Source organism: Colossoma macropomum, unplaced genomic scaffold, assembly GCF_904425465.1.
Source record: "Colossoma macropomum unplaced genomic scaffold, Colossoma_macropomum, whole genome shotgun sequence".
NCBI lineage: Eukaryota > Metazoa > Chordata > Actinopteri > Characiformes > Serrasalmidae > Colossoma > Colossoma macropomum.
The window spans coordinates 2,021,852-2,093,940 of NW_023495456.1; the positions used below are offsets into that span (position 1 = coordinate 2,021,852).

The window sequence follows — 72,089 nt, forward strand, 5'->3', positions numbered from 1 at the left end:
CTGTTGTTTATGAATGAAAGGGACTTTCCTGTGACATGCTGGAGACAGCCTAAATGTCCAACTGCCCCCTGCGATGTGAACAGATTTCCTCTCCCACTGGTCACAGGTTTCGGACGGCGAGGCCGGATATCGAGTCTGTTTTCTTCGTTAATGAGAGAGAGGAGAGGTGAGAGTGCCCTCTGGCAGGGTTTAGTCTGGTGGCTTTCTGACCTCAGTGTATGTGTATGGATGCGGCAAGCTTTCTCTGCATCTCTCTCTCTCTCTCTCTCTCTCTCTCTCCCTCTGTCCTGTGGAGAGAGCAGCCTGTGAGGCAGAAGGAAGGACAGCAGAAGGGCTCTTTCTGTAGGCACCTGCAGAACACAACACGTTCTGGTCCAGATCTCCTTGCAGTGATGGCATTTGTCCTTCTTTTTGTGTTCAAACAAATCTTCTCCTTTATTAGACAATTTTAAATCTACTAATCGAGACAGATGGCCAAACAGATAATCTCAGCTGTTCGGTGTTCAGTGAGTCACTCTTTACCTTTATTCCAGCTTCCATTCTGTTCAGGAGCCTCACTTTCAGTTCCTCAAAGAATCTGCAGACACGCCTCCAAAGTTCAGTCTTAGAAGCTGGTTGATCATTTTCTGAAGTAATCAAACACATTCAGTGGTGTTGAGGTCTGGACTCTGGGGTGGTCAGTCCATCGTTCAGCTTCTTTGTTTGATGTGTCCGTCTCCTTTTCTCAGTGAGGTTCTTCTTGACAGCTACACATCCTTTCACACCCACAGCGCTGAGTCGTCTTCTCACCAGAGGAGAACCCTCAGGGCCTTGTAGGCTTTCAGAGAAGGCTTAATGATTTATTAGTTCATTTCCATTCAATAGAATAGAATCATGCTTGTTTTAAGCCCTGCCAGTATTACAGCACTGTTCTTGTTTCGTTGTTAAGCCCTGGATGGAACCAAAAGGAATTGTTTTTTTGTGGCTTCAAGGTAGCTACAGTTAAGCAAGCTCTCCTATTGGTTAGGCCTTCAGGAGCTGAAGTGAAGTCCTAACATGTTAGATTAACTAGCAGCGTAAACACAAAGTGAGAGAGGAATCAAACAATCGCGCTTTGATTTACAATGAGTGGGACCGAAAAACGTCACCCTAGTCCTTCTGAAGGTTCTAGATACATCACTGACTGCAAATACGAGTGGCAGCCTGATCAGTAGGTTGTTAGAAATGGTAGAAATGGAAAAACACCCGAGCTCACTACTGAAGGAGTCACCGTGAAACTGCTACAAGGTGAAATATGAACTAATATGTCCATCACTAACTTCAGGTAAAACATGGAATGTCTTTAAAAACCTTCAAACGTCTGTGTTTATTCTAGAGCTGAAAAATGTTCATGGGAATCGCCGTTAGCTTAGCGCTAACATACTACTAGAATCCCATTGGGATGCTAGCAGAAATTAGCATTAACATAGAGATGGGTTTTCCTTGTGTTTTAACATTTATGGCTTGAATTGAAAGCCGAGCTGTAATGGCCCCCCCAGCTCACCACAGTGAAAGGATGGACAGAAACACCTGTGGATGTTTTCAGATCTGATCAGCTTGATTTTCTCCTCTCTCTCAGAGATGAAAGCTTTAAGTGCTGTTTATCTGATGGGGGCAGTTTTGGGGTCGACCAGCTCTTCCAGGTGGTTGTTAGGAGACTCATTTTCTCTGCAGCTTTTAATCAGCTTTTGATCTCCAGTTTTGGCAACTTCATATAATTTAGCTTGACTTTCTTCCTTATGCAAGTGAATTATCTTATATCTTGTGTCTGATTTCCTCAAAGTGCATTATCTTCGTTAATTGTTATCAGATATCATCACTGCAGTACAGTTTTCATTTTGCAATATGCAAATGAGGCCTTTTAAACCAGTCACACTGTTTTTTACCGCATGCAGTGAACATCTCGATCACAACTGATGCATGTTTTGGTGAATCTGGGTTTTCTTCTAATTACTTTGGGTCTAAACAATGCAAGATGATCTTTAATCATGTCACTTTGTTGATTCACCAGTGCATTTTGAATATATTGCAACGGTATCGCAATACCATTGCAGTACTAGTATTTTATCCATGTAGGGCCTCATTCACTGATATGGTTTAAAACCTCTTGAATGTGTGTAGATTCTGTTCTTACCTAAGAACAAATCCCACATAAGAGAATCTTTGTGGGTTTTAAGAAGAAATTTCTTCCCTAAGAACGGTTGGTGAATGAGGCCCATTGTGCAGCCTAAATCGATAGATGAATAGATGAATATGTAAATATTATCCAAGATATTTCAAATAATCATAATGTTTATCAGCCTCTGCCGATCACGCCCGTTTACGCTTCTCTATCTCAGATTTGTGAGTGCTATAGATTTCAGGGCAGGATGTTTCTGGCTCGGTGCCGCGTCCTGCTTGTTGGTTCTGTGTGGGTGAAACTAGAGAGCCTGTGTCTGGTCCCCCTCTGCATTACATCACCCACTATCAGAGCAGCTCAGGCTGCCGTTACAGTCGAGCTGGAAAAGAAGCAGAAAAACATTTCGGTTCTAAAAGCTCTCGCTGGCTCACAAACGCAGGGCCTCTCGTTTTTCCTTCGGGTTTGCTTTAGTGTTTACTGCCAGTCAAAAGTTTGGACACACCTATTGTTAGAAGGTTTTTTCTTTTTATTATTATTTTTCACATTTTATAATAATAAACACAGTCAGAAATACTGACCTACCAAATAGGTATTAGGGCTATTAGGCTCCGCCCTCCCTCATCACAACACATTTGATTGGCTGAAATGCATTAACGAGGGCCGACATCCCACTAATGAACTTTTAACGAGGTGGTATAAAAAGTATTTAAAATAATACAGTGAAATTTACTTAATTTCTAAATTAAAGCTGCTTGTTTTGAAAAATGTTGTTAACAGTTATGATTATTACTATTTTGGACATAAAGTGCCAATTTGAACATTTATTTCTGGTCTTAGAAACAACTTTGAAACTTAGTATAAGCCCTTTGATCAAAATGTCTCTAAGATTATACATTTTGACTCAGTGACCCAATTTATTTCTCACAGGACTAAAATTATTGAAAATTCTTGTAATTAATGATGTAAAGGATTAACAGGGACTGACCAACGGTAAACACTTGTTTGACTAAAAAAATCTGTAATTTAAATTTTATTTTATTTCTAATAAACAGCAGCTCAGGATTTCAAGAGCACTTTTTCGAAGGGAAGATAGATCAACTACAATCTTAAAAAAGATGGTTCTCTAATAAAGACAGTTGGTTCTAACACTCAATGAACCATTTGCATGCTTAAAGGGTTCTTTGCGTGATGAAATCGTTCTTCAGATTGATGGAGAATGTGTTGCACATGGTTCTGTGTAGAATCATATCAAAAATCGAAGTTCTATATAGCACAAAAAAGGGTTCTTCTATTGCTATGATGTCAACCTAGAAACACTAGAAGAACCCTTTTTGGTGCTATATAGAATTTTCGAAAAGCTTCTATGTAGAACCTTATACAGCACATTCTCCTTCAGTCTGAAGAACCATTTCATGCAAAGAACCCTTTAAGCATGCAAGTTGTTATTTTAGTGTTCATGGCTTTATATAGAACTATTGTCTTTACTAAAGAACCCTTGAAGAACCCTCTTTTTTGAGAGTGAATGACACTGAAAGCAAACATCCCCAAGCAGTAAGACAGACGAGTGTTTTGTTCTCTCAGAGAGAACGTGTGAGGAACGTCAGTGTGAGGATATTACACACATGCAGAGAAGAACGTGGTGGTTTCCAGAGCTCCTGAGGTACACTGAGCCAAAGCAGACCCACTCATGGTGCTCTTGTTCATTTTAAGTTGGGCTAGTAATGAGTAGTATATTGAACTGTAGAACTTTCAGCAGCCCATCGTTATATATTCCAGTCATTTCATCAAATTTTAGTTTTTGGACATACAATCATAAACATTATGTGAGCCTCTCAGTTTAAGGTGTGCAGAGAGTTTACAGCTGCTGAAGCTGCTGCAGCGGGTTTGGAAAGTAGTGATGAAGATAACGGAGCATTTAGATATGAAACAGATAGGATCATGTTATATGAAGAGCCTTTCAAAGAGAGATTAAGAAGATATGGAATATAAAATGATCTGAGACGATGTCCATTCTGCTGATGGAACGGCCTGCAGAAAGAGGCTATACTAGATATTTTGGTCATCATGTCTTTGATTTTAGGTTTGTCATTTAACAGTTAATTGACATCTAATGATGGTCACTTATCGCCCATATGGAAAAAAAAATCAAAAATTTATTTATCAAGTATATTTTTGCAAGATATGAAAATGGTCAAAATGTATTTGTTAAATATATATCTTAAAATATTTAAAAATGTATTTAATTGTATTTGTTATTATATTTTTCAGTTGTAAATATTTTTAGTAAAGATTACAGATATAAATACGGAGCCCCACTGGTGACATCCTGTATAAATAATACTTAGTAATGTGTGGGAACAAGATAATTAAGCTGTGGCCACGTCTTAGCAAGGCGTGGGAACGATATCCTAATGCGTGGCCATGGCTTAGTAAGGCATGATCTTGTTTCTACGCCTTACTAAGTCATGGCCACGACTTAATTATCTAATTCCCACACCCTTATTAAGTCGTGGCCACACATTAGGATCTCATTCCCACGTGTTAATAAGGCGTGGCCATGCATTATTGTTATTTATGTAAGATGTCACCAGCGGGGCTCCGTATATAACTAAACATACATGAGATGAATAAAAGGTACAGACAGAATTCTGGATATTTTCACACATTTTCAGGTGGATTTGATAAACATATTTACACACAGTTATTTTTATATGGGGCATTTCTGTGTGTAATATTTCCACATACATTTTAAAATAAATGCATTTGAAATAAGGTCAATATATTCTGAAATATATTTTAGTGTTTGGGATGTATTTCAGCATCGACTGCAGTGTGTTTGAAATATATAAAAATACATGTCTGTTTATTTTTTTCCATATGGAGCTCAAGAGAATTTGCGAATGTGTGAAAGTGCCTGACAGTCAAAGAACGGCCAGCTGCTGTAAATTTGGCTGAAAATGCTGGTTAAAGTCTGAGTATTGCATAGTTTTCAGTTCAGTGCAGTGAGGAGAGCTCAGAGCACTAGATCATGCTTAGCGTTAGCTCAGAGCTAATGTATCTTGCTTAACACTGTTAGCATCGATCCGTCCAACGATTTGGTTACATCACTTGTGCAGGCCTGTGTAGTGAGTGCCTCTCGTGCTCTATTGATAGCGATCAGCTTATAGACTCTGTGTTAACGTACTGTGCGCCTGTGCTTTTTTTACGGTTCCGGGCTGTTCCTGGTAGCTCAGTGTCCATCACGTCAGTCCTGGCCTTTAAATAGAGCTCTTTAAAAGAGTAGCAGATCAATATTTACCCAGTGTTACTGCAGGTGTGGGTCATATTGGTTTCTCAGTGTAAATAGGCAGGTCTGCAGAGGGCAGCTTGGGCCTTCGTTTATGGATGGCACCGGTCCAGTACCCAGCTTTGGTGGTGGGCCAAAACCAGCAGAAAATGCTGGATCAGATATCGGAGGAGAAGGGAACAAACCTGATCTGGTTCTGTAACAAATCCGACCTGAAATAGCACAGAATTACTTGTGCAACATAAAGTAGATCACATAATAACATTACAGTAGACAGCAAATAGACTATGCAGTACTGCACTCTGAAAAAAGATGGATCTTCAAGGGTTCTTTAGTAAAGACAGTGGTTCTATATAGAACCATGGACACTTAAAGAACCATTTGCATGCTTAAAGAGTTCTTTGCATGGTGAAATCGTTCTTCAGATTGACAGAGAATGTTTTGTATATGGGTCCATATAGCACCAAAAAGGGTTCTTCTATTCCAAGCTTGACATCGTAACAATAGCAGAACCCTTTTTGGTGCTATATAGGACCATGAACACTCAAAGAACCTTTTGCATGGTAAAATGGTTCTTCAGATTGATGGAGAATGTGTTGTTTATGTTTCATATAGTACCAAATAGGGTTCTTCTATTGTATACAAGCTTGACAGTGTAACAATAGAAGAACGCTTTATGTTGACAGACAGAACCATGTTCAAAAACGTTTCGTTTAGTGCATTCGTCATGATATTTACACACAATGTAAAGAGTAACAGGCATGTTCAAATCATGTCAAAAACCCCAAAATGACAAAAATGGAGATTTTTGGAGGTTTTGTTCCGACAGCAGCGAAACGTCGGGCCATTAATCCAGTTACACATGTTCAAACCAGAGATCGCCAACTCACGTTTTAATAGATCTGCGGCTGTATTACAGAAAATACCTCTCTTTTTGTCCTGAGTTCAGATCTGACAGGTCAAGATAAGATTTTTCACAAATTCGTTTTACAGAAGCAAATCTGACCTTAATTTAGGAATCTTATCTTATCTTACACTCTCTTATCTCCAGTTAGGAAATCTTAACCAACTCGATCAAAGTCGACAATCGACTGTCACGTCTGTTACCTAGCAACCAACTAATCAAAGTAATCAAGTTAGCCAAACAGCTAACATCCGCTACCGTCACAGATTTTAAAAGAGCAAACAAAACCGAAGCGCTATAAACTTGAAGTAAACAATGTTGTGAGAGCGCCCCCTGCTGTTTATCAGAGCGCCGCCGCTCCTCAGTTTCAGTCTCCATTTCCCAAACGCTTTAGCCGAGCGCGCTAACGTTACTCCTCCTAATAAACAGACACACGTTCAGCTCTGTCTCCTCATTATTCACCACCATCACTGTAATATTTCATCATCAACATTAACACACGAAGGTGATCAGAGGGGCGGTGGAGATCGAGTCTGCAGCGTCTGAGATCTTTAAAACGCAGAGTTAGAAAAGAAAATCATCTCACAGTGAAAGCAGCGTTTTACAGTAGGAATAAATGGAGCTCATTATGCTGGTAGTGAACTATGCTGCTGACTCAGCTGCCTAAAAACCATAGAAACGGACCTTAAACAGAAGTGAGGACCCTGTTGGGGTTCATCCTAAAGTTAGGACAGGATTTAGGAGGTTTAGTCTAGTTAGGATGTTTGTGTGATGCTGTTTTCTTATCTGGAGTTCATGATGAGATTATGAAGTTAGGAGCTGTTATTCTGGAATAGCTACTGTAATGAATTCAGTCCATACTGAAGTCGTCTTGGTGACTGAGCAGATAAGATAAGATTCTAGAGTTTTCTGTAATGTGGCCCCCGACTCTAAACTTCATTAACGTTCTGAAAGCTGGAGAACGTTAGAGAACATGTAAAGCCTGAATAGTGAGTTGAAATAACCTGTCATATAATATCAGTAATGAAAAGTCTGAGAAAGATTACAGATACGCTGAAAAATGTGCTAAAGTGGTGGATGAGTTCCAGACCTGCCACGCTCTGACCATCCAAAACAATGTCCAACAAACCTGGCTGAACATCAGCTCTGCAAACTGCACTCCATGACTAGTAGACCTTAATCCGTCCTCCAAAAGAGGAGATACGCAACAAAACACTGACCTCAATAAATACCAAATCTGACCTACATAAAGTGAACAGACAGTAATGTTTGTCCTGCTGATGTTTTCCTCACTTTATTTTGAGTTTCAGTCAGTAAAGCTGGACGTGGAAGAAAAAATGAAGGTGGAAGGAACAATCCTAAAAAAGATGGTCCTTCAAAGGTTCTTCAGTAAAGAAAAGGTTCTGTATAGAACCAATAACACTTAAAGAACCCTCTGCATAATTAAAGTGCTCTTCAGATTGATGTAAAATGTGCTGTATATGGTTCTACATAGCACCAAAAAGGTTTTATATAGAACCATATACAACAATCAAAAGTAGCATTGAGACACTGTCTGAATACAATTCATATCTGATTAAATTATTACACGCTTAAAAAAGATGGTTCTACAAAGGTTCTTTAGTAAAGAAAATGGTTCTGTTCAGAACCATGAAAGAAGTTTTGCATGGTTAAATGGTTCTTTACACGGTGAAATAGTTCTTCAGATTGATGTAAAGAGTTCTATATAGAATTTTTTTGGTTCTGTAATGGTTCTATATAGCACCAAAAAGGGTTCTGCTATAATTATGAGGCAAAGTTTGTTACAATAGAAGAACCCTTTTGGTGCTATACACTTTCAAAGAGGATGGTTCTTCAAGAGTTCTTTGCATTGTGAAATTGTTCTTGAGATGGTTGGAGAATGTGTTGTATATGGTTCTGTATAGCGCCAAAAGGGGTTCTTTTATTGTTATGAGGTCAAGCTTGCAACAATAGAAGAACCCTTTTAGTGCTATACACTCTTAAAAGTGATGGTTCTTCCAGTGTTCTTTAGTACACAAAATGTTTCTAAATAGAAAACACTCAAAGAACCCTTTGCATGATTAAAGGGTTCTTTTCATCGTGTAAGAGTTCTTCAGATTGATGGAGAATGTGCTGTACATGATTCTATATAGAACCTTTATAAAATTGGTTCTACAAGGCATATAAAAGGGTTCTGCTATTGTTACGACATCACGCTGTATAAAACCATCTACAACACGTTTTCTATCAATCTGAAGAACTATTTCACCATGCAAAGAACCACTTGAGTGTTCATGGTTCTGAATAGAACCATTTTCTTTACTAAAGAACCCTTGAAGAATGTTTTTTAAGCGTGTAATAATTTAATCAGATATGAATTGTATTCAGACAGTGTCTCAATGCTACTTTTGATTGTTGTATATGGTTCTATATAAAACCTTTTTGGTGCTATGTAGAACCATATACAGCACATTTTACATCAATCTGAAGAGCACTTTAATTATGCAGAGGGTTCTTTAAGTGTTATTGGTTCTATACAGAACCTTTTCTTTACTGAAGAACCCTTGAAGAACCATCTTTTTTAAGTGTGTAAGAAACAAACAGGATATGAATTGTATTTTAAGTTTGTTTTGACTGGAAATTAAATAAATGGTCCAAGTTCTAAACTATGAATAATTTGTATTATAGAATTAATTAATTTTGCAATTTTGGTTAAAGTTCAGGCGCAGTCTGTGTCTGAAGAGCCTCTCCAGCCTGAGACGGGTGAATCTGTTCCTTATTCACTGTCTATGAAAATAACGTGCGCTTCCCTCACTAAACTCCGCTGTAAAGCTCCTCCTCCCGCTCCGAGTTCTCTGGTTCTTACTCATTTCCGTGACGGCCTCGTTTGTCGTTCTGAGCTTGATTTTCAGCCTCTAACACAAACACACTAAGAATCTTCTGGTAAGATAATCAGGGTTTTTCCTGTAAGCTCCGGCGAGCGCAGTCAGCTCGTGCTCGGTCATTAAAAGAGAAACGAGATCGTCAGAGTTTTACTGGAAGGAAAGTGACTCACTCGTTATGAAAGCTCGTTAAGGGCCCGGCTCGAGTTTTCTTTAACGACGGGCTCCGCCGCTTTGTCGCTGATGGAATTTCGTCCGGAGCCAGACTTGCGGTCCGCTTGTGGTCACCCCCAACGAGAAGTGTCACAATAACACGCTGGGCCTGACGCGTCTCTGAGAGCCCAAAGATAGAAACTAACGTAATGTTTTGTTACTACTCAGCAAACACGGCCTGTATTATTTACTATCTAAATACAGTGTTGTTTGAGCAGTTAATAACAGGTTTACCAGAAAGCCCTCGCCACAGGGTGCCCTGCCAGTGTCTGTGTGTTTGAGGAGCTGGGGACCCTTCACACCCCCACCCAACGCCCCCACCCCCCTCACCAGGCCCTGAAGGGTGTTTCTCAGAACACAGTTTTATTTGGAGGAGTGGTCAAGCTCATGGTTTTCCTGTCGCAATAGCCGGGGTTCACAGGGGCGTCGGTGCCCCGCATTCAAGCGCGTCTGTTTTTTTGGATTATGTGTGTGTTTGTGCATTTTCAGTCCAAACCAGAGAAAAACAGGACAAACCTACTATTATAAAGTGCTTATTACACAACTTAAATGTTTAGGGTCAGGCTTAAAACTCTTATTACTTAAACATGCTTAGACACATAATACAATTGGGCATTAATATTGCATTAAGACACTTACATACAATATATTTGGGACATGATTAGGTGTTTATATAATACATATGTGTATATGTATGTATATATATATATATGTATATATATAGTACATATGGAACATTTATATAGATACATACATATAATGCAGTTGGGACATTATTATTATATACGGATACATTAATATGATGTATTTGGGACATGATTATTACATATAGGTGTTTATATACATATATGTACTATATGTGTATCTATATGTTTATCTACATATATAGATATGTAGAAAGATAAATAGATATACATATATATGTATATAGAGAGACTTACATATCTATAACATGCATGGGACATGTTATTACATATGTAATGACATATCTTAATGAGGTAATAAATAATGTATGTAATGGCATATAATGTATGTAATACTGTAAGTAATGACATATAATATTAATATGGTAATAAATAATACCATATTACTAAATATAGACACTTACGTATAATACAGCTAGGACATATTATTACATAGAGATAGTAACATATAATACATATGGAACATATTTCTACATATAAATTCTTACATATATGTGTAATACACATGGGGCATATTATTTTACATATAGTCATTTACATATACAGTATATAACACATATGGAACATTATTTTTATACATAGATACATAAATATAATGCAGTTGGGACATTATTATTATATATGTATACATTCATATGATGTATTTGGGATGTTATTATTACATATAGGTATTTACATGTACATAGTACATATGGAATACATTATTATACAAAGGTACTTACACATATATTACATATGGAGCATATTATTATCACATATAGACAAGCACATATACATAATGCATATGGGACATATTATTAATTATTATTAATTAAGTACATTTATGTATTAATATTATTAATACTGTACTTACAAACAAATAAGTGTGTGTGTGTGTGTGTGTGTGTGGTTCAGATGGGGTGAAAGTAACCCCCCCTCCCTAGTCTCTAGATAGGGGGATGGTTATTTTTACCCCCTCAGTTGCCCCTTTGGATACTAACAGGGAAATGAAAGACCCTCTTTTACTGAACCATGTACACAAACATCTTCTCTCTCTCTCTCTCTCTCTCTCTCGCTCTCTCTCTCTCTCTCACCTACTCTTTCATTCACATACAGCCACATATGTTTTCACTGTCATATAAACACGAGGCCTCGAATGATATATCATGACATCATCAGCCTGATAAATGTGTCAGTATCAGTTTTTTCCATGTATTATGTTGTTATGAACATCTCTATATGAGGAAGCCATTCTTCCATTCATATGAAGTGAGAAGCAGGTGAACACAGTCGTGGTTGAAGAAGCGTCATGTAAATGGTCACAAATAAATAATAGGAGACGTGAGTTTGAATCCCAGTGATGTCCAGGAGATCAACACATCATGTGTTAACAGTGTCATGATATACAGGAAGTCCTAATTCATTTTTGGGAGCTGGCTGTGACTAAATTGGGAGAAAAACTAGGTTAAAATGATGAATTATATAGAAAATGGAAATATATTTACAGAAATAATGAACAGTTTTACTGGTAACTTTGCTGCCAGACTTTTTTTTTTTACATTACAGTTTCTGGCATTCTTTTGAAGTTATGCACATAGTTTGGCACCCTGTGCTGCCAGATTTTTGACTGATTTCTAATTTTTGTTTGTTTTTTACAGTAGAGGCCTTAGTCATGGTATTGTAATGCTGGTAAAGATGCTGAAATGTACTCGACCTTCAGTGTGATTTGACTGTGTCTATGTCCTCTGACAGGAACCGTCTCCCTCCAGCACTGAGCGCAGCAGGACGTCCCAGGAGAGCCGCCTGGAGGACACAGGTAAGAGCACCGCGGCTAATGTGTGACTTCTGGGTGGGACGTGAGAGACGGGGACGCTTTAATGTGGACACTGACAAGGACATCTGAAGGGTTTTGAGGAGACTGACTGATGGGGACAGTGTATGCATGCCTGTCTGTTTACTCTGAAGCTGCACCATATGGACAAAAGTCCATACTGTTTGTGTAAAATTACACAAACAGCCCTCCTTATATATATACAGTGGTGTGAAAAAGTGTTTGCCCCCTTCCTGATTTCTTATTCTTTTGCATGTTTGTCACACTTAAATGGTTCAGATCACCAAACAAATTTAAATATTAGACAAAGATAACACAAGTAAACACAAAATGCAGTTTATAAATGAAGGTCTTTATTATTAAGGGAAAAAGAAATCCAAACCTACAGGGCCCCGTGTGAAAAAGTGATTGCCCCTAAACCTAATAACTGGTTGGGCCACCCTTAGCAGCAACAACTGCAATCAAGCAATTGAGATAACTGGCAATGAGTCTTTCACAGCGCTGTGGAGGAATTTTGGCCACTCATCTTTGCAGAACTGTAATTCAGCCACATTGGAGGGTTTCCGACCATGAACCGCCTTTTTAAGGTCATGCCACAGCATCTCAATCAGATTCAGGTCAGGACTTTGACTAGGCCACTCCAAAGTCTTAATTTAGTTTTTCTTAAGCCATTCAGAGGTGGACCTGCTGGTGTGTTTTGGATCATTGTCCTGCTGCAGAACCCAAGTGCTCTTCAGCTTGAGGTCACAAACAGATGGCCGGACATTCTCCTTCAGGATTTTTGGTAGAGAGCAGAATTCATGGTTCCTTATACCACAGCAAGTCTTCCAGGTCCTGAAGCAGCAAAACAGCCCCAGACCATCACACTACCACCACCATGTTTTACTGTTGGTATGATGTTCCTTTTCTGAAATGCTGTGTTACTTCTACCCCAGATGTAATGGAACATACACCTTCCAAAAAGTTCAACTTTTGTCTCGTCAGTCCACAGAGTATTCTCCCAAAAGTCTTGGGGATCATCAAGATGTTTTCTGGCAAAACTGAGCCTTTATGTTCTTTTTGCTCAGCAGTGGTTTTCATCTTGGAACTCTGCCATGCAGGCCATTTTTGGCCAGTCTCTTTCTTATGGTGGAGTCATGAACACTGACCTTAACTGAGGCAAGTGAGGCCTGCAGTTCTTTGGATGTTGTCGTGGGGTCTTTTGTGACCTCTTGGATGAGTCGTCGCTGCGCTCTTGGGGTCATTTTAGTCGGCCGGCCACTCCTGGGAAGGTTCACCGCTGTTCTGTGTTTTCCCCATTTGTGGATAATGACTCTCACTGTGGTTCTCTGGAGTCCCAATGCTTTAGAAATGGCTTTATAACCTTTTCCAGACTGACAGATCTCAATTACTTTGTTTCTCATTTGTTCCTGAATTTCTTTGGATCACAGCATGATGTCCAGCTTTTGAGGATCTTTTGGTCTACTTCACTTTGTCAGGCAGGTCCTATTTAAGTGATTTCTTGATTGAGAACAGGTGTGGCAGTAATCAGGCCTGGGTGTGACTAAGGAAATTGAACTCAGCTTCCCAAAGATGTAATAAACCACAGTTAATTTTTGTTTTTTTTTTTTGGGGGGGGGGCAAACACTTTTTCACACCACTGTAAATATATATATATATACACACACACACCTTTATAATATATAAAGATCCAAAGTCTATAAAGACAAGACACAAACACACATTTATTTATTTATTTATTTATTTATTTATTTCTAAAACAATCCATAACAGATCCAGCAAGGACAGTAAACCACATTTATATTAGAATTATATTTACTTTTTTCTAGAATTACTATTAGAACTTAATTTTTTATGTCTATTAACTGCTATATTTGAGTGTATTGCCTTGATTTTATTTGATTTGTTGCTGTAGTGATAACAATGAAAGTGTGTAAAAATAGTGCATATCCCATTAGAGGTGCACTCATAAGTAGTAGGACGTTTTTCGAAATTCATTCCACTCATTCATATTTGAATGATCTATTCCACCTTAAATGCAACCGCCTAAATGAAACTGTCCCAACATGTAAGGAGGAATTAAATAATTTGAATAAGAAGCCAACTGTGGCTCCATATATCTGTATGTGTGTTTATTTAAGAGTTTTAGCAGCTTTAGTTTGTGTAAAATCTCATGCGTTGGATAGTTCTGAGCTTCAGAGGTGTGCAGGTTGTAGAGATCCACCAATCTAGCTGATCTCTCCTCGTAGTGTTTTCTAGAGATGCATTTACATCTTTTCATCTATTTGATGGTCATTCTGGTCTGTTTTGTTTGGTCTTCATCCACCTGCAGGGTTGTAGCTGGGACAAAAACATAATTAGTTCTGTGATCCAGAGCTAATCATCCAACATCAGTACCTGACCTCTCTAATGCTCTCATGACTGGTGATAAATTTTATTCACATTGTTGTTGATTTTTGGTTTTATAAAGAAATATCAGGTGTTCACTTGAAAGTTCTATCAGTGTCATTTCTGCGGTGAAATGATTATAGTGTGTGTCAGTGCTTTTTAAAGGAGCAGTAAGCATTTAATGTAGGTACTATGGAGAGCTGTCTGCCCCGCCCCCTCCTCCCCAGACTCAAAGCTCACTTGGGTTGCCAGGTTGAGGACCCTGAACCTACATGTATGAGTTCAATAATAAACTTTAACGATGGCAAGCAATGACGAGTGCTACACTGTAAGTTGATCAGCTAATGTATACGCTTGGAATGTTTTTATTGTTCGCCAATTTTAAACCAGCTCATGTCGATTTTCTTTAACTCTGTCAGTGTTAGCTAGATGCATGGCTGGCTATGTATGGTAGCCAAGGCTAAACCTGTTATCCCACTGCTCCGAAAATACACACTCTGGAGTTGAAGTTACTTCCAGGCCCCGATATCATACTGCTCAATTTAACAGGTAACATCTAAATCAAATTCACATTTGTCTGAAATACTCGCTGCCTTCGTTTGAATGCGAGTACTCATATGTTGCAATTGACTTAAAAAGTCTGTCCCAACTAGTAACCATGATAAATTAGTTAAGGTGAGCTAACCAGTGCTCACCTGTTCAGGAGAAAATTAGCCAACTCAGGATTCGTCTTAAGGCTCGTTTATGCTCGACGTTAAATACGGATACGGATATGGACGGAGCTTCTGTCTGTGTTCTGTGTTCATTTCGTCCGTATTTGTGCAGGTTCTCTGAAAGCTTATGGATACGGAAACAGAGCAGTACCACTGGAAGCCATGGGGGGACAGTGTAGCCAATTGTTCACATGAGAATTCTCCGTCGAGACGTCACAAAGTATTGTTTTATAGTTGGTGCGTTATTGCCACCTCCTCCACCACCGCCATGTTGTTAGAAACATTTGACTCTGGACTGCCCTCTAGTGGATGTACTGCTAAACATCCATGCCAGTGTAAAGGACACATGGAAGCACGTGGGCAGTGAAGCACGTGGGCAGAGACGGTTGCATCGTTTGAAATGGACGTGTTCTTTTATGAACGTAAAGGGAGAATAAAAGAGCCTTTAGGTCGACTTCATACCTGAAAAACTGGACCAACGTTCAAACCAAGGTACCTGTTTTTGTCACAATGTACATTTGATCCGGTTAGTTTTGGTTTCACATTGCAGTTTAGCGAGACTGCGTCCTGTCGTCATCACCTGTGTGGGCTGAGTCTCCCTGTACTGGACAGTGATTGGTTTGTAGAGGATCGTCTGACAGCAGCATGTGGTCAGTTCGGCGGGCAGCCTTTTCTGTTTGAATGGAGACAAATGAATATCCTTTCTCTCTCATCCTCTCAGACAATAAGGGAGAGGTTTCACCATGTTTATGCAGTCTATCAAGTTGACTTTTGACTTTTTTATTTGACCAAATCACAGTTAGCTACTTCGTCTCCTCCCCGTGAGAATTTTTACTCTCTCCTGGTTCATTTTTCTTCTTCTGTTGTTTAACGGGTGACGATATCCTGCCGCAACTTCCTATAATCGGTCCCAAATTCTGAACCATCCAAAAAAGTGTTTTCACACTGCAGACGAACTGACCCATGAATCAGTTTGGTCCAGACCAAGACCACCTCTTTTGGTTGGACCAAATTTTGATCCTTTGGTCTGAGGCACCTTTAACACGTGCTATTTTGGTTCAACCCAAACTGAAACATCTGAAGGTCCCGATCAAACAAGGTAGGTGTGAAAGCACCTTTAAAGTCCTTCTGGGCTCTAAGCGTCTCCATCTTTTAAACGCATCGCCAATATTTACTTGTGTTTTACTGCGTCTCTGGTCGTGGAGCTTTTTAGGAGGATGCCGAGGTTGAGTAGAATCTACCGTTATGTCTGTTGATGCAATTTGTTTGCTTGCCTCCATGGCTGCAGCACGCAGTGTTTTCTGGCCAATTTTTTTCATATCTGGCAACCCGGGGTGTAGAAATGGTACTGTGAAAGGGGCAGAGGGTGGGATCACAGGCCAAAACACAAAAAAACTTTCTGCTCCAGAAAGGAAATTTCAAAGGAGAACATACTGGCTGTAGAGCTGCTGTTGGAGAAGCCAGTATTACAACTTAGCCTGTTTCCTTAATGGTCATTTTATGATTTAGTACAGCAAATATAGTACTTATTGATCCATTAAGCATTTCCAGTACACTCTGAATTGATAATAATGTGATCATTTTAGCCACTGATTTCATGAAAGGTAAGTTTCATAATTTCCCAGGCCTCATTTCCGAGTTGTGGCTGTCCTGCTTTACCCCATCTGGAGGAAAAGAGAGAGAGAGAGAGAGAGAGAGAGAGAGAGAGAGAGAGAGAAACACTAATTCCTCTGTTACTGCAGTGCACCCAATCCTTCTGCCCCGTGTTTCTTACCGAACACCACATATTAGTTTCCATTTGTAATGACTAAATTTAACCCTTAGAAGTCTAAAGATCTACGGTGGGGATCAAAAGTCTGAGAGCAGCAGTGAAAATACTCTTATTTTGCATTACTTTCTAATTTAATATGAAACCTTTTGAGTACAAATTACATTTTCAGTTCATAATCTGAGTGAACTGTAGAATCTTAGAAATTTTAAAGGTGCAATAAAGGATTTTAGTCCAGTACACTTTTTGTCAAATGCAGTAAACATCTCCCCACAGTCTGTACCTCTCCGCTCTGTGTGCACGCCAGAATAAATCCAGTGCTGGTACACAGCCCTGACTCTGTAAACAGGAAACAAAGTGATTCAGACCGAATGACACAAAACTATTCCAGCCAGTCAGCAAGAGGGGGCACTCCTGCTCAGGTCCTGCACAGGACAGGGAAAGGGGAGGGGCTATGCGCTGAACTCCATGCATCAGCAAGGAGAGATGGGCAAAAGAGGAGAAAATCTGAAGAACAAAGATTGAGAAAGAAGCTCTTAGGTCAGGTGCAGGCGAAGAGTCAACATCAGTGAGGAGACCTCTGAGAGCTGACGAGGCTGTGTCAGCTCCGTATTTGCCAGCTTCTTGTTTGAATTTTACCGTTCCACCTTAAATGATGCAGCAGTTGCTTTCTAACTGGCTGTGTTTACATGCAAAGATTTTTGCCAATCTGACTGAATACATTCTGATTCCAGATTAAGACTGAGGTGTTTATTCTCACTCTACTCAACAATCTGATGAAAATCTCTGTTTACATGCTCAGTACAAGTGATCAGATCCAAAATGGCATGCATGGCGAATCCCTTTGATTAAACGTTACCATGACAGTGAACATCACGTGAGTCCAGTCAGAGTGAGATGAGCAGCAGTGAGCAGTGCTTGTGTTTTTATTTGCTTTAAAATGATGTCAGACTCAGGAAAACGTCCTTCACATGTCCTTATTAAAGAAGGCCGAGAGGAAGACGTCGTGTTCTGAGACACATAAGCTGGACGTCCGTCCCACCGCCGTCTTTTAAAGACCAGAGCATAAACTTCGTCTCCTCTGCAGACCAGTTTCTGCTCCGCCATGTTGAACGGTATAAAACTCTCACTATGACGCGACGAACATGATCAGAACGGACTTAAACTTTCCGATAGGGAATGTAATCAGATACAGGCATTTACACGGATATTATTCTTCTGTTTAACAGATTATTTACAGGATTACCCACCTCGATCAGTCAGATAGGAACTGTATTCTGAATGGTCTCAATCGGACTAGACTATTCCGATTGAGGTGTTTACATGGACACATTCTATTCTGATTGAGCTATTAGTCAGATTATTAATGGATTATTAGGATGCATGTAAACATGGCTACTGTAACTGCTGCACCATTTAAGGAGGAATGGAAAAATTCAAACAAGAAGCTGGCAAAAAAGCTGAATTCAGCTTCATTGTGAGTTGAAAGTCATGAAAAGGGATGAGGAGGCTGCTCTGTTTCTGGGCAACATTAACTTATTTTTGCTGTATAACAGAACCAAACGGTCAGTACTGTTTTGTCCTGTTTGCTAATGTTTGTGATGGCGACTGGTCAGCTTCACAGCAGCAACTGTAGCGACAAATCCACACTGTAGCGACAGTTTGCTAACCCACAACCCAGCTAACATTACTTGACATGTCGTTGTTCGCTCTAACGATATGTCATGGTTTTTGTCTGTAGGACTTTTGTGAAGGGTTTTATGGCCACAAAGATCAAAAAAACCAGTTTGCTAACCCAGTGTCGTTCGCCTTGGTAATGCACTTCCATGAATTTGGGGGACGGAGCTTCAGAAGGAGCGCTGAAGGAAGGGAGGGAGGTATTTATTCCAGAATTGTTTACTGCGCCTTTTACATGAATTTCAGATTTTCGTTGTCTTGTGTTTGTCCATCTACTGCTTTAACGACGGTGGGACAAGAAAAGAGATAAAAGTACCTGAGCAGTAGATCAAAACCACCTGAGAGTCATCAGATCAATAAATGAATGGTGATTAAAAAAATGATCATTCTAATTCGTTACACCCTTAGTGTCTGTGTGACCCATAAAAGCTGGATTTAAACAAGATGAATGAAACTAATGATTGATACCAAAACAATCATAACTCTACCAAACTGTACCAGATGTTTCAGTAGTGGCTGTTTCAGTAGTGACTGTTTCAGTAGTGACTGTGTCAGTAGTGTCTGTTTCAGTAGTGACTGTCAGTAGTGACTGTGTCAGTAGTGTCTGTTTCAGTAGTGACTGTCAGTAGTGACTGTGTCAGTAGTGTCTGTTTCAGTAGTGACTGTTTCAGTAGTGACTGTGTCAGTAGTGTCTGTTTCAGTAGTGACTGTCAGTAGTGACTGTGTCAGTAGTGTCTGTTTCAGTAGTGACTGTTTCAGTAGTGTCTGTTTCAGTAGTGTCTGTTTCAGTAGTGACTGTCAGTAGTGACTGTGTCAGTAGTGTCTGTTTCAGTAGTGACTGTGTCAGTAGTGACTGTTTCAGTAGTGTCTGTTTCAGTAGTGACTGTTTCAGTAGTGTCTGTTTCAGTAGTGACTGTTTCAGTGACAGTTTTAGCTCATTCTGAGCTCAGAAACTCAGCCAGAACAGACCAGCAAACACAGCTCTGAACAGCTGTTCACACAGAAAATCATCATATTTTACATTAAAATACTAAAAAGTGCTGAACTGCAGAAAATATGACGATTCTTAATGTTCCACACTGATTTTCAGACTTTGGGACTCATTTACTTCAAAACAATGGGATCTAACTGCTCACCATGTGGCCATGAGGGACAGGGATGTAGCCTCACTTCCTGCTCTAAAATGCAGAGGCGTGGCTAAAATAAGACTCCGCCTACAGACTGAAGGTCTTTGTGCTTCGGTAGTGACATTAGTATTAGCTGTTTTTTTTAATTAAATCTAAATCGTTCAACCTCATTTTATAAAGATTGAAATAAAATAAAACATCAACAAAAAAAAAATTAAGTATTATTTTCCCAAGTTTTAATGTAGGAGTTAGGGTGTGGGATACACACCGCCCAATAGAAAGTGGCCTATAAATGATGATTTGGTATATTTTCAGCTTATACTTTCTCTACTAAATAGATCACAACATAATTCTTGTAAATATCCAAGACCAGAGTACTTCATTGTTTAATTAAACAGGTTTTTTTAAATAATTTTAAGTAGAATTGTCCAAATACAAACATACACCGTGCAGACAGCTGGGCTTCAGCCTAAATGTCCACCTACTGGACATCTACTGAACTGCAGTAATAACATTCCTGATATTACAGTTAATTAAGACACTATTTCTCTGCCTGTTTCTATGAGCTGCGCGTTTATAAACTACACCCAGCTTTCGTCATCGCTGGCGATAACCATGCCTTCCGAGGGTTGAAGGCTGCCCTCAGTGTCTCCGCAGCCCTGCACACGTCCGCAGGCTCTTTTGAAAAGCTGCGGATGGAAAAAACGAGGCGAGTGATGTCAGAGCGCCTGGGCTTCTTTCAGCTGGAGTGCGGCTTCGCTGCGTCTGGGGAACCGGGCAGTGAAGTGTGGACGTTCTCCAGAGCCACTCCAACTGGAGCCCCCCTTTTTTTTCCACCTGCGACCTGATTCTTTCCATCCTGCCACTAACCCGCCGTTCATGGCTCTCCATGCTGGCTGTGGCTGAGCTGCAAAGAGACACAGTGCTAGAAATTTGTTGCTGCGACTGAAAAAAAGGGAAACACTTAATAATTCAGAGTTCTATGCGATCTTACAATAATAGTGCTAATCTCTGCTAGCACCTCAATGCAGTTTCCTTTCTTTTGTTAGCATGAAGCTAACGGTGCCACACATTTGTTTTCCCACACCAGGTTTAACACCATTTAAACCAGATCTGCAGCAAACTGACATTTGTAATGTGTAATAAATAAATAAATAAATAAATAACATCATTACTCAGCGCCGCCCTCTAAAGGCGTCATTAACAAACATCAAATAAACAAACGTCGCTCAGCTCCGCCCTCTAAAGGCGTCATAAACAGACATCAAATAAACAAACGTCGCTCAGCGCCGCCCTCTAAAGGCGTCATTAACACACATCAAATAAACAAACGTTGCTCAGTGCCGCCCTCTAAAGGCGTCATTAACACACATCAAATAAACAAACGGCGCTCAACGCCGCCCTCTAAAGGTGTCATTAACACACATCAAATAAACAAACGTCGCTCAGCGCCGCCCTCTAAAGGTGTCATTAACAAACATCAAATAAACAAACGTCGCTCAGCGCCGCCCTCTAAAGGCGTCATTAACAGACATCAAATAAACAAACGTCGCTCAGCGCCGCCCTCTAAAGGCGTCATTAACAAACATCAAATAAACAAACGTCGCTCAGCGCCGCCCTCTAAAGGCGTCATTAACAAACATCAAATAAACAAACGTCGCTCAGCGCCGCCCTCTAAAGGCGTCATTAACAGACATCAAATAAACAAACGTCGCTCAGCGCCGCCCTCTAAAGGCGTCATTAACAAACATCAAATAAACAAACGTCGCTCAGCGCCGCCCTCTAAAGGCGTCATTAACAGACATCAAATAAACAAACGTCGCTCACCGCCGCCCTCTAAAGCCATCATTAACAGACATCAAATAAACAAACGTCGCTCGGCGCCGCCCTCTAAAGGCGTCATTAACAAACATCAAATAAACAAACGTCGCTCAGCGCCGCCCTCTAAAGGCGTCATTAACAAACATCAAATAAACAAACGTCGCTCGGCGCCGCCCTCTAAAGGCGTCATTAACAGACATCAAATAAACAAACGTCACTCAGCGCCGCCCTCTAAAGGCGTCATTAACAAACATCAAATAATCAAACGCCGCTTGCCGCCGCCCTCTAAATGTGTCATCAACAAACATCAAATAAACAAACGCCGCTCAGCGGCGCCCTCTAAAGGCGTCATTAACAGACATCAAATAAACAAACGCTCAGCGCTGCCCTCTAAAGGCATCATTAACACACATCAAATAAACAAACGCCGCTTGCCGCCGCCCTCTAAATGTGTCATCAACAAACATCAAATAAACAAACGTCGCTCGGTGCCGCCCTCTAAAGGCGTCATTAACACACATCAAATAAACAAACGTCGCTCAGCGCCGCCCTCTAAAGGCGTCATTAACACACATCAAATAAACAAACGTCGCTCAGCGGCGCCCTCTAAAGGCGTCATTAACACACATCAAATAAACAAACGTCACTCAGCGGCGCCCTCTAAAGGCGTCATTAACACACATCAAATAAACAAACGCCGCTCAGCGGCGCCCTCTAAAGGCATCATCAACAAACATCAAATAAACAAACGTCGCTCGGTGCCGCCCTCTAAAGGCGTCATGAACAGACATCAAATAAACAAATGTCACTCAGTGCCGCCCTCTAAAGGCGTCATCAACACCCATCAAATAAACAAACGTCGCTCGGCGTCGCCCTCTAAAGGCGTCATCAACACCCATCAAATAAACAAACGTCGCTCGGCGTCGCCCTCTAAAGGCGTCATCAACACACATCAAATAAACAAACGTCGCTCGGCGCCGCCCTCTAAAGGCGTCATTAACAGACATCAAATAAACAAACGTCGCTCAGCGCCGCCCTCTAAAGGCGTCATTAACACACATCAAATAAACAAACGTCGCTCGGCGCCGCCCTCTAAAGGCGTCATTAACACACATCAAATAAACAAACGTCGCTCAGCACGCCCTCTAAAGGCGTCACACGTGCGACCTTTTTAGTTTTGTCTCAGTAGATGCATTTTTGTGTGTTTCATTTGCATAAATTTGCTTTCATGTATGTTGTATGAAACATAAGGCAATCATTTCACTAACTATGACATCATTAAACCAGAGCGAGAGGAAGCAGAGATCCTCCTCATACCCGGCGGTCCACCTGTGAGCTCACTGTACACAGACAGAAACCTCACCTCCCCTCTGCCTCTGCACTAGCTCATTCATACATTTCCTCCCTCTCTCTCTCCCTCTCTTCTTCTCTCTCTCGCACTCTCCCTTTCTCTCCTTCTCTGACTCATTCGCTCTCTCAAAGCCTGACCGATCTGAGACATTAACAGGGCTGGAGAGGAGACCCGCCGTTCTCAGGTAAAGGACATTGATATCATTAGCAGGCTTTTCTCTGAGGAGGCGGCTGCTGGTTGTGAATGGACAGACTGCTGTCGTTTGAAAGAGGTAATTTGTACCGCTCTCCGCTCGCGCTCGTTCTACTGAGTCATGACAGGCTTTGTGCTCGTGGCGGTACAGCGTGTGCTCGCGAAAGGCTGCGATTTCTCAGCCCGTGTGGCGCAGAGCGTACGGGAAAAGGATGAATGGACTGACTGTCCACTCCGTCTCACCCCCATGCGTGCTCTCCTCCACGCTAGCGCTCTGTGAATGAGTCCTGGGGCGGATCGATGCGGCGTTTGTGCGTGATGTGCGTACGTGTCTACTGTTTAATGTCAGCGGAGGGGTTTCACGTCCTGGGAGACGCTGCTGATGGAGCTGTAGCTCTGAGTCGATGCCTCGTTAATGCTGCATCCACCACAGAGCAGCCAGAGAGCAGCGGTCTGCAGTGCAGGACACTCGGTTCTGTTTCATTCTGAGAATGACATCAAGGGAAGCAGAGCTGGAGCAACGCTGTCTGAATACGCTCAGCTCAAAAACGTCTGAACTCAGAACCTCATTCACCTCCTTTTTGCATTTGGAATGTTTTAGAGGTCGTAAAATTTGACAAATGGTGATGTTTCTAATATAAGAAGATGATTCTTTGTAAAAACAACCAATGCAGGTCATAGCAAAGCATAAAAGAGACCCCAAATTTTCAACAAATGTTTACGGTCGTAACTCAAAAGCGTTAATAAAATCTTCCTTTTATGTTATTCACAGCTTTTTATATTTTGATTTTGGTCAGGAACGATGATTCTTTTTTCAAAAGAAATAATATTTACCAAAAACAACAAAAACCTTTTGCTAATAGTGCAGAAAGGAAAGGCAAAATCTTTACCTAACCTAATTTTGCCTTTGGGATATTTTAGAGGTCATGAAATTGGAAAAATGATGTTGTATGTTATATAAGAAGATGATTCTCTGTAAAAACAATCACTGCATGTTATACTGAAGCATAAAGCAAAGACACCCCAGACTTTCAGCAATGTTTACAGTCGTAACTCAAGAACGTAATAAAATCTTCCTCGTGTTATTTTCATCTTCTTGCATTTTGATTTTCATCAAGAAAGATGATTCTTTTTTTCCAAAATTACAATATTTCCCCCAAAAAACAAAAAAACCTTTTGCTAATAGTGTTTCTCTAAACTTCGTATTAGACGTCGTAACTTGAAAAAGGAATGCTCATTTTTCCTCTTACATAATTTGACATTTTGAGGTCATAAAACTGATGTATGTTATAACAAGAATATAATAAGAAGATGATTCTCAGTAAAAAATCATTGTATGTCATATTAAATTATGAATTTAAGGAAAGCAAAGTGGCCTCAGAGCAGGAACCTTTGCTAATGGAGAAATATTTTACTTTATAATATTAACAAACCTTCCTCACACCTCATTTACATAATTTACATTTTGATTATTTTTACAGTCCTGAATTTGTTATTTTTAAAATCATGTTTTGTGGGTTGTACCTGACACTCTTAAAGAACATGGTTCTTTAAGGGTTCATAGTAAAGACTATGAACACTCAAAGAAGCATTGTGCACACTCGAAGTGTTCTCCGCATGGTAAAATGGTTCTTCAGTTTGTTGGAGAATGTTTACTTCTGGGTTCTGTTTACAGGGCGCCAGTGTAAACGGAATAAGTATTATGCTCAAACTTTCCTGGTAATGAACGAAAATGAACCCTTTTCATGGTGAAACGGTTCTTCAGATTGATGAAGAACGTGCTGTAGATGTTTCTGTATAGAACCTCTTTGACAAGCGTTCTGTAAAGCACCAAAAATTGTTCTTCTGTTGGTACCATCCATTGTTGTGTCAAGCCTGTAACAATCGAAGAACCCTTTTTGGTGCTATATGGAACCCTTTTCAAAAAGGTTCTATATAGAACCATGTAAAACACATTTTTCATCAATCTGAATAACTTTAATGGTGCAAAGGGTTCTTTGAGTGTGCATGGTTCTATATAGAACCATTTTTCTTTACTAAAGAATCCATGAAGAACCATTATTTTTAAGAGTGTGGTTCTGTATAGCACCAAAAATGTTCTTCTGTTGTACACAAGCTTGACATTGTAACAATAACAGAACCGTTTTTGGTACTACATAGAACCATGCATAATACATTCTCCATCAGTTTGAGGAACTGTTTCACCATGCAGAGAATGCTTCACGCATACAAATGGTTCTTTGGGTGTTCATGGTTGTATATAGAACCATAGTCTTTATTAAAGAACCGTTGAAGAACCATCTATTTAAAGATACTTGGTAAAAAATTAGACATGGACAATGATTTCATAATTGCATATTGACAAACATTTGCAAAAGCAAATCGTCATCAGAAAGACGATATGTGATGATGTATTATATATGTTTATGTATCGGCATCTGCAGAAATGTGCAAGAAAAATATTGGATATCAACCATAATCCCCATATCGGTGCATCCCTAGTGAAAATCAACGCATTCTATAGTTAAGTAAGACCGGAGCTGGACATATATTTACAGCAGTAACTTAAAAACAGGTGTTGGTAAAAATGTCCTTGAGCCATTTTTGCATCTTTTTACATTTTGAATGTTGTTCAGGTTCTTTTACAAAACAAAGCAGGTGTTTTAACAGAACATGCTGCATAATATTCTGAGATAAATGTCTGTATTTTTTAAAAAGTGACCTGTTCAGCATGAATGAACTCGATCATGGACTCTTTGTGGTCCAACAGTGAGTTTTTACTGTCTAAATGTAACAGAGCCCCAGTTTTTCCTCCCTGTTTGAGTTGAACAGGCTGCTCCACTCGTTTTCCTCCAGGTACGACTGAGATTGTGGAATTATTGATTTTGGTCTGTCCGTCATTTTTTGTCCAGAAAGAAAAGGGACGGTGGGAGTGAGGGATCGTGTGTGTGTGTGTGTGTGGTGAATGGTGGGGGGGGTACGCTCTCTCTGTAGTCAGCGAGGATGCTGGGAGATAAATTTAGCCCTCCAGCTCTGCTTCCATCTGCCGCCGCATGGTTTAGGGCCGTTGCCATAGGAACAACCACTGGGTGCCCATTAGTGAAAGAGAGAGGGAGATTGACGAGATTTCTGAAAAGCATTTAAGCAACATATTTGGGATGCTGAATTGGTTAAGCGAGCCGAAAGTCTTCTCCCGTGCGCTTTTATTAAAGATTGATTAGCATTAATAGCTGCAGCCAGACGTTCACGCTTAGCTAATCGCTCGTCATCTGGATATGTTGCCGTTTTCTGAAAACCTGCCTGGTTCGTAAAGGTATCTGAACACGCACAGGTGCCTCGGCTAATATAGGGCGAGAGCGGGTCGGTTGGCACAGTTTCCGGTCTGTGCCGTGTTTCCCAGGCACGTCAGGACAATCCAAACAGGAGCGAATGGAAAGCTAAACATCTGAAACTTTCAGGGTCACGGGGCTGGTTGGCACAACATTAAAAAGGCTGTAAGGTCAACAAATAGAAATAATCAGATAAACACAAATACAGACATTAAAAGGCAACCATAAAATATTTCTCATTCAATTAAATATTGAAAATGTGTTTTATTTATTTTATTATTGGCTGACCATTTTAACCACCTCAGCTCAGAAGAACCGTCTTTTTTGAGACTGTAGCAAAGCATAAGGAAATTGTTCTTCAGACTGATGGAGAATGTGTTGTATATGGTTCTAAATAGCACCAAAAAGGGTTCTTCTATTATTACAACCTTGACATCATAACATTATTATTGTAACATTATCCAACAATCTGAAGAAGGAGTCTGTGATGCAGAGAACCCTTTAAGCATGCAAATGGTTCTTTGAGTGTTCATGGTTCTATATAGAACTGTTTTTTACCTAAGAACCCTTAAAGAACCATATTTTGTGTGTGTGATCAGTAAAGATTAGTAAATTCAACAGAACCAGCTGCTGTAGAGCCGATCTTTCGTCACCTCTGCCCCTTTGGCCTGTTTGAACACAGACATTTTGCCCGATCTGTGTTGAGCTGGCGACCTGTGGAGATTTTCATACGCTCTCCACCGCCAGGCGTCTTAACACGTTCCGAGTCAGGTGATATTTCTGCTTCCTAATCAAGAACATGTGTGAAGAACAGTCTTACCTTCTGTTCCGCTTCCAACGTTCCACCTGTGCAAATAGACCAGCTCTTACATACACATCCATCTCTCTTTAGCAGCGCAGTTCAAATAGTGTGCAGACATGCATGAACACATACGGCTGCGTGTTTTCTACCCCACAACTGAGCTACCACCAAATTATGAATTTCGATTTTAGGTGAAAAAGTCTTTATGAGGTTTTCGAGAGTGATTTAATAATCAGTGGAAAGCTGTTTAACTGTGTCTGTGAGCCAAACGTGAGGTTTGGAGAGACGCTTGTTTGTGTATTTGTCAAATGTTTCATAACTGTTGGGAATGTTTTTAAAAAACAGGTGCTTGTGCGTATCTATCTGTTCAAAAAATGATTTAAATGTACATACATACATACATCATCTAAACTGCTTATCCTTCTGGGTCGCGGTGGGGTGCTGAAGCCTATCCCAGCTGTCATTGGGCGGATATTTAAATGTAGAATTTACTTAAATTTAAATAATGGTTCATTTTAGAGAGATGTCTTTACAGTGGTGGTGATAGGAACCAGGGGTCGCCATGACTACAACACAAATATAGACATTTACTATCCAGAACCACCATTGAACCTACACGAGTCTTCTGAGTTTATATGGAATGTTGATGATGGAAAATAGTGGAAAATCTGAAATAATAAGTTTTCTTTGGGGACTATTTTACCTCACAGCGCCCTGCATGTATCCCTCCACCATGAACGGATTTTAAGGCCGAAGTCTTCTCAAAACTATCATAAAACAGTGTCTCAGTCATCAGGCAGTGAATTCATAACAAATTCATGTAGTAACTTTCTGTGAGGGAGCCCTGACTCTAGACCGGAGCATTTCACTGGTTTTGTTTACATCTCAACCATTTAATTATGCAGAAATTTTGGTGGAATTCTCTGTTAAGAGCCCTACTCTTATTACTCAGCTGAATTCATTTCGTGTATGTCTCTAATACAGGACACTAAATGTTAGAAGTTTAGTCATCGTTTCCAGTTCTTATGTAATAAATGTCAAATGTAAATAAATCAAAATCATTCCCAGTTTGTACAGGAGGGCTATGAACACTGAGATCCAAATAGCTCTCCATATAACTGGTCTGGAATGCACTGCTGGCAAAGATTTGGACTACCAGCAGGATCTCATATGGTCCCACACCTATCCACCCCCAACAGCAAAGCGTGGGCGCCAGTGCCAGCTGGTTAGTGAGTGGGATGCCTGGTTCCTATGTGTGTTGAAATGAAAATAGTGAGAAATGATTTATTTTTCAAGCATTCTCTCTTGTTTTCCTGTTGAGCACATTAAATGTTTTTGGAAAATGTGGGCCAAAAAAGCTCTTAAACATATATACCCTCAAATAGAACCTCATGTTGTGCAGCTTTTCTCTGTGAAATTTGAACATTATTGGCAACCAAACATGATCAAAAGGTATTCTGCAAGAACCAAAGTCATTCACTCCCATCTCGGAAAAGATTTATACAGTCATAACGGTGCACCAGATGTGTACACATGCTTGTGTTTGCACATTTATATGTGTGTTTGTTAGCAAACCTTGTGTTCAAAGAGAAATCTTGTTTATTTATTTATTTATTTGTGGTATATTACAGAACTTCAGAAGCTCTGCACCCGCTGAACCAAGAACCTGCACCCGCTAACCCCAAGGACCTGAGTATCAAGGAAGAGCTTTATGAGGAAGAGTTTGCTGCTCATAGGAAGGAATTCCACACAAGATAGAAGAGCCAGAATTGGATTATAACTTGGACAGCAGTGGCTGAAAACGTCCTGAAGCAGGTTCTCGTGTCTTGTTTACTCATACATGAAGTAATGTTTACTGAGTGTTCAAGATTTACCCAGGGCCGAAAATTGTGCTATTTTCAATTAACTTGTTAACCTGTTCCATCATTTGACAGTCTTGAAAAAACAAATCCCAGGCGTGTCACACATCCAGAGGTTCTTTCCCTATTTTATGGAGGTCTCACACAGTCCACTGAGCCCTGGGGAGCAATCTGGAGATCCAGAACACCCTCAACATGAGTCTTCTCACAACAGTCCCCAGCCAACATCTTCCTCGCAACAACAGCAAGCAGCCCTTTCCCAGCAGCAGCAGCATGAACCATCTCACGTTAAACAGACGAAGCGACCTCGTCATGAGAGGAAGCGTCTCAGGCTACAGAAGAAGAACGTCCAGGAAATGGAGACTCTTGAAGGGGAGACATCAACATGGGCTCCTAGTACATCTGAAGACAATGTGGGAGTTTCTGGTGAAAAGCCCACTGAGGTCTCAGCCTCATCAGTGCCAGCACAAGCCTGTTCAATGGAGACCCAAGAAAGCACCCTGAAGCAGAAACGTGAGCGTAAACCTCAGAAGCCAGGGAAGTATGTCTGCACCTACTGTGGTCGTGCCTGTGCCAAGCCTAGCGTTCTACAGAAACACATACGTTCCCATACGGGAGAGAGACCCTATCCTTGTGCACCATGTGGTTTTTCCTTCAAGACTAAGAGTAACCTTTACAAGCACCGGAAATCCCACACCCATAGAGTGAAAGCTGGTCTGACCACAGGCAGGGAGGGACCAGGCGGGAGCTGTCATGAGGAGCCAGTTACAGAATCGGATGAAGATACTGGTCACCCGTCTTCATCCTTTACTCTTAAGAATCAAGGGATGGTACCCTCTCAAAGAACCTGCACAGAAGTGTCCCCTGAAGGACAGTCCCAAGGAATGGAGGATTCCCATGCTGTCAAAAAGAGACTGGCTATGAGGCTTAGCAGAGGAAGACGTGCTCCTTTGGGTTCATCTGATGAGGCATCCTCGTCATTCGGGCTAGGCAGCAAGGGTAGCACAGAATCAGGCTACTTTTCTCGCTCTGAAAGCACAGAAGTCTCCCAAGATAGTCCACCTAACACAAGTGCCAAAAGCTATGCCGAGGTCATTCTTGGCAAATTTGGCCGCCTTGGGAATTTGCAGAGAACTGCTCGCCAACAGCATGAACACCCTGCAGGGCAAGAAGGAAGGAGCATTCCTTTCACAGTGCCTAAAAAGCAAGTCATTGACCACATCACCAAACTCATCACCATCAACGAAGCAGTGGTAGACACAAGCAAGATTGATAGTGTCAAGCCCAGAAGGTTTTCTCTCTCCAGGAAGAGCAGCACTGAGTCAAAGGCATCTCTTTCCAAAGAAACACTTCTTCAAAGTGCAAAAGAAATTAGTTCAAAAAGTAGTGGGTCCATCACTCTTGGGGTTCCATGTGAGAAATTCCAGCACCAGTCCATCAATGTCAGTCAGCCAGTCGACCCTTCATCCACTGCCCCTCTTATGCGAAGTCACTCGTTACCATCGGATGCAAGTGCTGCGTCCACTGCTTGTTCACGTAGCCTTCGACTCAGCCAGTCATTTGAAGAACAACAGCCGGCTCATAACAGGCGTCATGGTATGCTAAGACGCCAGCCTGCCATTGAGTTACCCATTGGTGCTGAAATTAATACCGAGGAACAGCCTAGTCCCAGCTCATTATTTCACCCCTCAATCCCTACGGTGCCTGACTGCAAGCAAAAACAACTAGAACCATTTGAGTGTGAAGCGTGTGGTGTTGCTTGTAACAGCTGGGAAAACTATAAAACACACAAGCACCATCACTGCTTGGGCCGTCTGTCTCACCAACTTGAAATTCCCACAGAGGAACATGGAACTCTTTATAAAACCCGACCTGGTGCTTTAGCAATGCGAAAGAGGAGAAAGGAAGATAGTCTTGAACTTGATGATCCTGCCTTACCATCAGTTGCCTTGCCATCCACTTTTGCACCATCACAAGCTTATACTGCAGCAAGTGAAAAGTCCATTACTGAGTCCATTGGGTCATCCCAGGCCAATGAGAAGGAGAGTGCTTTAAAAGGAGTGTCAGTGATACAGCATACTAGTTTATTTGATAAACAGGAACCCACTCTAAGAAGCCAAGGCACATATGAGGCTTCTAGAGACAAACCTCCTTCACATGATGGCCACCACACATCTCACGCGAAAGAACAGATGCCAACAAAGCCAGCATTCCGCAAGCTTGTACGTCAACACAACGTTCAAGTGCCAGAGATCCTGGTCACAGAAGATACAGACATGCCAGTGTCGCCCCGTCCAGACATTTCTGAAATTAAAGAGACTGAAAAAGTAGGAGATTTCCAGTGGCCCCAAAGAAGCCCAACACTGGCCCAACTTCCGATTGAGAAGCTGCCACCGAAAAAGAAACGACTTCGTCTTGCGGAGGCAGCACAGTCATCTGGAGACTCTAGTTTTGAATCACTATCTCTGCCTCACAGTCCAAGTCAGGATAGCTCCTTATCTCACACATCCAGTCATTCCACTTCACTTGAGGAACCTGTCAAAAGTGATATTGAAATGATGTCATCTAGAAGGTCAAGAGCTCTTCACACATTGACAATCCCCACAGGTCCGCACCACCCACACCGAGAGATGCGACGGTCTGCTTCTGAGCAGGCACCCCATATTCCTCAGCAGACAAACCCCATAGCTGAAGCCAGAAGTAAGTCCTTTGATTATAGCTGTCTCTCACCTGATCGGACTCCTGCAGGCTGGAGGGAAAGGCGCAAATGCCTTCTGATAAGGCATTCTGCTGTAAAAGAGCCAGAGGAAGAGGATATACCCCCAAAAGCAACTCTTAGTGTAAGCTCCTCCCCTCCAAGGACAAGCATGTCCCCTAGGCAAAGCCCTGGCACTTCTCAATCTCCTGGGCCTTCTACATCCCAAAATGTCTCTTTAGGCAATACAGTCCATCCCCTATTTGCTCACAAACATGTCACCCAGTGGCAGCTAAATCAGCCCCCTGGAATTTCAGAGAACACCATGGCAACTCAAAAGATCCCACATAATGTGTTGCAGGTAGCCCCTGTGACTAACACTGACCAACTTGCAGTCATGGAAAGTCCACAGTGTCCATCAGGTGCTGCAAGAGCCCATTACTCTTCAGTGTCCACAGGTCTTAAGCTTGAGATTCCCATAGAGGAAAACATTGAGGAGTCAACTGCAAATGCTCGCTTCGTGCACCTTTCCCATTATCATCACTACCAGCATCCCCATCTCGAGATTACTCCAAGCCATGAGCTGTTGAGTCCTCGTGGAATGCAGAGAGTACCAGTTCGTCTTCATTCTGACTTACCACTTCATGTCAAAGCTGTTTACACTACACTGTCACAGAGTAGGTCTCAGGATCCAAGCTGCTCCGATGTAAGATTGAATACCGTAGCATCTAATTTTGATGTAAAAGAGCAACAGTCAGTGCCTGAGGAATCTATGTCCTCAAGTTCGGGAGGGAATAAACGAGTTCTGTCCCCTACAAGCAGTGTGGAGCTCAGCCACGATAGTCAGCAACAGAAAAGGGTGAAGGAAGAGGAGGATGAGAATAATGAACAGAGCAACTCGAATAGTTTGACTGCCAGCAACAAAGAAGAACATCTATTAAGTGCTCAAAGTATCATTTCCCCCATAAGCAACAAAGAAAGTCAGTTTCCTTCTCTTCACACAAACCTAACATCCAGCTGGTGCTATCTAAACTACATTAAGCCCAATCCATCTGCTCAAAACGACAGCCAGAATTCAGTCTATTCTTCTTGGAGCGTAAGCACTCGGAATCCAAATCCTCCAGGCCTAACCAGCAAGGAAGTACTCTCCCTGTTGTACTGCAAGCAAAGGCATTCTCCTTTTACCTACACTATGGCAGCCATGCCTGCTTCCACAGTGGGGAAACCAGAGGTACTGATCCCCGGAAACCCGAGGAGTCTGAGGTAAATGTAAAAACACCTGGATTTGCAATATATGCATGATGCACTCATTATAATGAATTTGGGGGCTTGTTGAAAGAGAACAGGTATGAAATTTTGGCATTTCATAAAAAGGCATAATGTCTTTAACAATAGGGACATCCACTGGTCAGCAAACAAGTCGCACTTCCTTTCTCAGAGTCTTTCAACTCACCTCTGAATCTTTAAAGTTAAAGGAATAATTCAGTTCTGCAAAATGCTGAACGTGAATTCCCTCATCTCTGTCTCCCTGGGCACCCGGAACAGGGTTGGTGAACTTGCCCATGTCTCTCTCGAGTATAGGTACATGCCCCTCAGCCCAGTGACCGCATAGAGGTCCAGCAAGCTGAGCCAACTGCGAAAGAAGAACCACCAAAGGAGGAGGGAGAGGAGGAAGCACGGTCTACCTCCAAATGCAGTGAAATCCCTCGAGTACAGATCTGCGAAGGAGGGTAAGACATACATTTGTTTGTAAGTAATTTAGGAAAGGCAAATGGGTATCTGGGTATTGGTATGGAGCCTATTTCAGCAGAAACTGTATGGTCGGATATGGGAAAGAAAAAATTAATCCAATGCAGTCCTGTAACAAATCTATCCTGAAATAGGACTCACTCGCACTGATGTCACTGATGTTAGCTGTGTAGTTAAACCTGTGTGGTTAGTAGAGTGATGGAGTAGTTTAGTTTCATAGTCTACTTTTTCAATAAAAATATCTGATCAGTGTTGGCCGATACTCAAGGTTTCATCGGGCCTTATTCATCAATATCTACTTAAGTTTGTTCTTAAATGTGTTCTTGAGAAAGGTCCTAAGAGAAAGTCTACGTCAGATTCATGATGTGTTCTTAAAGCACAGAACTGTTCTCACGTTTGTGCTCTTGAGTGTGTGTAGATTCAGTTCTTACTTAAGAGCAAACCCCAAATAAGAAGAAATTAATAAATAATTCAAATAAATTTGAACATCATGTAGGGTAGCAGCTGGATTCTGATATGGGATTTGAAAGATTTAAGTACACACTGTAAAATGATTCAGTGATTTAACTTTAAAAGGTAAGTAACCTGGTTGCCTTGCAATTTTGAATTAACTGAACTTAAAATGTAAAACATTAATAGAGTGTAAAACATGGATTACTGTTCTGTTAATTTACTATTAGAAGTTCAACCTGGTTACTTTTTTAAGCATCAAATCATTTTGTGTCAGTTTAAGGAGAGTCTGGCCACTTCCTGTTCCTTCCTGCCTTACTGCTGTTGAGTACTGATTGGTTAGCATTACTGCTACTGAGCGCTGATTGGTTAGCATTACTGCTACTAAGCGCTGATTGGTTAACATTACTGCTACTGAGCACTGATTGGTTATTATTACTGCTGCTGAGCACTGATTGGTTATTATTACTGCTGCTGAGCACTGATTGGTTATTATTACTGCTACTGAGCACTGATTGGTTTGCATTACTACTACTGAGTGCTGATTGGTTGGCATTACTGCCACTGAGTGCTGATTGGTTGGCATTACTACTACTGAGTGCTGATTGGTTTGCATTACTACTACTGAGTGCTGATTGGTTGGCATTACTGCTACTGAGCACTGATTGGATACAGGAGAGGGCAAAAACGTTCTTTACTTTTAATGTAAGTTAGTGTAAAGAGATTTTATTTCAAGTGATTCTGGAGCGTTTCTATTGGTCCGTTCATTGTGAAACAACGTAAAGAGCAACTGCTGATGCAGAAAAACAAAAATACTTGTAGTTTTTTGGGCGGTGGCAATATATTACTCCTTCTCCATTAATCTGAAATGGAATATACTAGTGTATTCAGTTTTCAGCCATCTCTGCTTTCCAATGTACTCTGCCCACCCCTGACCATGATATACACTCTCATTGGGGTCATTGAGGTGGAACCCTCAAGAGTAGGTTTTTAACACCCTCAAATTAAGGAACAAATTTGTACTATATTTCATTGAAACTATATTTTTTAAGCCGTATTGACTCAACGCACCCCGTCTTCACTCCAGGCTTTTCATTACATTATTTATATTGTTCTGTTTTAAAACATTAGGTTTTGAAAAGGGTGCAAATACGTTCCTTTCCTCTGAGGAAAACTTATTCAAGGTGTACAATTGGGCCTTGAAACCGCTGTAGGACCTTTGAGGACACATTTACATTGTTTGTACCTTGATGAACGAAAAGTGTACCTGCACTTTTATTTCTGACTACACATTTAAAAAAGACTGTACTCTTTACTCTTTAGTAAAGGGAATGGTTCTATTTGGAGCCATGAGTTCTATATAGAACCATTTCATTCTGAAGTGGTTCTTTGCCTGGTGAGACGTTTTTTTCAGATTGATGGAGAATGCATTGTTTATGGTTCCATATTGTTGTATATGGTTCTATATTTCGCTGTTGTCGGTAGAAAACCTCGTATCTCCATTTTTGTCATTTTTCAGTTTTTGACATAGTTTGAAATTGCCTGTTGCTCTTTACATTGTGTGTAAATTTCATGAAGAATGGACTGAAACAAACGGCTCAAAATGACTTGGAAAAAGTCTGGTTCCATTGACTTACATTGGAAGTAAAGTATGTTTTCCCTTTTCCTGTAAAGTTACCATTTTGGAGATACGAGGTTTTCTTCCAACAACAGCGATATGCTTCTATTTGTACACTATATTGTATATATTTTGAAAATGGTTCTATATAGCACCAAAAAAGATTCTTCTGTTGGTTTGACGTCAAGCTTGTAGCAATAGCAGAACCCTTTTTGGTGCTATATGAACCATTTTCAAAAAGAACCATATACAACACTTTCTCCATCAATCTGAAGAACTGTTTCACAATGCAAAGAGCCATTTAAACATGCAAACGGTTCTATATGTGACTCATATATTCCAAATAGAACCACTGCCTTCACTAAAGAAGAAAGACTGCAGCACAGGTTTATAGCATAGTGAAATGTCCGTCCGCTGGTCATCCTCAGAGACCTTCTGTGTACCTGCTGGAGTGCTTTTCCGTATATCATAGTGCCTCACTGTGCTCCTCGCTCCTGTGTGGTAGTTTTCTGTCACCAGTATGTCAGTGCGCTGTACGGTGCTGCTGCAGGAGATCGCTCGGCTGTCAGAGCCAACACAGGCCTTCTGTTACACGGCTCGAGCCAGGAAACTACCTAGCCTGGCGTTCACTTCCTCTCTCCTGCAGACCCCGCAGAGCTCCGCTCATGCCAAACTGCATCAATGATTTTGGTCATTCAGCTCGGGTTGGGGAGAGAGCGCGGCAGCAGCTGTATTTTTAGATGAATGAAAAAATCAGCTCATTTTTGCGTTTCAAAGAACTAATGTGTGATTTCAGAGTAATTCACTGACTGATGAAGCTGCGCTGAATGGTGCAGCTCCTGGCTTTGTCAGGTTTGCTGCCTACACATCCCCTTTCTGGTTGCTCAAGGTTATGCGTTCCATTGTGAAGGTGGTCGTGACTGAGTTTCAGAGACGCAGCGTCGTGCCGGCGCAAGGAGGCAGCCATCTGTGTCGCTCTCGCACGTCGATCGCTTGTGTGAACCGTCCTCCCTCGCGACTCGATCTCACACTCATCACAGGAGAGGATGAGCTCTGAGGTTGACTCATCAATCAGTCGTGCAGCAGTCTGCTCGCCGTGCGCTGGGGGTGATGTTATCCTACGGAGGTCCTACAGCATCTCTTACTTCAAGCAGAGGTGGAGAATTACATAAACAATCATTTTTAACTATTACAGTCAACTAGCTCTACTTTAGAAAACGATAAGCAGAGTGTGTGTATTACACCAACCGCCCATTTCCGATCTTCCTTATGCGGGGCAAACCGTACTGTTAGAGCTAGGCCTTCAATTTGGGCCATAAATGTTACAACTCAGTCCAAACATGAAAAAAAAACAACCGCTAGGATAATGCTAACTTCTGCTGCTGGCGTCCCTATGGGATGTTGTGGGGCAGTCGTGGGCTGGAGGTTAGGGAACCAGCCTTGTGACCGGAAGGTCGCTGGCTCGAACCCCTGATCTGACAGGACATGTCTGAAGTGCTCTTGAGCAAAACACCTAACCCCTAACTGCTCCCTGGGCGCCGTGGATAGGCCTGCCCACCGCTCCGGGCAAGTGTGCTCACTGCCCCCTACTGTGTGTGCTCACTAGTGTGTATGTGGGTGTTTCACTGCATGGATGGGTTAAATGTGAAGGTCTAATTCCGATGTGTGCAAAACACAGTTCATCAACGGTTCTGAATTCTATCTATTCTATGTATGTTAGTGCTGAGCTAGTGGTAATTGGACATCTTCTGGCAGTCGAGTAGACTACCATTCCATATTTGTGACAGACATGTGAGTCTTTGTTTGCCTTTTTATATCAGATTAAAAAATGTCTACCATACCAGTGTTTGGTATCTTTGCACATACAATTGGATTTGAAATTTTTTTTTTCTGTTGCTTTATATAACAAAAAAATGACGAAGACATTAAGATAAATGATAAATGCAACGCCAGCCCCATCCCATTTGGCATATATTTATTTACCCATGCGTAAATGTTATTGTTATATCAACTTTATGCTGTCTCATCTCCATTTCTACTGGTCTTTCACCATTAAACTAAAACTTGCATGGCGTTTCAAGCCAGCACTTTCAATGGAAGTTGAGGGCAAAGCTCAGCGTGACTTTGTTTTTGTGCTGTGACGTCTTGAACCAGCCAAGTGATTTGATCACGCTGTTGTGATCAGCATCTCGCCAGGGTTAGCATGTATTTTTTCTTGTATTAGATTCACGGTGACTCTGTCAGCAGTGATCTCTGGTGCAGAGCTGCCGCCACTGTTTTCTATTTCTAGCATCCCACTGATTAAACTGCCAACCATATTCAATCAGTGACTCAAAGAATTGGTCCTAACGATGTAAATTTAAAACGTGATTGGCTGATTATGCTTATAATCATGATTATTATAGTTAATCTAATGCATCAGGACTTCTCTTCAGCTCCTGAAGTCCTAACCAATAGGAGAGCTCGCTCAGCTATATCTGTCTAGACACCACAGAGAAAAACAGTTCCTGACTGGCTGTTTTTTCCCACTTGGCGTTCAAGAAATGTAACCATTTTGTTTCTGTCCGAAACTTAACAATGAATCTAGAGTGGTGCTGAAATACTTCAATACAAGCACGATTCAACTAAATAACAATGAACTAAAAATTACAGACATGCACAGAAATGATTCCCCTCTGTCCTTGTGTTTGAATTCACTGTTCCCTTTTATACAACTGACATTTTTATGTACCTTTTTTCTTTCATTTATTCTTTTCCCATCCCTCTTTTCTCCCAGACTGCTGTTACTGTTCCACAAACGGATTTAACTATACTTTCACTGTTTATCTCTCTATTCACCCGTGTGTTTCAGCTGAAACTACATTTTAAAGCTAAATGCTGAATCAGTTGACAGTTTCACATTGTTTTACAACCTTATTTTAATTTGTACTCATTTAACTCGTGTGTCCTCATATATAGTTATAGACAGATAAGCTGTAATTACACTCGTCTATAATGGTAGTTTTAGGGTAGAATTAAATTGCTGATTTGACTTTTACTTGAGTTTATTTTTAATTAAGTATTCAGATTTGTTTTTTAATTTCCAAGGCACAAACAATGTAAACATAAAGGTACAACAATGTCCTTAAGGTCTGATGGTGCACTTTAAAAGGGTTGTAATCGTGCAGCAAACGTTTTGTTTGCATAACTTAGAAAAGCAGAAAAACAAAATAAAAAGCCTGGAGTCAGGACAGAGTGTATAGAGTCATTGCATATATATGTATGTGTGTATATATATATATATATATATATATATATATATATATATATATATATATATTTATGCGAATGTGTATATAAATATGCATTGACTCTGTACATTCTGTCTTCACTTATGTTATGTTTATGGAATAATGGTGTTCCTTTAGTCAAGGTACCTGTGAGGGTTCCACCTGAGTGACAGCATTTTTACCCTGAAAGTTACAGTTTTTTGAGAACTCAGTCTCAACCCAGAGGAAACAGTTAGCTGCTTGGCTACATAATCCTAGCTAAACAGGTAGGCCTACTGTGTTATTGTTTTGTTTAACCTAGGCTAGTGCTGTAGATCTTTCAGTTGCCTGTGCCTGCTGGCTGATTGATTGATCTTATTTTAGAACTGGACCTATGAGGCTAACATTGCCAACAAACACTAGAACACTAGAAATCAATAGTCACCCAAATCTTTTGTGTAAACACATCCTCAGAACGTCTCGCAACTTCGCTCAAGCCTCATCCATGTCTTCATTACAGACTTACAGATGTGGTTTAGGATGCAGTATGACTTACTGTAAGCTTACTGTTATCAGCTCCACAGTGAAGTTTTGTTCATGTTTGTATCTCACAGTAAGTCATGCTGTGTCTTAAACCACATCTACAAGTCTGCACCACCTCAGTGAAGACCTGGGTGAGGTTTGAGAGAAGTTTTGGGGATGTATTTACAGAAAAGATTTGGGTGACTATTGACTTCCAGTGTCTGTGAGCAGCGTTGGGGTAAGTGGTGGGTTGTGTGTACATTTGATTATTCACAAATATTTCATTCAGGCCCTGAATAAGATAGTGATTGATTATTTCTGTTCTCAGCCTAGTGATAAGAGCCTCTACATACATACTTACATACATATGTTGGGTATGTTGGCAGCGATTTTGTCCTTTATGAATGTGCAGTAATTGTTTGGGAAGCTGTATTTCGTTTGTACGCCAGTGAGTTTGCCTCGTCTCCTCCTCCTGCTGTACTACCTGGTAAACATTAAAGTGCTTTTCAGGGCTTAAACCACTGTGTAAATAGCTGGAGAACATAAAGCTAAAAATGTGAGTTTGCACACTGTTATCATGTTATTAATAAGAAAGGTGGCCTGCACGTCCCGATTCCTTGTCCAGTGATTGGAGGTGTTTTTTACGGAGCAGCTGGCGTGGGCCCGGGTTTCCCTCCCTCTCAGCTGTTTGTGTTGGCACAGATATGCCGGCCGTGGGCATCGGGCAGCAGCTCCGAACACCCCAGGTTTGAGCTGGGAGGTGGGGGTGGTGGAGGGGTCGGAATGAGGGGGGCCCAGGTTCTTGACATTATAAATGGCTCTCTGTTTGAGGTAAAGTGGAGGCCCCGTTTTGGGACTCTCCGAACACACCCAGGGGTGGACACCCAGCCTGTGTGAGTGCATGTGTGCGTTTAGAAGGAGGGCCTTGGCCAAACATACCGGGTGGTTTTTAAAAGCAGTTTTTAGAGGCAGACTGTGCAGGTGCTATAGATCTGGAGTTAGATCTCCCCTCACACGCCTGAGACCTACAGTGTGTAGCTGTGTGTGTATGCTGGGACTGTCTGGGTGGGTACACTGGCAGGGGTTTTGCAATGTTGTATTGCATTTTGTGGCTCAAGTGATTCAAATGATTTATGGCAAAAACATTGTGGAAGACGTTTTCATTAAATTTAGCACAGTATTTAGCTTTTCTGAGGTTCGCGGAAACGTTTGACACAAAAAAGGCTGAAGAACTACAGTGAAATGTTTGCATACAGCATTTGCAGAAATCAACCATTTAATAAGGAACATGAAGAAAAGTCAAACAATTAGCAAAAATAAATGAATAATTTATGTCATATGGAAGGCTGCCCACATTTGACCTTGATCTGTGTTGTCCAAATCAATGGTAGGCAGCAGGCAACAACATCAAAATCAGGAATAAGTTGAAAAAATAGATACTTCCATCACTTTTTCTCAATATAGTGTCCATAAATCTGCTAATTGATCATTTTTGTTCTCATAGCCTCTTTCTGCAGTGTTCCCTCGTGACCGTTCTGTCAGCAGAGTGGAAATCAGCTTGGATATTTTCAATTAACATAACCAAAAAACATATTTTTCCCTGTAAAGCTGTTGTGAGATTTACATCATGAACCAAAAAAAGAAAAAATGCTCCTTTAAATCCACCAGGAGTTCATCAGTAACATCTTTTTCTTTTTTGGTGTGTAGAACTAGAACTTTCTGAGCTGCCATGCTTTCTGTCACTGTATAAAAGATGCACGAGGCTTCTTTTACTGTTCACTGCGCTGTGTTGTTGTTCTGAGTGATTGACTGAGCTCTTTTAGAGCACAGATTACATCACTGAGTGCTTATTTTTGATTACTCTTATCAAAGCAATGTTAAAGTGCGACCTTACGTGGTAAACTGGCACACCACTGTGACTTTGTGTTAAGCTGCTAGCGAGCAATGAGAGTGAAAGGGGAGGGGTGAGAACCCCCTGCTGTGAAAAACTCTTCACACCTCTCCACAAAGACGGCCGTGCCGAGATAAAAGGGACTAAAGCGTTTTTCTTCATATCAAACAATCCTGCACAACTGACACAATAAACACACACAGCATTTAAACACAATAACAACACAATAATAATCCACATTTACCTGCTTGCTCACCTGTTAAAATGTGTAGTTCGGTTGAGGGACGTCCAAAAAAGGCTGTTATGAAAAGGAGTTAATGAAACTGACAAAAAACTCATAAAATACAAAATTAACTAAATGACTCCTTTTCTGATTTACTCTCATGTTACTGCGGTGACATTTACTTGATATTTCTCTGGTGTTTTCACTGATATTAGAGATCATATTCAGTTGGGATTATGCTGAACACAAAATCCAATAGTTTTAAAATCAGGGGCTGAAGAAATTCTCCACATTTGTCATGTTTGAACTCGTCTATTTGAATATTGATATTTGTAATTGGGGACAAAATATAGCTTCTTTTTATAGTTACAGGTTTACAACAGCAGGAATGAAGCTTCCACAGTGAAGCTGTTTTAGAACACTTAAGACCTGATTTACATTCTAAAAAAGGAAATTATGGTAAATCTAGTTATTATAGATTAAGTTTCCAGTTTATCTGTCATTTGCACAACATGTCAGGACATTCATGCATTGATATGCTTGTGGCGACGCTCAGGCACTCACTCTACAGAAAGAAAACAAAGTAAAAATAAAAATACAAGAAAATACTAAAACTGAAATATATTAAAGACACTGGAGGGACCTATGTAAGAAAAAAACCTCTCTGCTGTGTACAAATATATTCATATTGAACAAGAGATAATCTGTGAAGAATATATACATTTTAAACAATATATACATTTTAAAATATATCCAATATTTCTAATTAATATTGTTGTAAGCTCATTTGTCAGATTATTTAACTAATTTCTAGATATTTTTTCTCGTTTGAAGTAATTTTATTTAGTAAAATTATATCGCTATATTGGCAAAAACTTTGCTTGTTTTAAGAAATATACTACAAATACGCAAACTGATCTGCCAATATATAGATCTTTAAATTGACTGTGGAAGTAAAAACATCTAGAAATAAGTTAAATAATCTTATGATAAGCTCACAACAATCTCGTCTTGAGAGATATTAGATACATCGACTGCATTTAAGATGATTTGACTTGCCTTCATTACAGTCTTCTGAGTGCTGTGCTGTACCGTGTGTTCAGTTACAGGTCGAATGAGGAGTACGTGTACGTGCGGGGACGCGGGAGGGGGCGCTACGTGTGCGAGGAGTGCGGGATCCGCTGTAAGAAGCCCAGCATGCTGCGGAAGCACATCAGGCTGCACACGGACGCTCGGCCCTACGTCTGCCAGCACTGCAACTTCGCCTTCAAAACCAAAGGCAGGCGGATTAATCCACTGTACACAGTCTCAATATTACAAGATCCTATTCTTCCTTTCCACTGGAATGTTTTTCACTAAACACTGTGAAGAGAAGCCGAATGGTGTAAAGAATACAACACGGAAGACTAAACTCACCTCAGGCCTGTCTGGTCAAGTCCTGGATTTTCAAGCATAACCAAGCGTAACTTAAATTTCATAGCTTAGTTAGATTTTTAGGGGGATTCTGCTTATTTAAAATAAATGCATAATTCAGTGTTTGAGATGTAAACAAAGTCATTCATTCATCAATGTTTGTCTTTTCATACTGATTTTAAGCATTTTTAATGCACAATGAGTGAATTCAGTTACTTTGAAGGGGCATTCCACCAGCTTTTCAAAATTCCTCCATAACTCAGTGTGTGAGATGTAAACAGAGAGATTCAGAGCGGTTTGGTGTGAAATGGTTCAGATGTCTTTACAGTGGTGGTGATAGGAACCAGGGGTCGCCATGACTACAACACACATATAGACATTTTATTTACTATCCAGAACCACCAGTGAACCTACACGAGTCTTCTGAGTTTATATGGAATGTTGATGATGGAAAATAGTGGAAAATCTGAAATAATCAGTTTTCTTTGGGGACTATTTTGCCTCACAGCGCCCTGCATGTATCCCTCCACCATGAATGGAGTTTAAGTTCTCTAAACTATCATAAAACAGTGTCTCAGTCATCAGGCAGTGAATTCATAACCATTTCATGTAGTAACTTTCTGTGAGGGAGCTTTTAGAGGTGGACGTCTGGTTCCTATCACCACCACTGTGGACAGTTATGACTCAGAGAGTTTCTCTAGAACAGAGCGTTTCACACCAAACCACTCTGAACGACTCTGTTTACATCTTAACACAGTAACTCTAGGCAGGAATTTTGAAAAATCAATGGGATTCTCCCTTTAAAGCTGGACTCATTAGGTTCCAAATTGTATCTTAAATATTGACGTCTAACAGAGCTGAAATCTTAACTGGGTACAAAACACTAAGAATAATATTTCATCAAAATCAACTGTTGTGGTGTCAATAAATTCTCATAACAGGTTAATTTATGAAGTGGTTTACTTTTTATATCATCTCTAAAATCTCTTTCAGTTTTCAAAAGTTAGTTTTGCAAAATTAGATGATTTTTGTTATATTTCTACATTTTTACCCTACATTTTATTAATACTCTGTAAGTTCAAATGGCTTCACAACTCAAAATCCATTTATAGGCCTTTCTGATCCTCAGAAATGTAGGAATACTACATAAAACCAAAAGCAAAGTGCTCCAATAATTCAACCTCTTGGTGGAATTTATTAATGTCAAACAAGTTGATTTAAAGTGAAGTGTTATTTTTTTTCCTGTAACAGCTTTTTATTATCCTAATTTAATTAAATTTAATCATGTTTTAATCAGGTTTTTAATTTCTGTTCTCTTTTACTTTACTTTTCAAATTCTAATTTGAATTATCTTTGTATTTTCTCATTCGTAGTGTATAAATAAACTTCTACTCAGGTAATGTTTCAGCTCGGTTCAGTCATTCTGTACGCAGTTCAACTCAATATTTGCAGTGTGATTACACTGTGATTTTGAAACATTAAAAATTCATAACAAAAGAGCTGATTGAAGCACAGCTTTGAAATTTTGCATGGATTTATGAGTTAAATTGAAGTTTTGGCTTCATTTTTTACAAGCAAATCAGTGACGTGACTGGACAGGCTGTACTTGAGCTGGAGTAGAATGAATAATAAACTTTTATAAAGGTTTTATAAAAAGGTGTTTATCTTTAATTTGAATTCAAATTATAACACTATTTCTTATTAAAATATAATAATTAGGCTCTCAAAACAGCATCAATTATAGAAGTTATGATCTCAGCCTAAAAAGTGAGCACTGTTATCTCACTCCTGTCTCCAGACAGGAGAAGGTAGATGTAGACGTTTCTGCCCTGTAACTCTAACACTCTGTTCTGCTGTGTGTTCTTTAGGGAACCTCACCAAACACATGAAGTCGAAGGCTCACGGTAAGCGCTGTCCTGAGGGAACCGCTCCGGGCCCTGTGCAGTGTGAACCAGAGACTGAAGAAGGAGGTGAGACCCTGATTATTACCATGCTCATACATTACCTGTCCAAAAATATCCAGACGCTCCTTCTGCTGAGTGAATTCAGCTACTTTAAGGTCAACTATTGCTGACCCAGCTTGTATCTCCATAGAATCTCCATAGAAGAGCATTTACCAACAGAATGGGACTCTCATGAGGTCACCATGTCCAATGCCAAGCATGGGCTAGAGGGGTATAAAGCCCCCCAGCACTGGGCAGTGGAGCAGTGGAACTGTGCTCTCTGGAGTGATGGAGCTCCATCCAGTACCTTTGGGATGAGTTGGAGTGATTCAGAACTGACCATCTAACATCAGTACCTGACCTCACTAATGCTCAATCAAATCCTCACAGCAATGTTCCAACATCTAGTGTACAGCCTTCCCAGAAGAGTAGAGGCTGTTTCTGCAGCACAGACTCACTATTAACACCTTCATTTCAGACTACTGTGCTGTTCTTGGTGTAGATATTAACCGTGTGGGGATCCACAAACTCACCCATGCAATAAATTTGATGTGTCTATATATGTTTCCCAATTTCCACCTATATATCAATACTTTTTAATTAATTTTATTGCAGTTCCACCTCTCAGTCATGGTTATAGTGGACTAGTCCATGCAGTTATGAAGTTTAATGAAGCATTAATGAATGAAGCACTAATTCTTAAAGCATGTAAAAAGTCTAGAAATAAGTTAATAAGCTTGTAATATTCATACCTGAATGATGTCACTTGCCAAGATATTTTTTCCAGTGTTGTCAGTAGCACCACTCGGGAGCCCAGAGCCTTAATTATTTTAAAAATGTGCGTCCAGGGGGCGCTGTTCCTGTTTTGCACAGAACCCCAGAATCACTAAATCTGCTCCTGCCTTAATAATATCAGGTAAACATTTTTCACAAGCAGCATTAGTCCAGGTTGGACTTGTTTTGTAATTTAATGAGTGATGTTTTTTTAATAGATCTGCCTGGTTTTTTACAGAAATGTCTCTCTTTCCCTCACTCACTCTTTAGTTTGATAAGTCTACAGCTGTGTTTGAATAGCTCTGGACTTTGAGGGCTGAATGTGTCCGTGAATAAACGGGTGGATGATGAGAGTGATGTGCACACTATAAAAAATGGTGTCTTGGCAAGTGAAAGTATCTTAAATCTAATCAATATATCTAATATTCCTCATGTTGAGACTGTTATAAACACATTATATGATTATTTAACTTATTTATAGACATTTTTTACTTGTTTTGAGTAATTTCATTAAGTAAAATGATCTCACTATAGAGGCAGATCATTTTGGTTATTTTTAGAAATACGGTCAGGCATAACATTCTGACCACCTCCTTGTTTCTACACTCATTGTCCATTTTATCAGCTCCACTTACTATATAGGTGCACTTTGTAGTTCTACAGTTACAGACTGTAGTCCATCTGTTTCTCTGATACTTTGTTAGCCCACTTTTACCCTGTTCTTCAGTGGTCAGGACCCCCATGGACCCTCACAGAGCAGGTACTATTTGGGTGGTGGATCATTCTCAGCACTGCAGTAACACTGACGTGGTGGTGGTGTGTTAGTGTGTGTTGCGCTGGTCTGAGTGGATCAGACACAGCAGTGCTGCTGGAGTTTTAAACACCTCAGGGTGGACTGACAAGGTAGGAGTGTCTAATAGAGTGGACAGTGAGTGGACACAGTCTTGAAAAACTCCAGCAGCACTGCTGTGTCTGATCCACTCAGACCAGTGCAACACACACTAACACACCACCACCACGTCAGTGTTACTGCAGTGCTGAGAATGACCCACCACCCAAATAGTACCTGCTCTGTGAGGGTCCATGGGGGTCCTGACCACTGAAGAACAGGGTAAAAGGGGGCTAACAAAGTATCAGAGAAACAGATGGACTACAGTCTGTAACTGTAGAACTACAAAGTGCACCTATATAGTAAGTGGAGCTGATAAAATGGACAATGAGTGTAGAAACAAGGAGGTGGTCGTAATGTTATGACTGACCAGTGTATGTGCCAGTGTTGTGAGACCAATTTACTCAATAAACAGGTAAAAACATAAGTTTATAAATCATATAATATTCATACAGCCATCTCAGATATTTCGACTCTTTAGTGAAACGTGTGACATGCCGGTGCTATTTTAGCCTATAAGGTTCGAGGCTGGTTAAGAAATATTCGAGGCTACCGTCTCGGGAGCCCTGACCAGGCGACGTACACGCAATTTCGATTAAAGCTTGAATGAGAAATAAAGCCGATGTCTCTTTTTTCTCTTCCTGCAGGTGGAGAGGAGCGCTCCGTTTTGCCGGAGGTCACAGAGGAGCACCAGTTCTCCGACGCCGAGGACACAGACGAGGAAGAGGATGAGGATAACGAGGAAGGTGACGAGGAGGCGTCTCGCTCCTCTGCCTCCTCTGTGAGCAGATCTCTCTCCAGCGACGATCCAGGTTCCCAAGCCAGTCCTGTTCTTTTGCCTAAGGCGCAAGAACCCAGTGTGAGTCCAGCGAGGCCAAGCAAGCCCATTAGAGCCATTTCTCCAAACCCGTCTCAGTACATAGAGACCCCCGTCGTAGGGGTGCCCTTGTCCCCCCTCTGCAGTTTCACTCCCGGCCTGCATTTATCCCCCGCTCTGCCCCGCTCTCCAGGACGGGACACGTCCCCTCTGCGCTGCCTCTCTCCCAGGCTCAGCCTCTCTCCGGCCCCCTGCCAGTCCTCTCTGTCCCCGTCTAGCCGTCCGGTCTCACCGTTATCGGCAAGACACCTGTCCCCGGTCCGAGCCCTGTCCCCCATACGGCCTGCGTCTCCTAGCGGCACACTGAGCTCCGTCGTCGGGGCCAGTGTGAGCGTCCAACAAAGACCCTACAGACACAGAGATCCAGTCAAGTCCTCGCCCAGCAGGTTCAGCCTCAAGACCAAGCTGGTAAGTCCTACTTCTGCTTTACGTCAAGAACCCTCTATGGTTCCTGTGCTTACACTGCAAAAAACGGTGTCTTGTCAAGTGAAATTATCTTAAATCTAGTAGATATGTCTAATGTGTCCCCTTTTAAGATGATTGTTATCTTATAATAAGATTATCTGGCTTATTTCTAGATATTATTTACTTGTTTTAAGTAATTTTATTAAGTAAAATTATCTCACTGTACTGGCAGATCATTTTGTTCATTTTAGGAAATATGCTAGAAATAAAATTATCTGCCAATATAATGAGATCGTTTTACTTAATAAAATTACTTAAAACCAGTATAAAATGTCTAGAAATAACATAAATAATCTTAAATTGAGTTACCAACAATCTCAGCAAGAAAATATTAGACTATTGTGACGCTGAACAAGCACAGAAAGACGCTCGCGGATCTTAAAAACAACATTTGGTTTAATGAGAGAAACAAGTCAGGGCAAATCCAAAAACAGGCAAAAGTCAAAAACCAGAAAATGCAAAAACACAGGCAACCAGAGCAGAAAGGGCAAATCCAAAAGAGAAACAATCGAGACACAGGCGATGGGTTCAGGACACAGGACATTAAAATAGACTATAACCACTCAGTGACCAGTAGTGTGGCAACACCTCACAAAGAGGAGACCAAACCAGGATCCTTTTAAAGCCTAAGACAAACAGATACAGGTGTGTTGAATCAGTACTCAGGTGACTGAGAATGAGGCAGAGGCCTGTGATTGGTGGAAGGGGTGATGTCATGATGATTGGGATTCTGGGAAATGGAGTCCTGGAGCGTGTTAGGCAAGGGAGGATAACCCGGATATGTGACACCTATATTTAAGGTAATTTTACTTGACAAGATACCATTTTTGCACTGTACAAATCAGTGTGAAGTGCACAGCAAAAAACAGTATCTTGACAAGTCAAATTATCTTAAATATATGTAATATCTCTCATGTTGAGATTGTTGTAAGGCTATTATGAGATTATTTAATTTATTTCTAGGCATTTTTGCTTGTTTTAAGTGATTTTATTTCTAGCTTATTTCTTAACATGAGGAAAATGATCTGTAATTTTACTTAAATTACTGAAAACAAGTAAAAAAAATATCTATAACAAAATGTAATAATCTCATAATAAGCTTACACCAAGCTCAACATGAGAAATAATAGACACATCAACTACATTTAACATATTTTCACTTTCCAAGATATCATTTTTTGCAGTGTAGTGCTGCACATTATTGCATGAAATCATTATCGTCTGATTTATTATTGGGCTGATCTTGCAGAAGAGTGCAATATGCAAATGAGCCCCTTAACCAGGCACTGAATGTTTTATCATTCACTGCAAGCACCCTGACCAATCACAGATCAATGTATTCATCATTAAATGTAAATAATTTTGGCCAAAAATAATGCTGATCAATATTTAATCACATTGTATCATGTGGAAGGTGCAGTTGTATGCAAATGTTTGAAAACTCCTGTTCATACAGACTGTTTTTGTTGCTTTTATAAGTGAAAATAAGTTAAAACATCCCCTAGAGAGCATTTAAATATGGCATTGAATCGTCTCTGTTTACGTTGAATTCAGCAAATTGTGCATTATAATGTGTGGAAGTGTGTCTCTGTAGAGGATATGTGAACTTATTTACACTTAGAAAACCAACAACACGGGTCATTCGACCAGCGGTGCCCAAACAATTCACCTAAATTCAGTGTGTGAGGTGTAATCAGAGAGATTCAGAGTGGTTTGGTGTGAAATGGTTCAGATGTCTTTACAGTGGTGGTGATAGGAACCAGGGGTCGCCATGACTACAACACAAATATACACATTTTATTTACTATCCAGAACCACCAGTGAACCTACACGAGTCTTCTGAGTTTATATGGAATGTTGATGATGGAAAATAGTGGAAAATCTGAAATAGTAAGTTTTCTTTGGGGACTATTTTGCCTCACAGCGCCCTGCATATTATGTATCCCTCCACCATGAATGGAGTTTAAGGCTAAAATTTTCTCAGAACTGTCATAAAACAGTGTCTCAGTCATCAGGCAGTGAATTCATACCCATTTCATGTAGGAACTTTCTGTGAGGGAGCTTTTAGAGGTGGACGTCTGGTTCCTATCACCACCACTGTGAACAGTTCTGACTCTAGAACAGAGCATTTCTCACCAAACCACTCTGAACCTCTGTTTACAGCTTAACCATTTAATTATGAAGAAAATGTTCTTTAAACTCTTTTTGGTTCTCTTCTAAACATACCCTTTCCATAATAAGAGATATAATAGCGCAAACATGGCTGTTTTGTTTTCCCAGTATCGTTCAGCCTGAGTGACATACAGCCATCATTTACCTTTATGTGTTTGTGTTCATGTGAAACAGCTTTTCATAATGCGGTGGTCTTTTTAAAGAGTTTTAAAAGCTAGTTTACTTTGCTCCATACAGGGCAGCCAACAGGTCCTGATAGCTAACAGAGATGTCCACTCTTTCTTTGTCTAAGTTTGTTTTACTCCATATTTAGTAGGACGGGTTTTATTTGCACACAGGAAAGGCCAAAGTAAACATTCAAAAAACAAACAGACTGATACCAAAAAGGACACAGCCTGTTATTTCAGAGGGGAAAAGGGAAGAGAGGCCCATCATAATTAATTGCCAAACCAAAAGATAGCACTTAAAATAGTTTTTTCGAGCCTTAATATACCCCTACATGTTTACGTTCTTCTGTCACCACTCCCAGTTTGGACTGGACCAGGGCTATTCTTGTGTCCACCTCATAAATCCTTCCAGTTATAAATAAGACCCTTGAAATAAAGGCAGCTGTTTTGGGTGCTCGTATAATAGCAGCAGGCGATTTTGCTGACAAATGTCCTTCTGTCTGCCTTCAAGGAGAAGATGTGTAGTCCTCAGAGGAGGGGGTATCAGCCCTCCCCTCCCCGCGGGCTCCTGTCCAGGAACGGGCCGGCCAGAGAAGGCCAACGGGTGCTGAGCCACCTGCCCCTGCACTCCCAGCCTCTGACCCCGAGCTCCGGCGCCAGCCTTATGATCCCCATAGGGGGCATCCAGATGGTCCAGTCCCGCTCCGGCCTCCGGCCAGGCCTCAGCTCGGCCCAGAAGACCCAAAGTATGCTGCGTAAGCAGAGGGAGGTGAAGGGGAGTCCTTCGGATCAGGACCATCAGCGTGAGCTTACGCGTGGAGAGCACGAGGATAAGAAGAGGGACGCTCCTAGCGTTCCCTTGACAACGTGGAAGTGTATCTCTCAGAGGAAGGAGAGGAAGCGTATGGACAGGGCGACCGCCTGCCGCACCAGCCCTCTCACACACTTCCACAAAAGCACTTTGATCAGGCAGAACACGTCGACAGACGGTGTAGCAACGCCCAAGAGCACTTGGAGCGAAAGGGCCTCGTCCTTCTCGAGCACCAGAGAGAACTCGATCAGGGAGAGGAGCCTGATCTCAGTGCCGGGGGCAAACGCAGCCAAGGTGGACAGAATACCCTAACACAGGGCCATTCACTTTCAGCCCTGGAGGGCTGGAGTCCAGCGCAGGGTGGTGCTTTTCCTCCTCAGGCACAACAGATTCTTCTCAATAGTCTTAAGCAGTTATGAGATCACAACTGGGGACGACTATGAGAACTTTGGGGCTAGATGTGGAACGTAGACTTATTAGGGCTGGAACTAGTTGTATACGTCACAGTATAACAAACATTTCTGAAGGTTTCAGTGTATATCACCATATACAGTGGGGTCCAAAAGTCTGAGAACACATTGAAAATCTGTGATTTTTTTATTTAAACTTGGAAATGAACAACAGAACATTTAAAAATTTTGAAAACAACAAAACAAAGAAAAGCTAAGAACAAAAATTCAAGATTCTGCACTATTCTGCATTTCTAGGTCACTATTGAAATGTAAGTGAACGTGTGAACGTTACAGCCTTTAAGAAAGGTCAGATTTGTTTTTAGTCTGATCTTTTCCAGTGAAACTCGTGTTCAGACGACTCTCAAGTGGATTTGATTTGTTTATCGTAGACTTTTACACAAACTTCTGCAATCTGTGTAGCTGGAGCGCCCCTCTACCATTAAAGCCAAAGAGAGACACACCACCTAATACTACGAAATTCTGAACTTCATGTTCAGATTTATAAGATTCTAGGGTTCAGTCAGACTGTTCTGCATTAAGTTAGAGGAAAACAAAAAAGAGAAGAATTTCCACTGGTAGTCTAAGACTTTTGGACCCCACTGTGTGTGTGTGTGTGTGTGTGTATATATATATATATATATATATATATATATATTTGTTGGAAGAAAACCTGGTATCTCCAAAATGAAAAAAAGACCCTTCTTTAGTTTTAATGTGAGTCAGTGACTTTTTTCCATCATGAAATTTACACACAATGTAATAAGCAGCAAAATCTTAAATTCTGTCAAAAATTGAAAAAACGTCAAAAAAAGTTTTGTCCCGGCAGCATGTGATATATAGTGGCTAAACAGTGTGCACACCCGTTTAAGAACCATCTCTAACAACCAAAGAATATTTTTATTGTGCAAAATAGCAAAATAGTGAAAACCAAGCTGTTCATTATATGAATAAACCTGTCCTGCTGTCTAACAGTCGCCCTACGGGCCCAGCAAACACGGTGCTAAGTGTCGTTTCACGCCTTCATTTCTCCGAGGTTAAAGTTGGCTTCTTACTCAGCAGTTTTTTGTTTGATTTTTCTGTTCCACCTTAAATGCAGCAGCAGTTACATCCTGGCACCTGTACAGGCCTGAGTGTAACTCAGGGGTGTCAAACTCAACCACTAAAAGAGCCGTATTAAAAAATCTCAACAAATCTGTGGACCAGCTGTGTTTTTATTTCATTTTTACCTAACATTTTGCCACAATCCCAACTGGCCATTGCTTGTTTAAAATATGACAAAACTACAACCTCAAAAAATAGACACTGAGTACTTCAAGAAAAATTATTTAAAATAAAAATAATTGTTTTATATAAAACAATATGCTTCATTAGCTGCAGAGAACTGCTAAACCTCTTTAAATGCCCCAAATGTACAGTAGGTTTTTTACTGTTGGGGAGGGGGTGGGAGCATACATTACATTGCAGTGCATGCTGGGAACTGTAGTGCAGTTCATGGTGAACTGGGCCAATATTAACGGAAATTTAAAATAATTTAAGGTGGGGCAGGAAATTCTAATGAGAAGCCAACTTTAGCTTCATCATTTGTCTCATAACGTGTGTCCCAACCCGACCGTCTGATGCTGCTGGAATCTGGAAAATATTACAGTCGTTCGCGCTTCAGGACCACGGCTTATTTGGAGACCAGGGTGTCGTCTGATGCGGCTGAGCGAGTCAGGTGGCTCCTGCGGTGCTACGAGAGGAAACGGAAGTGCTGTGGTGTCCAAGGCTAATGCTAACCCCAAAAGACTGGCAGATCCTTTATGTCCACTCCCTCCAAAACAAACCGTTCCATTTAAGAAGTTACATCATTTGAATAAAGGCGGCTCATGTTTACACAGCTTTGATAAATAAGGGCCAATGTGATTTCACTACAATGTGGTTTATTACAATAAAGATTAGTATCCCACCACTGCTCTAGTACCCTCGTTAGTGACGGGTTCCCAGCACCAAAAGTTCGTAAAGTTAAGTTCTTCCCAGATGTGTGATCTCATTAAGAGACCGTCTCTGTCCCCAAGAGGCTACTCTGTCAATTGACCGGTCTAGTTGGTGTGCTTGAGGAGGAAAAGCACCAAACTGAGCTGGACGCCGGCCCCCGCGACCGGAATTGAATGTTTCTGCCCCACATACCCAGACACAGCGACCCCAGCTGGGCACTTGGGGAATCACCCCTCTCTTCAGTGTAATTATGTAGATATGTAGATGCGCCACATATATATGTATGTATATTGTTCTCTACCTGTAATCTATGATCATAATCTATAACCTAATTTATCTATATATACTGTAAAAATGTATGGTTTATATCCATTTCTATATGACATTGTATGGCATTGCAGTTTGTACTGTATGTGTTTGTATTGTTACCGTATGCAATTTCTCACTAGAATACGAGACGTTAACATTTTTGATACACTTTCAGTAGTTCTCAAACAACCAAACCTACAAGGCTGAATTCTGTTTATGTTTGTTTATTTGTTTGTTTTGATAGTAGAGCGGGTTTAGATATGGGACGAGGCGTGTACGGTACTGTATGTGTTCTGTCCCTCATACAGCGCTGTGCAAAAGTCGGTAAAGCTGTTTATCTGGGCGGTAAGCGTTTATTTTTTAAAAGAAAAACAACATAAATGCAAATAAATAAACAATCTGTTGCTATTAGATGTGTATGACATCAGATTTCTGAAGAAGCCCAGTGTTTACAGTTACCTGGCTTGGCTAATCAACCCTTATTAAATTAAAGTCAGATGTGGAATTAAAAGCGACATTCAATGAAAAACGCAACCTTTACTACATCTGTAGTGAACACGCCTGCTCACGTCTCACAGCATGTGCTCTCAGGGTGTGTCTTGGTTTGTCCAACTGAATTTACAAGACCAAATCGTCAGGCAAATTATTTAGTAACTGCGTGAAATAAATGTACATTTTTATTTTACTTATTTATTTTATTTTTTTTGTAAAAGTTCCCCTCAAATTAACAGAACATGTGTTTTATGATCTACACATATTGCTATATGCTTACAATTTACTGCTGAAAGCCAAAAATCTTAGACGCTCTTTGTATTATTTTATAAAAATCATTTTTACAGAGCAGATCACTGAAGAGACGCCATCTGTTTATAGTTTATAGCCCAGATTTGTGGAAAAATGGGTCGACTTTCAGTAGAAGAAAAACTGAGTTCAGCTTCTTTTATTATAAGGGTTTAAAATTACATCACCATCTATTTGACTGGAAAGAAGACAGTTACAGCTCTCATACGACCCCCACCTTTAGAATGTAGCTTATGAAATATGAAGGTTATGAAGAATATGACGAAGTGTGTTTTGGATCCACCGGTGGTTCCAAGGAGTTTAAGATGCTACAGGTGAGGAGAACCCTTTTTGATGCATTTTGAAGGTGGAGGTCAGTTTTGAAAGCCTACAAGTGCTCGTTGGTTTATTCTTCAACAGAAATGTTCCTCTAAGAGTAAAGTTGGCCGACCAGCAGAGCTTAGCTGTAGATCACTAATGCTAGGCTAATGCTAGCTAGCACCACATTATTATTAGCCATTGAAGCAGTGGCTAGCGGTCAGCGCTGGGGTTGCCAATGGTTGTGTAAATGCAGCAGCGAGATGTCAGGAACCAAACCTGAGCACTTTGTTCTACTAACCTTCATATTCCTAACTTTTATAAACAATTCAGTCTCGGTGTCTCAGACTGTATTCATGTTTATTTCTATTCATTCTAATATTACATAACGGCAGAAACACTCGCTGTCCTGATAGACAGTTTTCTCGGCTGCTCTGGACTTTTGCACAGCGCTGTGTGTCGTGTGACTCAGTGACAGAAGAGATTTTTAGTAAAAAACGGGCTGATGAGTTTAGAAGCCCATTTCCACCAGAGAGAGGACAAAAACCTTTTCTATCTGTTTTCGCTCTTTTTCTCAGAATATTTAGTGTCTTAAAATAATGACTTTTATCATGAAATATTGACTTAGTATCTCAAAATAATTACTTTTTTTTTCAATACAATAACTTCATACCTCAAAATGATGACTTATTTTCTTGAAACTTAAACTTGGTATTTCACAGCAATGACTTGTTTTTCAAAATATTAATTTAGTATCTTAAAATAATTTTTTTGTTCTTAAAAAAGTGACTGAATATCTCAAAAAGATTACTTTTTTCTCAGAATATTGACTTAGAATCTTCAAATAAAGAGATTTAGCTTGGAAAATTGACTTACTGTATCAAAAATATGATTTTTTTTTCAAAATGTTGACTTAGTATCTTAAAATAACTATTTGTTTGACTTAATATCTCAAAATAAGGACTTTATGTCTCAAAATGATGACTTATTTTCTTGAAACATAAACTTGGTATCTCAAAACAATGACTTGTTTTTAAAAATATGAATTGAGTATCTTAAAATGACTTTTTATTTTGGAAAATTGACTAAATATATCAAAAATATGATTTTTATCTTGAAACATTGACTTACTATCTTAAAAGAATTACTTTTTTCTGAAAATATTAACTTTGTACCTCAAAATGATGACTTGTTTTTCAAAATATGAATTGAATATCTTAAAAGTGATTTTTTCTTGAAAAATTGACTTGATATTTAAAAAAAGATTTTTTATTTGAAATATTGACTTAGTATCTTAAAATAAAGACTGTTTATTTTGGAAAATTGACTTAATATATCAAAAATGATTTTGTTCTCAAAATGTTGACTTTAGTATCTTACAATAATTATTTCTTTGACTTATCGCAAAATAAGGACTGTGTGTCAAAATAATGACTTGTTTTCTTAAGATCTTGAGATACTGTATCAATGTTACTTACAAAGAAAGTAACTATATGCAAAGTAGTCATTTTAGTATAAAAAGTCATTATTATGAGATACTGAGCCACTTTTTAGACACACTGCTGAGAGAAAGGAGAGAAGAGAGGGAGAAATGAAAACATGGTGATTTTGTTCTCCTCTTTCTGGTAGAAAGGGGCTTCAGTCAATACACTGTATGCATCTGTAAATATCAGAAGGTAATAACAGATTTATGGTCATATTCTGCTACACTCTGTTTCCGTTGTGAGACCTGATTGGAGAGAATGTGCAGGTGACGCGTGTATCAGCTGTGTCTCACTGCTCTGATTGTATTTCACAGAGAGAGAGACTGAGAGAGCGACAGGCTGCTGTGATCAGAGCCGCTGTTCTGTTAGACGGCCTGTGAGAAGCTTATAGCGCCCCTGAATGGCTGGATGAAGCAGCGAAGTATGAAATATCTGCAGTTTAAAGCGACCTCGTGCACTCAGAACCGTTAAATATCGACGCACGCTTCGCGAGATCTGTTCCCCAGATGTGATGTTTTGAGCACATCTGGTGGGACGGTGCTCCGGCACCTCGTATCGAACTATGCTGATGTGTCAGTCTTTGTTTTTGTAATAGCAAAAACCTCTGGGTTTGTTTTTAGGACACTTGGGTTGATAAAGAACGGAATTATGTGTATTTATTTAAATCCAGTCCTTCAGGACCCTCAGCCGCTCCGCACTTTACTCTGGTCCACTTCATTACAGCTGAGCCAGGTAACTGCCAGGGTTCAGACGGGGGCTGAGGTCTTGGGGGTCTGACTAAGAGTGATCTATATAGATTAGTTTTACATCATAACTGATCTGGTTCTCAGTGTAAAATCATCAAGTAGGTCTTAATAACCTGCCTTTTCTCAGTTCATTAATAAAATGGATAATTTTATACTGAAAAATCAGAGTTTATCGTCAACAGACATGTTTGGTATGAGAGCCTGTTCACGACAGGTTTCTTGCAGCAGTGTGTCAAAATTTTGACTTATTATGAAAAGTAATTATTTGTTTGCTCAGAATTATGACTTATAATCTCAAAACAATGATCTATGTTTATGAAATATTGATTTATTATGCCAAAGTAATTATTTTATCAAATTTTTTACTTCTAAAAAAAATAATTACATTTCCAAAATATTGACTTATTGTGTCAAATTAATGACATTTTTATCAGAATTTTGACTTATGATCTCAAAACAATGATGTGTGTTTACAAAATATTGACTCATGTCAAAGTAATGATTTAAGTTCTTAAAGTTCTCACTTATTTTCTCAAAATAATGACTTCTGTTTGCGAAATATTGATTTATTAAATAATTATTTTATCAGATTTTTAACTTGAACAATAATTACCATTCCGAAATATTGACTTATTATGTCAAATTAATGACTTATATTTCACAAGAATTTTGACCTATGCCTAAAGAATGACTTTACTTTCTCGGAATTTTGACTTATAGTCTCAAAACAATGACTTATGTTTGCAATATATTGACTTATTATGACATATAATGACTTTTCTCAGAATTTTCATGACTTATTTTCTGATAAAATTTTGACTTTGATCTGAAAATGATGACTTGTTTAATTTTAATAACTCAAAATCTCAAGATATGTCAAAAGGTCTATTTAAGCCACATTTTTCAGAGATACAAAGTCAGAATCTTTAGAAAATACTTATTTCGAGATATTAAGTTAAATTAATTATTATTAATCTCAAGTTAATGTCATATTTTATAAAAATAGAACATAATACTTTAAAATTTTGACACATATCTGCCAGTGAAAGAAGGAAAAAACACCTTTTTTTCTCTGTATTCCATGATTCCCCTTTTATTTTTTCATAATGGTAATAATTTAAATTCGGATAAATAACTCAGGGCCCTCCCTCGAGTTCAGCTCTGGCTCTCTTATGAGGGGTCCTTTACTGCTCTGCACCCCCCTCAGTTGGAACCCTGGTAGCCGCTGTTCTGTAGTGTTTGATTTCCTGGCTGAGAGCGTGTTTGGAGCTGGAGGAGAATAAAACGGGGTCGGGACTGAAAGACGGAGCGTCTGTCTCTCAGATGAGTCACTTTCACACATCTCAGTTTAATATCTGCTCATGTAGCTCTGTGACTCCGGGTGCATATAAACAGGGGCATTACTGACAAAACTGAAAGATCTGAGACAAGCAATAAAGCATCTCACACAAATCACACCTTTACCAGGAGATTACATACATTTGCTAACTGTCTGAACTGTTCAATATTGGATTAGAACAGAAATGAAATAAAGAGAAATATGAGAATGAAGAAATGCTGAGTGTGGACGTCTGTCTTTCCCCTCACTGACCTCTAGATGTCAGCATTGAGCCGTTTCTGTGAGGTGCAGGACTCGTCACAGCCCACATGACAACCTTCACTCTCACACTCTTGAAAAGGATGGTTCTTCAAGGGTTCTTTAGCAAAGACAGTGGCTCTAAATAGAACCATGGGTTTTATATAGAACCATTAGCATGCTTTGATGGTTCTCTGTGTGGTAAAATCGTTCTTCAGATTAATAGAGAATGCATTGTATTTGGTTCTAAATGGCACCAGAAGGGTTCTTCTATTGCTACAATGTCAAGCGTGTAACAATAAAAGAACCTTTTTTGGTGCTATTTTGACATCAAAAAGGTTCTTTCTTTGTAGAACCATTTGTAGCACATTCATTCACATTTTCCATCAATCTGAATAACCATTTCATGATGCAAATAACCCTTTAATCATTTTCTTTACTAAAGAACCCTGAAGAACCATCTTTTTCAGAGTATACATGTTCTCCACATCACACCTTATGTCTTTTCTCGCCTACATATAAATAAACACTTGCTTATTATGTGCTGGGCCCATAATGGACCGTCCCCAGTGAACTACACTCTTAAAAAACATGGTTCTTTAAGGGTTCTTTAGTAAAGAAAATGGTTCTATATATAACCACAAACATTTAAAGAATCCTTTGCATGCTTAAATGGTTCTCTGCATGGTGAAATGGTTCTTCAGATTGATGGAGAATGTGTTGTATGTGGTCCTATATAGCATCAAAAACGGTTCTTCCATTATTACAACCTTTACATGATAACAATAACAGAACCCCTTTTTTGTGCCATATAGAACCCTTTTCTAAAACGTTCTACATAGAACCATATACAACACACTCTCCATCAATCTGAAGAACCAGTTCACCATGTAAAAGAACCATTTGAGCTCGCAAAGGGTTCTATATAGAACTCGTGGTTCTAAATAGAATCATTCCCTTCAGTAAAGAACCCATGAACCACGGTTTTTAAGAGTGTAGAACAACCCTTTTTGGTGCTATATAGAATCAAATAGAAGACATTCTCCATCGATCTGAAGATCCACTGAATCATGCCAATGGTTCTTTGAGCGTTCAAAGTTCTATATAGAGCCACTGTCTTTACTAAAGAACCGTCTAGTGTAGTTAACGGTCACGTTCTGTACAGTTAATCTACATAACGAGTGAATGTGTGTCTCATAGTAATCCTGCCTGTTCGGTGGTCCTTTTTCGGCAGGGTGCACCTGTTTACAGGTGTGTTCCTCTCCACCTACAGACTGTTTAACCTTCTCTCTTCCACCTGAGCAGTAAGGCCTTCACTCCTCTCTGCTGCTGATTCTCATCTACATCCTTTCATCTCCAGTCGTTTGAACTGCTGTAACTCTCTTCTTGCAGGTATCGGCTCTTCCCCCCTTCACAGGCTTCAGGTGGTCCAAACTGGGGTTCCCAATGGTTGTGTGAAGCATGAACACACACGAGTGACATATTACATGCTGGTTTTAACCCATGTGGTGTCTGGAGATCAGTGAGAAGTCTGGAACCCAGCCTGTGTTCTTCTAACCTTCATAATCATAACTTTTTATGAACGATTAAATCATGGAACATTTGATTGTATTTATGTTTGTTTATTTCTATGTATTCTAATATTATATAACGGCAGAAACACTCTGGCTGTCCTCATAAACGGTTTTCTCAGCTGCTCTGGACTTTTGCTCAGTGTTGTATGTCGAGTTACTGAGTGACAGACGAGTTTATTAGTAACAGAAAACGGGCTAATAAGTTCAGAAGCCCATTTCCACCAGATGGAATAGAAGAATGTAAGGAGTCAGGCCAGTTGCTGGGCGCAGCTTCAAAAACTCCAACTCCCAGAAGCCCTAGCGCTAATCAGTGTTGACCGGTTGCACCTGGGGAATGCTGCATAAAAGCTCGCGCAAACTGCAGCTCAGCGTTACACCTTTGTAGAGGGGTGACGGGTATGGTACTTTAGCCCAGGTGAGAAGAAAGAAATAGATAGATAGATAGATAGATAGATAGATAGATAGATGCACGCTCGCTCGCTCGCTGTCTCACGCAGTAGGTCGCCGGTTTGAGCCCGGAGTCCGCTCTCGCCACACAGTTGCACCAAACCAGAGCCGGTTTATGAGGAGCCTGGCCACCTCCTGTTTCCCCCGTTATGTCAAAAAAAAGACTGCTAAACAGCAGAGGGCGCCCGCAGGCGAGTCCTCAATGAATGGGCGTGAAGGGAGCTCAACAGCTTAGAACAAAAAGTTAAAATAGGTTCTGATCACCTGTATCTGAGTCCATTTTTGTGTCCCCAGCATTTACAGATATATTACACTTGTTAGGATTACTATTTATTTATATATTTTATTTTATTTATTTATGTATTTATTTAATTATATTATATTATATTTTAAAATAAAACTAAGTTATTTTAACAATTACACCTTCTTGAGCCTCAATTTATCAGTATTGGTTTTTAAATCAATCATATAGAATTCCAGTCACCACAGAAGAGCTCGTCCTCACAGTTTTGTGTGAAGGCTGAGGCCATATTTTGAGGTAAAAACATGTTTTTCTGCTATTATAACTGCAATAATCTATACATGACTATGAAATATGATTTAAATGACAAAGAAACAAATGTTTCTTAATATTCTTCACCTTCTAGTGTGTTCATATTTTCAACTACATTGATTTGGTATTTTTAAAAAGCCGCTCATGATCTTTGAGATTTTTGAATAAATTATGTTTGTGTCACGTCTTATTCTCTGAGTTTATTGGCTGGTTGTAAAGCAGAAATTTGATTACTGTCTGACTCCTGTAGACCCGGAGTTTCTCATTATCTGATTACTCAAGAGCATGAAGACACACTGAACCAGTTACAGACACAATCTGATTTTCTGCAGTTATCAGATTATTAAGTGTAAACACGCTGAACCAGTTTGTGACACAGTCTGCTTTTCTGCAGTCATCAGATTATTAAGCGTAAACACCCCGAACCAGTTACTGACGCAGTCTGATTTTCTGCAGTTATCAGATTATTAAGCATAAACACACCGAACCAGTTACTGACACAGTCTGATTTTCTGCAGTTATCCGATTATTAAGTGTACACACGCTCAATAATCCGATCATTATTAGATTTTGGTAGTTGTCTGATTATTCAAGTGGTTATGTAAATGGCACACTCCAATTTTTTAGATTGGATGAAGGCTGCTATTGGATTAAGGGAGCTGTATTTTAGCTTGAAATGGTGGGGAGTACCTTAAAGCGAAAGCAAATAGCCTTGTTTTATGTTTATCTCGGGGCATTCTAGTCTGTTCATGCCCACGAAAAACCTCAGCCTTTTAGTTTCCCTCACTACTGAGCACTTCTTTTAATGAAAGGAGCAACAAGGAATAAAATGGGATGAACCCGATATGTGATTGTTTAGCAGTGCTAAAAAGTAAAAAGGTAAATGATGAATTCATCATCGCTGCTTCGCAAGGAATCCAATTCTTCCTCTTTTGTTTTCTGCACATCAGACTTTCCCCACTACATAAAAAATCATGTCTGTTTTTTTTTCATCCAAATGAATCGTACTTGGTGTGAATAGGTCTTTACTCTGATTTCTTTCGTTTCTCTCAGTCTGAGCATGTGTGAAAACAGCGCTGTCCTGGAAACAGTGAGCAGCGTTAACGCAGCACCCACAAGATACGTTTGATCCTACAAGTCTCTGGAACTGTTCTGGCCGGATGGAACACCATTCATCCAAAGGATGTGTTCTGTCAATGGTGGTGGAGAATGCGGGCTAACACGATGTTCAGCTGGGTTGAGATCTGGTCGCTGTGAAGTTCACAACGTACAACTAATAACTCATGTATTTCTTACGTTAGTGGTTCCCAGGCCTGTCTGGAGGCTTGGTGCGTTGCATATTTTCGTGATTGCCCAAATCAAACAAACCATCGTCTCAGTGCTAAATCCTTCAGAGCTGAGTCACGAGTCAGTCAGAGCAGGAAAATAATTTTTTAATCCAGTATCGATGTGCAAAGTCTGTAGTTTCTACAAGTCAGCTATGTAAATTTTCCAGAGTGAATTACCTTCTAAAATTTGCTGAACCCGAAGTTCCGTCAGCAAGTCCAGTGTTACTGGACTTCTGTGCTGGTCATGGATTGTCCATAACGAACACCAAGGATGTTCATAAGTGTACCTGGTACCAGAGCTCCTTGGGTCAAAGGAGATTATGGGAGCAGGAGTGGGATTATGGGAGCAGCAGTGGAGCAGAGTTTTTCCCATGCGCTTTATGGGATGATATGTATTATAAATGAATGTTACTCTTCTATGTACTGTAATGGAATTTGTTATTGAATACATTTACAGGACAGTGTCCTCAGTAAACATCCATCACTGCTTTCTGGAAGTGTTCTGCTCAGCCCTGCCGTGTTTTCCATCTTCCTAAGGTTAGACGAGGTTATTAATCTACTATTTGAAGCTCTTGACGCTGAGCAAGTTTGAGCGTGTTTTTTTCTGTTATCCTCCTGCATGACCTCCACCTTTCCACTCCTTCCTGAATGCAAAGTACACATTTGAGAGTACACACAGTGAGCGCAGGCGCTCTCAGCACACCCAGACAATGGCAGCATTTTTCCAGTAAGCGCTCTGTGCTGATTAAACACAGCATTGCTACATATTTCTGGACTGTATCGTTAGTGAGTCGCGGAGTCCACAAGGTGAGACACGACAGCCTGCGACAAAAACATTGTGCTCACCGTCTCGCTGAGTCTCGTTAACCTGCCCGTCACCCACGAGGTTTGATTCGTCATCAATATGAATAACACCAGCTGGCAAGCGGTTTAGCAAACAGGTCTATATTTGGAATATCATGCTGTGGAGCTGAGCGTGGCTTTGATTCTGTGATCACAAAATCTGAACAGTGTGAATTACAGCCCATCCGCTGATTTTCTCCTTTAAAATGACACGACTTCAGTTCTGAGCTCTTGTATAATAAGGACTGCAAATTTAAGCATAAAAAGCATTTTGTTTCTTTGTACATATTCTGTGTATATAAACTATTCTCTGCAAAAATGTAAGTATAGGGATTTCAAAATAATGTAAAACCTGCAAAAAATCTGACTTTGGCAATAATTTAGTGCATTTATACACATGTAAGAGCGCTGTCGCCTCACAGCATGAAGGGCCTGGGTTCGATTCCCGGCTGGCTGACCAGGGTCCTTTCTGTGTGGAGTTTGCATGTTCACAGTCCAAAGACATGCAGTCTGGCCAACTGGACATGCTAAATTGCCCCATAGACTCCAGCCTTGAACTTGAACGCACTCCCCTACTGCAGGCAAGGCGCATTCATACAGAACTTTCAATAAAATATCGAGGATAAAATCACAGGCTTATTTCCACTGTAGTGCTCATAAAACATATCAAGAGGACAGACTGTAAAAGTCAGGCAAGAACAGTGAGTGAAAACTGCTATAAAGTAAAACCAACTCACAATATCACATTTATTAGCTGCAGCTGTATATAAAATGTATTTTTACCAATTAAACTGTTAAATCTAAAGGTATGAGAGTTGTTTCCCTTCCTCTAGTTGCATAGTTGTGAAGATCTCTTACCAGGTTAAATAAGTTTGGGACTAATTTATTAAGAATTAAATCTCAACTTAATTTACTCTTTTCACTACTGGACTGTGAAATTTAGTCTTTTGTCCAATTTAATTATGCTTTGTGAGCCATTGCACCCCCTGATTACTGAATATATAAAACACAACCTAAACAATTTACTGTTGATTTGTTAGAAATTGGAACCTGACCTGCCTTCACTATCAAACCCATTGAATTCTTTAGCCTAACTCGAGAGCAAAGCAGGGTTACCTCTGTTTACCCTAAATAAAGGGAGAATTTAGTGTCAGCCAACCATGTTGAAACTTTTTGAAGCTCAGTAATTTTATTTTCTACCTCAGTTTTATCTTTATGAGACTCTACCAATGCATTATCCACATAAAGAGAAATTTTGCACAAACAAGTTACTTTCAAATCATTAATATAAAACAACAACAAAAACACATCGGCCCAAGTATAGTTCCTGGAGGAACTCCGCATGCAGTATTCCTGGAACTTGAAATTGTTGCATTTATATCTACTCTTTGAACTCTTAAGACATAAGATTTAACCCAGTCAATTTTTAATTTAATGCCTTTTTAGAGGTTCAACATAACCATAACCACAGAAATGCCCTGCAAGTACCTCCTTTCTGATAAGATCAGTCAAATACAACAGGCAAGTTTCTGTGGAACAATCTTCTGAATCCAGACTGTAGCTCATACAATATACTAGGCCTTGTGATATATTCCTCAATCTGCTCATAAATGATCTTTTCCATAACCCAGAAAATACATAAACTGGAGACTCGTCTATAATTCCTTGCTTCCATTTTTAAAAAAGAGAAACTATTGGTTCAATTTTAAATTCAGTGCAATTTTAAAGATCCTTTTCTTGTTTAGTGGACAAATTATATGTCCCCATATAATCTTTTGTTGCTTGTATATTATCGTCCTTGTACTGTCTGCTTGTTGCTTGTATATTGAACACTGTCTGTCAATAATACGTTATTATTATTTTCCTCATATTGTTTGCTTTTTGCTTGTATGATATGTAAACTATTTATGCTGTGTACAATGAATATTGTACACTGTCTGTATATTGCATATAACAAGATGATTTGAAAAAGATTCTTCCGATTTCGAAGAGCCATATTTTTATAACTGTGCAGCACCGAGGAACCAATCACAATCCAATTGAAAGAGGGGGTCATACAGTTTCTGACTGTCAGTGGAAGATGGCTCCCTTCAGTCTGCGAGGAGATGAGACCCCTGAGCAGAAAGCGTTCTGCGTTCTCCACTTCAATAAGAGTGAATCCGTCATAACTGTGCAGTGTGATTTTCGTGGGCAGTGAAGCTCCAACAGCTCAGAGCGTTCGTCGTTGGTTCCACAACACTGGATGATCTCCGAAATCGCACTGAAAGAGCCGTGAGTGCAGCGACACCCGACACGCTCAGTCCAGTATGAGATGAGTTTGACTATGGCGTTGATGTTGTCTGTACAGCTGGAGGAGGTTCAGACTGAGACCTTGTACAATTACATAATAAACTTTATGATCATTTAAACCATTTACAGTTCACTGCATTGATCTGTAATGATTTACACATGAAATAAATCGCTTTGAAATCAGATGAATCTTTTTTAATCACCCTGTATTTGAGACACACCAACGTCTGGAACCAAATTCCTTTGTGTGTCAACTTATTTGGCCAATAAATCTGATTCTGATTCTGAATATCTAAGCTATTCTTTGTAGATTTCATTTTTGAGTGATTTATAATATCCTAACCCTTAAAATGTCTTCTGTAGCATCCGAGGATCATTTGTTTTCATATTCCGTTACTTTTTCTTTAGCTTTTCATGATCATCATTTTCACTTCATTTCACAGTTTCTTATATTGTGCATAACTGGATTCATCCCTGTGTTCTTAAACTTTAACAAGGCAGGGTTTCTCATCCTAATTAACTTTAAAATATCCTCTCTCATCCATGCTCCAGTCCTCTGTTTAATTCCAATTGTTTTGAATGGTGTTAATTTATTCACTACCTGAATAAAATTTTAATCAAAATAAAATTTGAATAAAAATTCCCCAAGCAACGCCAACAAGAACTGTCAAGATGTTGATTACTGTGAGTATATTTTTGAATCAGGTCTATAATTTCTCTAAATCCAACTAATAATTCAGTAATTCAGTATATTGTGCTATGTTGTTTATGATCACTGAGTAATCCGCTAGCCGAAATCAGATAATGATGGTACTTTCTGTGCATATAAATGCACTCAGTGAGTCAATTTACCTGTTGTGATTGGAATTACCTGGAAACTCCCCGTGAGTCAGACTCCCCACTGTAACGGAGAGAATTCCAGTGAGAATTCGTTTTGCCCCACCTTTATTTAATCTCTTTTTTTCTAAATTAAAAACACTAAACACCATTTAAATGTTTAGAAGGATATAATGGCCGGCATTGCTGCCACCTAACAGAGCCACGGTGGGTCTGATGACCTTCTAGTGTATAAATTCACCATAGAGGGGAAAAGTCAAACAAAGTGAGCACAGATCAATAGTTTTTACAGCTTGTTTTTAAGCAGCATCTTCTCCACGGAATTCCATTCAGATGACAGCTGTGTATTCAGATTCTCGTCTCCACCCTTCACATAATCCCCTGGGGCTGCATCCCTTCTTCATTCGTGAATTCTTCTTGCATAATTTTTACTTATAGTATCTTTTGGTACAGTGTGTAAGTTATTAGCGAATAAAATAACAGCAATTATTTATATGTGATTCCAAGTCATTGTGTTACTTTGTCCATATAAACTGCAGGCAAAAACATTACGTAAAAATAGAAATGGTGGTAGAAAATGATTATATTGTACTGTTATACTGTAAATTATATATATGTAAGGATAATATACTTATGCTAATATAAACTGCCACTAATTGTGTTTTAGAAAGTATTCAGTTCCTTTAACAATTCTATTTACGTCAAGTTGATCAGCAACGCATTAACTGTATATACCATACAGATTGTTAGTTACCATCAAATTAATATCAAAATGTCTTTATTAAAATAAAATCCAAAGTAAAAACAAATCTCAAACATTTAGTTACATGTGGAATGTAATATTGTAACTATTCTTTATGGTTTAAACCTTATTTCCAATAGATTTTAAATTGTCCCTGCAGAGCTAAAGGCGCTAGGTGACCTTCCTCTCTTCCCCTTCACTGCAGTCACAAGTTTAAATTGTTTGGATAAATAATATACACTTTATGGCCAAATGTATGTGGACACACTTCCTTATTATTGAGTTCAGGTGTTTCAGCAGCTGCACACAAACCTAAAATCACTATGTTCAATGCCAAGCGTCGGCTGGAGGGGTGTAAAGTGCCACCACTGGACTGCAGCAGTGAAACGTGTTCTCTGGAGTGATGAATCAGCTTCTCTATCTGTCAGTCTGATGATGAATCTGGGTTTGGTGGATCCCAGGAGAACGTTACCTACCGGACTGCAGAGCCAGCAGTACAGTTTGGTGGAGGAGGGATGATGGGCTGGGCTGTTTTTCAGGGTTTGGGCTCTCAGTTCCAGTGAAGGGTGATGTTGATGCTGCAGCACCAAGACATTTTACACAGTGATCTGCTTCCAGCTTTGTGTCAGCAGTTTGGGGAAGAGCCTTTCCTGTTCCAGCATGACTGAGTCCCTGAGCACAAAGCAGCTCCATAAAGATGCAGAGTGACCAGTTTGGTGTGGAGGAACTCCAGTGGCCTCACAGAGCCCTGACCTCAACCCCACTGAACACCTTTGGGATGAACTAGAACGGAGATTGTGAGCCAGGCCCTCTCGTCCAACATCAGTGTCTGACCTCACAGATGCTGTTCAGACTGAATGGATACAGATTCCCACAGAGTCTCTCCAACATCTTGTGGAAAGCTTTCCAGAAGACTGGAGGCTGTTACAACCACCAAAAGGGGCAACTTCATATTATTGCCCATGGTTTTGGAACGGGGCATCTACCAAGATCATATAAGTGTGATGGTCAGGTGTCCAAATACACCTTTGGCCATATAGTATATAAAAGGACTATTTTACTATGTAGGTAAACAAAAAGAGCCATATAATGAAATAAATTAGTGATATTACAGGACTTTCTACTGTATCCTTATAAGAATGTAATAGTACATTTACAAAATTGCTATAGTTTGCTGCACAAGTACCATAGATACAATAAGACAATATAAAAGGAATATTACACACAGAAGAAAGTGTTATAGATGATTATACAGAATTGCTATAGTTTACTACACAATACTGTACTAGTTTTCACTGTGAGAAAGTAGTATATTATAGGGAGGTGATGTATTATGTACCAATTTACAATAGACATGTTTTATATTTATATATATACTCTATTGTAAGCCTAGTTTGATTATTTTTCATAAATGTCTAGTATCTTGTGCCAAACAGTTTGGGGAACTGTTAAGCTATTGTTAATAAGATAACGTTTTATTTTGGGTGGTCCTTTGTAGATTATTAATTAACTCTTAACAAAGTATCAGTAACACATCAATGATGTGAGTGAAGCAGCAGTAGTGAAGCATCTGCATATATAATATTTTGAAGTAAATATCTCAAAGATGTGCTGTTTATATATTACTTACATTAAGTAGATGTATTAATGATATTTTGCATAAAGTAGACTTAATATGTTAGTTCCATTACGCAAAATCTAACCCAGGCCGTAATCCTCACCCTGGCCCTAATCTTAATCCTAATCTTAACCTCAACCCAAAACCTAAATCCTAACCCTAATCTGAGGCTTAACCCAAAACCTAATTCTAACCCTCATCCTGGCCCTAATCCTAACCCTTACCTTAATCTCAACCTAAAACCTAATCCTAATTCTCATCCTGGCCCTAATCCTAATCCTAATCTTAACCTCAACCCAAAACCTAAATCCTAACCCTAATCTGAGGCTTAACCCAAAACCTAATCCTAATCCCTCTCCCTGTCCCTAACCCTAACCTCAATCCAAACCCTAATCCAGTGTATCTCCAGGTACAGGGTGGTGTCAGTGTGTCTGTATCAGCTCGTTGATGTTGATGGTCTGTATTAAACCTGTTAATGTTCAGTTCCTCTCAGTTAAACATCTACAGATCTGAACTTGGACTCCAAATACAGTGAGAAACAGCTGAATTCAGCAGATTATAAACTAATTTCTATTTACACAGCTAATTAAAAGTCTCTTAAAGATCTACTGAATGTATTCACTGCTGTTACGTCACAGATATGTTGTTGATGTTACTGAGAGTCTGTTTATTTCATCTAAAAAGGACACTCAGAATAAAGTGTCACCTTTAATAATAAATACAATAATTATAAAGGTGTTTCCCTAATACCAACAAAACAATTAAACATTTGAATGTTAAACATTAACGGCTCTGAAAGCGGAGACCTGTGAGGGAGGTCAGGGAGGTTTCAGTCTGTTCTGCCAAAGGTGCAGTAATTACTGAAGCAGCCCTGCCTTCCAAATTTAGAACACACAAAAGACGCGCTGTTATCCTGAGATCCCTGCATTCCTTCGTATTCTGTTTGGAAATGCGTACAATGGCTGAGTGAATGAACTTCTGGAAAAAAAATAAAAAGTGGCTTTGCTGGGTATCGTTAGGAAAAAATCTCTTTTAGCAACTGAAACCGAGAAGGGCAGGTCCAGAGAAACTGATCCCTTAGTTACTAAAGCAATGCACTTATTTACAAGCAACTGTGACGAGAAGGGGCTCGAACTCTGAGTCACAGTCACAAACACAAAGATAAAGAAGAGAAAGTTAGAGCTGATTGTTATTTTCCACATGGATCACGCCTTCATTCATACCATTCAGCTAAAGGCAATGTTCCACATCTAGTTTTCTGGTCTTCTCAGAAGAGCAGAGGCTGCTACTGCAGCACAAACTCACTATTAAAGGTGAATATCACTGATTTTTCTGTGTAATAAACGGTTAAGATGTAAAGTCATGAGAGTGGTTTGGTGTGAAATGCTGTTTGAATTGTTCACAGTGGTGGTGATAGGAACCAGGGGTTGTATTACTGAAACTTCCTCTCTTTATGTCTTAAGTTAAGATCTGACAGGTCAAATTTGTATCACAGAAGCAAATCAGATCTTAATGTAGGAATTTTATCTTACAGCATCTTATCTCCAGTTAGGAAATGTTACCGTTAGTCAGCCAGACTATATAATAGACAGACAGCCGTTACTGATGTAAAAAAAGCTTAAACAAAACTAAAGTGTGATAAACTGTAAGTAGTGAATACTGTGAGAGTGCCCCCTGCTGTTTATCAGAGCGTCGCCGCTCCCCAGTTTCGGTCTCCATTTCCCAAACGCTTTAGCCGAGCGCGCTAACGTTACTCCTCCTAATAAACAGACACACGTTCAGCTCCGTCTCCTCATTATTCACCACCATCACTGTAATATTTCATCATCAACATTAACACACGAAGGTGATCAGAGGGGCGGTGGAGATCGAGTCTGCAGCGTCTGAGATCTTTAAAACGCAGAGTTAGAAAAGAAAATCATCTCACAGTGAAAGCAGCGTTTTACAGTAGGAATAAATGGAGCTCATTATGCTGGTAGTGAACTATGCTGCTGACTCAGCTGCCTAAAAACCATAGAAACGGAAGGTAAACAGAAGTGAGGACCCTGTTGGGGTTCATCCTAAAGTTAGGACAGGATTTAGGAGGTTTAGTCTAGTTAGGATGTTTGTGTGATGCTGTTTTCTTATCTGGAGTTCATGATGAGATTATGAAGTTAGGAACTGTTATTCTGGAATAGATACTGTCCTAAACTGAGTCGTCATGGAGACTAAACAGATCAGATTTCAGAGTTATGATGTTTCTGTAATATGGAACCAGACGTCCACCTCTAAAAGCTCCCTCACAGAAAGTTCCTACATGAAATGGTTATGAATTCACTGCCTGATGACTGAGACACTGTTTTATGATAAGGTTTTCACCAAAAATATATCATCTCTACATTGCATAACAATTTCATGACAAACTGGCTCATAAAAAAGCTCAAATCACTTGAAATAAAACTTCTTTATGTTAACTTACATTCAAAGGACTTCTATTTTAAAGTGACCAAAAGCAATTTTATTTTTAAAATCCATTCATGGTGCAGGGATATATGCAGGGTGTTATGAGGCAAAATAGTCCCCAAAAAAACTTATTATTTTAGATTTTCCACTATTTTCCCTTCATCAACATTCCATATAAACTCACATATAAGCATCATATGCTACGTTTTTCTTTAGTCTGATTCAGACAATATTGGCAAATATTATTAATCATCCATCACAAAAACCCTATTTTCCAGTAAACTCACCCGGCTGATTAAACAGGGAGCAAACACATTTCTAGACAGGGTTATTTGTTCATTCAGTGATAAAACAGTTCATAGCATGTCTGCTGTCCCCGTGTGTCAGCTGTCAACTTTAATTCATCAGAATGAACTCGAGACGTCTACAGTCGAGATGTGTTTGCAGGACTGACGTGTTTGCAGAGCTCTGTAGAGTATAAACCCAAAGGTACAATTCATAGTATTGTATTGCGTCATTAAGAAGACCCCGTCTCCATGTTGGTAGGTGATCTGTGACTCTGACTGGGCTCTGATGGAGCTCGTCTCATCACCGTTACTGCAGATACAAAAACTGCCAAAGCTCTTAAATAATAAACTCACACAGATATGAAGATGAAGCTTCTTATTCACCAGATTCTCATTTGAAATTTCCGTTCCACCTTAAATGGAGCTGCAGTTACACTAGTTAAATGGAGAACGGATTCTGAAAGTTGGCTACCAAAGCTGCCAAATCTCTTAAACAATAAACTAACTAAATTAATATATATGTAAATGTCGCTGCTGTTAAAACAAAACCTCGTATCTCCAAAATGAGAACTTTACAGGAGAAGAAAAAACTATTTTAATGTGCGTCAATGAAACCAGAT

General features: G+C 39.9%; 1 protein-coding gene across 1 annotated transcript; it reads left to right on the forward strand.

Annotated features, from left to right (window-relative positions):
- Positions 1-11,857: 11,857 nt before the first annotated feature.
- On the forward strand, positions 11,858-51,861 carry hivep3a (HIVEP zinc finger 3a). Its single transcript, XM_036562606.1, is given in 8 exon segments — positions 11,858-11,921; positions 28,736-32,890; positions 32,893-32,921; positions 33,240-33,388; positions 42,463-42,638; positions 44,641-44,742; positions 47,026-47,663; positions 50,571-51,861. Coding segments are annotated over 7 exon segments (5,502 nt in total). The 5' UTR covers positions 11,858-11,921; positions 28,736-29,094; the 3' UTR covers positions 51,183-51,861.
- Positions 51,862-72,089: the final 20,228 nt, after the last annotated feature.